The sequence below is a fragment of the Prionailurus bengalensis genome, chromosome D1, assembly GCF_016509475.1.
Source record: "Prionailurus bengalensis isolate Pbe53 chromosome D1, Fcat_Pben_1.1_paternal_pri, whole genome shotgun sequence".
In the NCBI taxonomy this organism is placed as follows: Eukaryota; Metazoa; Chordata; class Mammalia; order Carnivora; family Felidae; genus Prionailurus; species Prionailurus bengalensis.
In genome coordinates this window covers 84943548-85015636 of record NC_057346.1, presented here as the reverse complement: position 1 = coordinate 85015636, position 72089 = coordinate 84943548, and the positions used below count along the sequence as shown (strand labels likewise).

The following is a 72089-nucleotide window of genomic DNA, read 5'->3' as shown; positions in this document are numbered from 1 at the left end:
TTTCTAGGAATTTATTCATTTCTTCAGGTTTTCCAAGTTGTTGGCATATAATTTCTCAATATTCTCTTACAATCCTTTGTATTTCTGTGGTGTCAGTTGTTGTTTCTCATTATTTTCTGATTTTGTTTATTTGAGTCATCTCTCTCTCTCTCTGTCTCTCTGAATCTGGCTAAGGGTTTATCAATTTTGTTGATCATTTCAAAGAATCAGTTACTGGTTTCATTGATCTGTTCTATGGTTTAGTTTCTATTTCATTTACTTCTGCTGTAATCTTTATTATTTCTATTATTTCCTTCCTTTTACTTGTTTGGAGTTTTGCTTGTTCTTTTTCTAGTTTCTTGGTGTGAATTTAGGTTGTGTATTTGAAATTTTTCTTACTTTTTTTTTTAATTTTTTTAACGTTTATTTATTTTTGAGACAGGGAGAGACAGCATGAACAGGGGAGGGTCAGAGAGAGAGGGAGACACAGAATCTGAAACAGGCTCCAGGCTCTGAGCTGTCAGCACAGAGCCTGACGCGGGGCTCAAACTCACGGACCGCGAGATCATGACCTGAGCCGAAGTTGGATGCCCAACCGACTGAGCCACCCAGGTGCCCCTTTTTCTTACTTTTTGATTTAGGCCTATATTACCATAAACTTCCCTCTTAGAACAGCTTTTGCTATAACCCAAGGATTTTGGACTGCTGTTTTTTTTTTTTTTTTTTAATTTCCTCTTTGATTTCTTAGTTGACCCATTCATTCTTCAGTTGCCTTTTATTTAGCCTCCATGTATTTGTGTTCTTTCCAGACTTTGTCTTGTAGTCGATTTCTAGTTTCATAGTGTTATGGTTATGCATAGTATGACTTCATTCTGCTTGAATTTGCTAAGACTTGTTTTGTGGCCTGACATGTGATCTATTCTATAGAATCTTTCATATGCACTTGAAAAGAATGTGTATTCTGCTGTTTCAGGATGGAATGTTCTGAATATATGTTAGATACATCTGGTCCAATGTGTCATTCAAAGCCACTGTTTCCTTATTGTTTTTCTGTTTTGATGATCTATCCACTGATGTAAGTAGGGTGTTAAAGTCTCCTACTATTATTGTCTTACTATCAGTTACTTCATGTTTGTTATTAGCTGCTCTCTGTATATGAGTGCTTCTGTATTAAGTACATATTTACAATTGTTATATATTGTTGTTAGATTGTTCCCTTTATGATTATGTAGTGACCTTTGTCTTTCGTTACCTTTGTCTTTGTCTAAAAGTCTATTTTGTGTGATACAATTTTTGCTTCCTCCACTTTCTACTTACTTTTATTTGCATAATAAGTGCTTTTTCATCCCTTCAATTTCAATCTGCATGTGCCTTAGGTCTGAAATGAGTCTCCTGTAGGCAATACATAGATGGGTCTTGCTTTTTTATCCATTCTATATCACGCTATATCTTTTGATTGAGCATTTAGTCCATTTGCATTCAAAGTAACTTGATCGATATGTACTTACTGCCATTTTGTTACTTGTTTTACGATTGTTTTTATAGTTTTTCTATGTTCCTTTCTTCTCTTGCTCTCTTCCCTCATGATTTGCTAGCTTTCTTTAGTGATATACTTGGATTTCTTTCCCTTTATTTTTTGCGTATCTATTACTAGTTTTCGATGTTCGGTTACCATTAGGTTTGTATATAACATATTATGCATATGGCAGTCTATGTTAAGTTGATAACTACTTAAGTTTGAACCCATTCTAAAAGCACTAAATTTTAAGTCACCATCCCGCCCTACATTTTAGATAGTATCATATTTTACATGCTTTTTTGTGTGTGAATTCCTTCACTGGTTTTTGTAGACATACTTAATTTTTACTGTTTTTATCCTTGCTACTTTTCCTACTGTTACTTTGGTCTCTCCATTCCATTCAGAGTCCCCTTTAGCATTTGTAAGGCTGGTTTAGTGGTGATGAATTCCTTTAACTTTTGTTTGTCTGGAAAACTTTTATCTCTCCTTCTATTCTGGATGATAGCTTTGCTAGATAGAGTATTCTTTGTTGCAGGTTTTTTTCTTTTAGCATTTTGAATATATCATGCCACTCCCTTCTGGCCTTCAAAGTTTCTGCTAAAATATCAACTGATAGCCTTATGGACTTTAACTTGTCTGTAACTGTTTTTTTTTTTTTTTGCTATTTAAAAAATTCTGTATAATTACTTTTTTAAAAAATTGCTTTAATTTTATTTTTGAGCCAGAGAGAGAGACAAAGCACGAGCACGGGAGGGGCAGAGAAGCAGAGAGAGAGGAAGACACAGGATCTGAAGCAGGCTCCAGGCTCTGAGCTGTCAGCACAGAGACTGACATGGGGCTTGAACTTACAAACTGTGATATCATGACCTGAGCTCAAGTCAGATGCTCAACTGACTGAGCCACCCAGGTACCCCTCTATGACTACTTTTTTTAAGTTGATTTATTTATTTTAAGAGAGAGAGAGAGAGCACATGAGCAGGGATGGGGTAGAGAGAGAGAGGGAAAGAGAGAATTCCAAGCAACCTCTGCACTGTCAGCACAGAGCCCAATGCAGGGCTCAAACTCAAAAACTGTGAGATCATATCCTACACCCAAATCACAAGCTGGAAGCTCAACCAACTAAGCCACCTAGATGCCCTATGACTACTTTTTGCCACATTAATTATTATGTGTCTTGATGTAGACCTCCTGGGGTTGATTTTATGGGGGCTTTCTGTGCCTCCTGGATCTGGATTTCTGTTTCCTTCCCCAGATTTGGGAAGTTTTTAGCTATTATTTCTTCAAATAAATGTTCTACTCCCTTTTCTTTCTCTTCTTCTTCTGGGATCCCTATAATGTGAATGTATTACACTTGATGGTGTTGCTGAGTTCCCTTAATCTATTTTTATTTTTTATTATTCTTTTTTCTCTCTTCTGTTCAGCTTGGTAAGTTTCCATTACTCTATCCTTCAGGTCACTGATATATTCTTCTGCTTCCTGTAGTCTACTATTTATTCCATTTAATTTATTTTTATTTCAATTATTGAGTTCTTCATCTCTGATAGGTTTTTAATTAATGTTGTCCACCTCTTTGTTGAGGGTCTCACTGAAGTCTGTCCCTCTTTTTTCAAGTCCAGTGAGTATCTTTATGACCATTACTTTAAATTCTCTATCAGTCATACTATTTATCTCCTTTTAATTTAGCTCTCTTGCTGTGATATTGTACTGTTCTTTCATTTGGGATATATTCCTTTGTCTCCTCATCTTATCTGACTCTCTGTATCTGTTTCCATGTGTTAGAAAAGTCAGCTGTATCTCTTGCTCTTGAAAGTAGTGGCTGTATGAAGAAGAGGTCCTATAGTACCCTGCAGCACCCTGTCTCCTGTTCACTAGAACCTGGTGCTTCAGGGGTGTCTCCTCTTATGCCCTACTGTTGTGGCTGAGCTGCTTTTGCTCTCTGTCCAGTTGTCTTCAATGGTTCTCTTTGCCTGCTGTGAGCAGGGTTGGGTCCCTGAGTTGTTGGCAGGCCAGGCTGGAGCTGCATTTGCCAGAGATGCACTAGCACCAAACTGCAGGGCACTATCCCTGTGTTGTCCTCTGAGAATCTTTCTTTGTTGGGCAGGGTGTGCAGTCAGACCAGATGTCTGCCCCCAGCCCACTGCTGGGGCTGCAATTGAATTGGTGTGTGTGGTTACCTTCCCTCTCCCCAGGGAGTGAGTCACTTTGGAGCAGCAATGGCCCCTGTCAGAGCTGCTTACACATCGCCAGGCTTGTGGCACCAGTTTTGATGGACACCTGCTAAGGGTATGTTGGAGGTCAGGGGGCTACAGAAGAAATCAGGGGTGGGATGCATGATGGCAGCAATGTCTATGCAGGTTCACTGCAAGAAAGGACCTGCAGCTACCTGGGAAAACTCCTGTTGAGGCCTGCTGGGTTGGAGGTGGTGGAAACAGAGAAGCTTGCAGGGGCAGGGTACACTGTTGGCAAACTAGGTGGAGAGTGTTGGTGCTATGCTGGTTCCCACAGGTGTCTGTGTATTTAGGCTGAGGAACAGGGTAGGGAAATGGTGCCTGCTAGCACTTTTGCTTTCAGAGAATTCTCCCAAAGATCCCTCCCCTCAAGCACACACTATGAGATTAACAAATAAATCTCCTTTCCATATACCCCAAGTGTTTTTCAAACTGCTGCTTTTGTGCTATATCTCAATAGGGTTGTTTGTTGTGTTGTCTCTTTAAGGGTCAGGACTCAATTTCCTATTGCCTTCCAGCTCTTCCAGAGCTGAGCCTGCTGATTTTTAAGGTTCCAGGTGCTAAGCCCCACTGACTGTAAGAGCTCACAAAGCCAGGCTCCTCTGGGTTTTGAAGCCAAATGTTAGGGGATTCATCTTCCTGGTGTGGGTCTCCCAGGCCTGGAGTGTGGGATCTGCTCCTCTCCTCTGTCTGCACCTGAGACATCCCTTCCTCCTTTAGATAGTATTGCAGATCTGTTTGGCTCCCCAGCTTGCCTCTGTCCTTCCTAACCCCCTCAATGTGGCCTCTTCTCTACATTTAGCTCTGGAGAGTGTTCTGCTAGGCTCTGGGTTGTTTTCTGGGTTATTTATACTGATGTGGGTGTTATCTAGTTGTATCTGTGGGATGAGATGAGCCCAGGATCCTCCTACTCTGCCATCTACCTAGGAAGTCTGTCTTCTGTCTTCATTCCTTCTTAAAAATCTGAGATTCCAACTGGTATCATTTCCTTTTCACCTGAAGAACTTTTTTTAACATTCCTTATACCGCTAATTCTATTAGTTATTAATTGTTTGAAGATGGTAGGTCTGGTTTTTTTTTTTTTTTTTTACGCTTTAAAGGTGTTACTCCACTCTCTTCAGGCCTTAATGTTTGTTTGTTTGTTTTTAAATTAGAACTTGAATCGTAAATTGAACTTTAATAGTTCCCCTGAATATGATGTGATCTTTTTTGTCTTACTGCTGTAAATATTTTTTCTTTACCTTTTGTTTCCAGCATTTGTGCTTCTCCAAACTTCTTCTTCTTGTTCTTCAAGTCAGATGCAGTGAGGGTTTTGACTCCTCTATATAATCTCCTCTACAGAATACATTCTACCGACCCTTTATTCTCTTTTGTTGTTGTTACTTTGTTGAAAGTTTATAGTCATTGCCTACAGGAAGACCAGTCTGATAGGAGCTTTATTAACTGAATGAGGAGTGGAAGTTTCCCCTGTATATTTTCATTCCCAGGAAGTCGTAATGGTGACTGAATCAGTAATATACCTTGCTTCTGGTATAGGGCAGATGGACTTTAAAATATAAGAACTATTGAGCTACAAATTAGGCTTTGTTTAGTTCATAGCAAGTCAATGGTCTTGAAAGACTGGTGTTATTAAGAGAATAATGAATTTACAAAATTCCAAAAGCTTTCCTTTACATATCAAGAACTAAGCTGGAGATCAGAGCACAGAATTTTCCAAAAAGCCATAATGTAGAGGTACATTATGATGACAACAGCTTTCCTGACTGTGAAAAGAAAATAAAATAAAAGAAGACAGGAATAGAAAAAAAAAAATCAGAGGAGAGATTAGATTAAGTTCCTATACAACCTGAGACTCTGAGAATGGTAATAGAATTTCTATGGTTACTTTCTCTGCCTATCTTTGCCCTAAGGAAACCAAAGACAGGTGGAGGGAGGATCTATGTTTATGCAGGTTGGTGCTCTGCATCCCAGCCATATGCAGAATAGTACCAGAACTGTAAGGCAGCCTTAGAGGAGGATGGTGTTGAAATATGAGCCTGAGATATGTTCCCAGTTGTCCCTCGCCTGGGCATGGCACTTGGGAAATGCAGAAAATACTTTGTGCCTAATCAAGAGGCATGGGATTGCTTTAGAGGATAGATGGTATGAATACATTTGGGGTTAAGAAAAGAAGGCTGTAAGAGTATAGGGAATTCATGACCGGAGGCAATGGTAAAATTCATGTTTATCAGCTGTGGATCTGCACAATGCTGAAGACTTGGTATAGGCTAGTCACACCTTATCAGGTGTCAGTGAAGAATGTCCAGAGCTCAAAACAAAACAAAACAAAACAAAACAAAACCCAAAGAGGTTTTTTTTTAAGTGGAAAAGAATTTAAAAATGGCAGCATCATGTGATTATATGCTACCCTGTACTGACTTTTATTTTCATCAGTCTCCTACAAAGATTAGGCTAGATATATTAAGGACTCAGTATCTACTTGTCAGTTTGACTTGCAAACATATGAACTGGAAAGCTCTGTACCCTCTTTCCTGCTTCTCTCACACCTTTGACCTAACAATTGCATTGCTCAAATATATCATGCAGTTTCACTCATCCAAAAATACAAAGATATATCTTTTTTCTATTTTTTTAAATTTTATTTAAATCCAAGTTAGTTAACATATAGTGTAATGGTTTCAGGAGTAGAATTTAGTGATCCATCACTTATATATAACACCCAATGCTCACCCCAGCAAATGCCCTCCTTAATGCCCATCACCCATTTAGCCCATCCCCCCACCCAGTACCCCTCCAGCAGCCCTCAGTTTGTTTTCTGTCTTTAAGAGTCTCTTAAGGTTTGCCTCCCTGTCTATTTTATTTTTCCTTTACTTCCTCCATGTTCATCTGTTTTGTGTCTTAAATTCCACATATGAGTGAAATCATATGATATTTATCGTAAAGGATGTTTTTTGAAGCATGGTTTGTAATTGCTGTTTGCTGCCATTTCTGGAAAAAAAAAGTCAATCAAGGTCTGGGTACATAAATTTTGATCTGTCCATAATATTCATGATATGTGGCCACTTAAAAGTGAGGCATATTTGTAAGTTCTGGTATAAAAAGATCTCCAAAGTATATGGAAGAAACAAGGGTTTTATTTATGTTTATATTTTAAAATAGTTATACACCTAAAACTACATAGAGTGTGTCTGAGAATAAAGGTAGGGGAAGACTTACTTTCATCCTAAATTTTTCTATACTTTTATGTTTCTTTTTTAACTGTATATACATTGATTTTACAATGAAAAGGTAAAATTCATGCCTCTTTCTCAGTATTCTAATGGGAAGAAACATAAATGTGAAAAAATTGAGTCTTCAGTATAGCTTTTTTTTATAGTGTACTCCTCTCATTTTTACTAAATTTTACCTATAAAATTGTTATTGTAGAGCTACTGGAGAAAACTAGACAGTTAAAAAAATGATAAAGTACTTAATTCCTACTTTTACATGGATGCCATCGTATATTCCGTATCTACAGTTTTGTGTTTCAACGGCATGGGTGAGGGATGCTTTCAGCAAAGACAGCAGATAGAATTTATTTTTCATTTATTTTTAAGTATGAAGGCCTACAATATTCTCTTTTAAAGAAGTCCATAGCAAAGAGATGACAAAATGATTTGGTGAAGGTGATCATCCTGAGAAGATAAATAGACTCTAAAATTGTTTTGTTTTGTCCTGAAAAATCAATTCCATTTCCTACAGGCTTCATGGGAGGAAAATCACCTTTACTGAGGAAAATGTTGTTTTTGCTTCTGAGAGGAACAAACCAGCATCAGAGGAGGGAAGACTTTTTAAAGTGGTGATATATCCCTCCAAGTAAGAATGAGCCTTTATAGAGAAATAGGGGACACATACTTATCTTTTTCAGCATTGGATTAAAACCATGTCATGCTTAGGGCACCTGGGTGGCTCAGTCAGTTAAGCGTCCAACTTTGGCTCAGGTCATGATCTCTTGGTTTGTGAGTTTGAGCCCCATGTCAGGCTCTGTGCTGACGTCTTGGAGCCTGGAGCCTGCTTTGGATTCTGTGTCTCTCTTTCTCTTTACCCTTCCCCTGCTCATGCTCTGTCTCTTTTTGTCTCTCAAAAATAAATAAATATTTTTAAAAATTAAAAAAAAAAAAAACCAAACTGTGTCATCTTTTATTGTTCTCCCAGATCCAGGGCAGTACTCGCTTAGATATACAGGATAGAGCAGCAGAAAACTATTTCAGACTGTGAGGATAACAGACTAATATCCTGATGAATAAAAACAAAAAACCTTGAAGGTGAGACCATAGGAGAGAAATGTGCAGAAAAAGTATGAGTTGAGCAGATTATCTCGAGTAGAGAGTCACTATAGCATGCTGTAGCTTTCTTCTCCATGTTGAGTGACCTGTGGGAGGAACAATAACTATAGATTTTCTGTAAGGACCAGACAGAAGCATGAACAATCTTCCGGCAACTTGTGGGAAAAGACTAGCCAGAGATATCTGACTTGTGATGAATAAAGGAACCAGTTCTTGCTTCCTTGGGGAGAAATATCAGAAAAGGAAGTTAGGGGGAAGGGATTAAGAGGACTTTGAAGATCTAAAACCCTCCTTCAAGTGATCCAGGAAAAAAGAATGAACTGTTTGAGCCCTAAAACCACCCAAGGGTTTGATGGAAAAGATGGGAAGAGAACTGACATGCAAACACATTTTCTATTTGCAAGTATTGCCTTTGTTTTCCCATTTAATCTTAATAATATCAATGTGAGGTTGGCATGGCTATCACCTTTTTATAGATGAGGGAACAGATTCAGAGAGGGTAAGCCTCTTTCCTGTTGCCACACCACTATGAACTAGTGGAGCCAGCTTCTGACCCACCTTTATTCTGGAGCCTGGGGTTTCTCTTCTATACCAGTCCATCTCTCAGTTACACTGGGGCAAACTTAGGAAGCTCATTGCCAGCACATATTTCCCATTTAACATCTTTATTTTTTACCATCTCAAGAATCTCTCTCCTTTTCTGCCTTTATTCTCCATTAACCATCTACTCCAACTCCAGCATTTAAAAATACTGTTTTCTACATAACATCCCTGAGAGGTAGCTGTTGTTTCTCTTCATGTTATAGATAGAGGAGACTTACTGGTCACTGTAATGGCAAAAAAAAATAATGTTTGGTGTCACTGAACACAAGTGTTCTGGAACTTTAGAGATAGAATCAGCTTGTTGGCTTGAGCTAGTGTTAGAGCGAGGACTAGAACCCAGTAGTTGGAACTGTTGTGCAGTAATTCTAATCTCCACTAGATGGCACTGTAAAAAATGCTTTGAGAAGTGCCTTGGCTTCCTCTGGGAGAGCTGTATTTCCTATTGAGAAAATGTGTTACCCACCAGGGAATCCTGGGGCCCAATTCTCCTGAGTGGCTGGCATCCCACCTTTTACTCAGAGCTCTCTGTTCTGATGCATCCTTTTAACCATCATTATTGGGAAGGGGATCATGAATGAGTTATTACTAATGACTCATCATTAATGAAAATTACCAATGATTAATCTTTAAAATCTCTTCTTCTTGGGAGGTTTGCTTCCTTCGTGGAGTTTATCCCCCATGAAAAGTAGCCATCTGCCCTGCATAACCCTTCTTAATCAATGGGGAATCCCCCTGACCTAGATTCATTTTGGAAATTTGGGAAATTGTCCCCAAGACAGTAACTGGATATCCACTCTGCTTTTAGTAAGAAAGGGTGATTCATGGGCTTGACTCTCCAAAGATATGCCCTTTGTCAAGGAGTCAGGTTAACTCTGGAACCAAATTGCCAAGTCTGACAGACCCAGGCATCAGTTAAAACCGTTGCCACAAATGCATATAATCAATGATAACTGTTTTGCTAGTTCCCAATCATGTATAAAGATGGTTTATATTGTTTGTTTATTTTCTATATTCTGTGATTTGATCTTACCAATAAAATCAGCTGTCTCACTTTGGAGACCTGGAATGCTCTTGTTTTTCTATTGCCTAAATGAGGGAACAGAATATGCAAATTTCTGTGCCCTGTTCAGATCTCAGCCTAATTATCACTTGTTTCTATACTGTTGTGTTAGGTTAGAAACCAATGTTATATTCTTCGATAACACTGTATTCTACCTTCAAAGCATTTTGCACACTAATTAGCTCTCTGAAACGGGAACCCTCTTACACTGTTGGTGGGAATGCAAATTGGTGCAGCCACTCTGGAAAACAGTGTGGAGGTTCCTCAAAAAATTAAAAATAGACCTACCCTATGACCCAGCAATAGCACTGCTAGGAACTAATTAGCTCTCTGTATGTTTAAAACATGTCTGTTTTACTTAGTAGATTTGAAGGACTATTAGTGCAATAATCTTTTTGTCTTACATATAGTTGGTGATAAATAAATGTTTACTGAAACTGAAATGAATGTGTATTTTAGCTCTTCCTAGTCAGCTGCCTGGAGAATAAGTATCCCTTGATGAAGTCTATAATATAGATTTATAAGGTACATTTAGTTTTGAAGGATATGAGAGCGTCACAGGGTTAAGAGGAGACATACATTCTCTTGCTGATAGCATAGGGGAATTGCCTCCTGGACTGTATGGATGAGATCCAAAAGGAAATGCTAATCTTTGTGTTATTTGAAGAAAGCATCAAATAAATGCTTGTTGGAACTATTATATTATATTTTATCTCTTGGGTTCTTGATTATAGACATGACTTCCAAATTCTATTTGAATTATAGTTGTGGTCTGATAAACTCATAAGTCCTTATTCTACCACTACTTTTTGTTCTTTTGCTTTTAATTGATGTATTGTTTGTGATGTCTGCAATAGGGGTAATGGAGAGAATTTCATAGTGTATAAAAGAAAAAGCACTAGGGTTCTACTTGGGGATGTAGACTGGCTACATGATCTTTTTTTATTATTATTATAATTTATTGTCTAATTGGTTTCCATACAACACCCTATGCTCATCCCAACAGGTGCCCTCCTCAATGCCCGTCACCTACTTTCCCCTCTCCCCCACCCCCCATCAAACCTCAGTTTGTTCTCAGTATTTAAGAGTCTCTTATGGTTTAGCTCCTTCCCTCTCTGTAACTTTTTTCCTCCTTCCCCTCCCCCATGGTCTTCTGTTAAGTTTCTCAAGATCCACCTATGAGTGAAAACATATGGTATCTGTCTTTCTCTGCCTAACTTATTTCACTTAGCATAATACTCTCCAGTTCATCCACGTTGCTACAAATGGCCATATTTCATTCTTTCTCATTGCCAACTAGTATTCCATTGTATATATAAACCACATCTTCTTTATCCATTCGTCAGTTGATGGACATGTAGGCTCTTTCCATAATTTGGCTATTGTTGAGAGTGCTGCTGTAAACATTGGGGTACAAGTGCCCCTATGCATCAGCACTCCTGTATCCCTTGGGTAAATTCCTAGCAGAGCTATTGCTGGGTCATAGGGTAGATCTATTTTTAATTTTTTGAGGAAACTCCACACTGTTTTCCAGAGAGGCTGCACCAGTTTGCATTCCCATGAACAGTGCAAGAGGCTTCCCATTTCTCCACATCCTCTCCAGCATCTATAGTCTCCTGATTTGTTCATTTTAGCCGCTCTCACTGGCATGAGGTGGTATCTGAGTGTGATTTTGATTTGTATTTCCCTGATGAGGAGTGACATTGAGCATCTTTTCATGTGTCTGTTGGCCATCTGGATGTCTTCTTTAGAGAAGTGTCTATTCATGTTTTCTACCCATTTCTTCACTGGATAATTTGTTTTTTGGATGTGGAGTTTGGTGAGTTCTTTATAGATTTTGTATACTAGCCCTTTATCCGATATGTCATTTGCAAATATCTTTTCCTATTCTGTCACTTGCCTTTTAGTTTTGTTGATTGTTTCCTTTGCAGTGCAGAAGATTTTTATCTTGATGAGGTCCCAAAAGTTCACTTTTGATTTTAATTCCCTTGCCTTTGGGGATGTGTCGAGTAATAAATTGCTGCGGCTGAGGTCAGAGAGGTTTTTTCCTGCTTTCTCCTCTAGGGTTTTGATGGTTTCCTGTCTCACATTCAGGTCCTTTATCCATTTTGAGTTTGTTTTTGTGAATGGTGTAAGAAAGTGGTCTAGTTTCATCCTTCTGCATGTTGCTGTCCAGTTCTCCCAGTACCATTTGTTAAAGAGACTGTCTTTTTTCCATTGGATATTCTTTCCTGCTTTGTCAAAGATTAGTTGGCCATACTTTTGTGGGTCTAGTTCTGGGCTTTCTATTCTATTCCATTGGTCTATGTGTCTGTTTTTGTGCCAATACTGTACTGTCTTGATAATTACAGCTTTGTAGTAGAGGCTAAAGTCTGGGATTGTGATGCCTCTTGCTTTGGTCTTCGTGTTCAATATTACTTTGGCTATTTGGGGTCTTTTGTGGGTCCATACTAATTTTAGGATTGCTTGTTCTAGCTTCAAGACGAATGCTGTTGCAATTTTAATTGGGATTGCATGGAATGTGTAGATTGCTTTGGGTAGTACTGACATTTTAACAACATTCTTCCAATCCATGAGCACGGAATGTTTTTCCATTTCTTTGTATCTTCTTCAGTTTCCTTCATAAGCTTTCTATAGTTTTCAGCATAAAGATCTTTTACATCTTTGGTTAGGTTTATTCCTAGGTATTTTATAATTCTTGTTGCAATTGTGAATGGGATCAGTTTCTTTATTTGTCTTTCTGTCGCTTCATTTTTTGGTGTATAAAAATGCAACTGATTTTTGTTCATTAATTTTGTATCCTGCAATTTTGCTGAATTCATTTATCAGTTCTAGCAGACTTTTGGTGGAGTCTATTGGGTGTTCCATGTACAGTGTCATGTCATCTACAAAAAGTGAAAGCTTGACTTCATGTTTGCCAATTTTGATGCCTTTGATTTCCTTTTGTTGTCTGATTGCTGATGGTAGCACTTCCAACACTATGCTAAACAACAGCGGTGAGAGTGGACATCCCTGTGGTGTTCCTGATCTCAGGGGGAAAGCTCTCAGTTTTTCCCCATTGAGGATGATATTAGCTGTGGGCTTTTCATAAATGGCTTTTATGATGTTTAAGTATGTTCCTTCTATCCCAACTTTCTCGAGCGTTTTTATTAAGAAAAGATGCTGAATTTTGTCAAATGCTTTTTCTGCGATTGACAGGATCATATGGTTGTTATCTTTTCTTTTATTAATGCGATGTATCACATTGATTGATTTGTGAATATTGAACCAGCCCTGCAACCCAGGAATGAATCCTACTTGATCATGGTGAATAATTCTTTTTATATGCTGTTGAATTTGATTTGCTAGTATCTTGTTGAGAATTTTTGTATCCATATTCATCAGGGATATTGGCCTGTAGTTCTCTTTTTTTGCTGGGTATCTATCTGGTTTGGGAATCAAAGTAATTCTGGCTTCATAGAATGTGTCTGGAAGTTTTCCTTCCCTTTCTGTTTTTTGGAACAGCTTAAGGATAGGTATTATCTCTGCTTTAAATGTAGAATTCCCCAGGGAAGCCATCTGGTCCTGGACTCTAATTTGTTGAGAGATTTTTGATAACTGATTCAATTTCTTTGCTGGTTATGGATCTGTTCAAATTTTCTATTTCTTCCTGTTTGAGTTTTGGAAGTGTGTGGGTGTTTAGGAATTTGTCCATTTCTTCCAGGTTGTCCAGTTTGTTGTCATATAATTTTTCATAGTATTCCTTGATAATTGCTTGTATTTCTGAGGGATTGGTTATAATAATTCCATTTTAATTCATGATTTTATCTATTTGGGTCAACTCCCTTTTCTTTTTGAGAAGCCTGGCTAGAGGTTTATCAATTTTGTTTATTTTTTCAAAAAACCAACTGTTGGTTTCATTGATCTGCTCTACTGTTTTGTTTTGTTCTGTTTAGATTCTATATTGTTTATTTCTGCTTTGATCTTTATTATTTATTTTCTTCTGCTGGGTTTGGGGTGTCTTTGCTCTTCTGCTTCTATTTCCTTTAGGTGCGCTATTAGATTTTGTATTTGGGATTTTTCTTGTTTCTTGAGATAGGCCTGATTGCAATGTATTTTCCTCTCAGGACTGCCTTCGCTGCATCCCAAAGCTTTTGGATTGTTGTATTTTCATTTTCATTTGTTTCCATATATTTTTTAATTTCTTCTCTAATTGCCTGGTTGACCCATTCATTCTTTAAAAGGATGTTCTTTAACCTCCATGCTTTTGGAGGTTTTCTAGAATTTTTCCTGTGGTTGATTTCAAGTTTCATAGCATTGTAATCTGAAAGTGTACATGGTATGATTTCAATTCTTTTATACTTATTAAGGGCTGTTTTGTGACCCAGTATGTGATCTATCTTGGAGAATGTTCCATGTGCCCTCGAGAAGAAAGTATATTCCGTTGCTTTGGGATGCAGAGTTCTAAATATATCTGTCAAGTCCATCTGATCCAATGTATCATTCAGGGCCCTTGTTTCACATGATCTTTTTTAAGCCACCTGTAGTGTCTGAGCATCATCTGTGAAATGAGGAATTTGGTTTACCTGAGTGGTGTGGCAGGTAGCTTTGGACATGGCCCTTAATTATCTCCACTGCTGGTATTCATACCCTTGTGTAATTCTCTTGCCTTGAAAGTGGGCTGAATACACAGAGTTGCTTATAACCAATAGAATAGGGCAAAAGTGATGGGATGTCACCTTCATAATCACGTCTGCAACGATTATGACTTCTGTCTGATCAACACACTCTGTCTACCTCTATCTCCCTGGCTTTGATGAAGCAAGCTAAACTATTTGAGGGGCCCACATGGCAAAGAACTGAAGAAGGTCTCTGGCCAAGAGGTAGTGAGGAACTGAAGCCCTTATTCCCAAACCCCGGGTAAATAAATCTTACTGAAAACCATGTAATCAGATCCTTGAAATCAGATCCTTGCCTAGGCAAGTCTTCAGATGAGACCTCAGCCTTTTGCACCACCTCAGATGGGACCACTATAGCATTATGAGAGACGTTGAAGAAAACTATCTAGGTAAGCCATGCCCGAATTCCTGATGCACAGAAACTGAGATAATAAATGTTTAGTGTTTGAGTTCATAGGTTCAAGAATTCTACATCCCACAGCCCAGGGCCTTCTTCCTTTTGGGGGAGTATGACTTAAAAATTAAAAAAAAAATGTGTGCAGAGAGTAGAACTTGTTACCCAGCAACAGGTAACTAATACAAGTGGTATTCAAACTTAACCTGTATAGCTCCCTGTCCACAGTTATCTCCCCTCCTCTCACCCATTCATGCACAAACATGTATGACACCTGTAGAACCTATAATACTGCTTTCTTTAAGGCTAATAAAATGAAAACCTCTGATAAGGTATGTATGCAGTTATCAGAGAGGGGCAACAGAGTAATGACAGGTGGGGTCAGAAGAGCTAATTATTGATGAGTGTTTGGTCTAATCAGTTAACTCTTTTAATGCTTCATTCCTCGTTTGTAAAATGAAGAGGCTAGAATACAGCTGGGTTCTCAAAGTGTGACCCAAGATCAGCAGTATTAACATCATCTGAGAATTTGTTAGAAATGCAAATTCTCAAGACTCACCACAGATCTACTGAATCAGAAACTCTGGAGGTGGGGCCCAGCATTTGAGGTTTTTTCCAGCCCTCCAGTAATTCTGATGCATGCAAAAGTTTGAGAACCACTTGGGCTCAAAGTTCTCTAAACCCTTACAGCTCTATTTATACTGATGACAGTAATTACAAGAAATATTTATTATGTGCCAGGAATTGTGAAATGACTTTATATTCATTATCTCATTTAATCATCACAATATCCTATAAGACAGAAACACTTATTATCTTTCCAGTAATATTTCTAATATCTTTGCTTCTTAAGGGCAGGGGCATCTTTTTTTTTCATCTCTAAACTTCTTTAAGCCTTGTACAGGAGTCACAGTTATTTTGTACATGTGTGTGTGTTTGTGTTTGTGTGTGTGCGTGTACGTGTGTGTTTTAGTTGGTATTCAGTGTTTAAAATGAATAAGTGAATGAATGAAAAATTGAATTTATGAATAAAATTAGTAGGAAGGCACAACTGAGATTTTAAGTAGAAACTAGGAAGGTAGTGAGATGGAAGCCTGGGACAAGTTGGATATTCTCAGATAGTTTTAAATAAGTATTAGGGAGCACCAATCTGATTACCTATGAGGCTGGTCTTGATCAGAAGGTAACCAACCTCTTGGGGCACCTGGGTGGCTCAGTTGGTTGGGTGACCGACTTCAGCTCAGGTCATGATTGCACAGTTTGTGAGTTCGAGCCCTGCGTCGGGCTCTGTGCTGACAGCTCAGAGCCTGGAGCCTGCTTCAGATTCTGTGTCTCCCCCTCTCTCTACCCCTCCCCTGATCACACTTTGTGTCTCTCTGTCTCTCTATAATAAATAAACATTAAAAAAAAAGAAGGTAACCAACCTCTTGATTCCTATTGACTTCAATTTGCAGGCCGTAGCTATTGAAGAATCTAATATGATATTTATTTATTTTCTCCCAGTGACTCTGGGAGAGAAATTATTTTACAGAAATAAGTTGATATTTCAAGGGGATAAACAATGATTTAAAATGGTATTTCAGACATATTAATCAGAGTAAGTCCTGTGCCCTCCAGAAACTAGAGAGGGGACCCTGAAACAGTTAACAGGTACTGCCCCTCATTTCTTGAATCTTTTAGTTGAGTTATCAAGTTATTTGGGTTTTTCTCCACATCCTTTCCAGATCTGGTCTCCTTGTCAATTAAAGGAACAGCAGGATATCTGGTACTGTCAAACATCTCAATAACCAAGCATACATTCAGAGCTGACTCTGAATTTGGCAACATGTTGCACATTGCTTAGCACTATTGCAATGTGACCCTTGGTGTGTGTGTGTGGGGGGGGGGCATGTGTACATTTCTTTCCTTCTTCTCCTCTTCTATCCTCCATAACAGTGGTAAACACTGTTCAAATCTCACTGCAGATCTTTTCTCAAAATTATCCTGTAAGGAAGGTACAGTTGCTGTTGTGATTTTGCAGATGAGAAAACTGTAGCACAATGAAGTTAAAATATCTTGCTTTAGGTCAGAGTGGTTAGCTGGGGTTCAAACCCATACAGTCTGACTCTAAATCTAAGGCTTTTAACTATTATTTTAAATACTAATCTGATTCGATCAGAATTTAGGATTCTGATTGGGCTTTATTTAATAATGGGTGCTGTCACTGCCTCAGCATAGGTTAAAAATCCATGAACTTGTAAGTGTGACTCTCTCATTCTCTTGATTTACATGTAGCAGAAGTTAAAGTTAAGTCTGTGTGATAGAATGCTTGGTATTCTCTCTCTCTTTCTCTCTCTCTCCCTTCTCTTATATGCATGTGAAACTCTCATTGACTCAGTCTTGGAAAGCTATTAGTAAATTTGGCTTTAGAAGAGCTTCCTCTTCAGAAGCCTTCCTCTTAGGTTTAAGTTTCAAGCCAAGGCCCAATTACTAGATGGGTTTACATTTGGTATAAGGAACAAGCCCAGCTATAAATAAGATGTGTATCTATTTGTTATCATCCTTGTTAGCAATATATTTTTTAGAGTCCTGAGGAAGAGAAACAAATGTCTGGACCAAGAGTAAAATGGGAACATCTCCTATGTCCCCTAATCATGATACCTTTTAAAACCCCAGCATTAACACTAAGTAATATATTTAATGCAAATATACTTAAAGCAGTTAGAAAATGACATGAGATAATGTGTGTTTACTGGTTATGTTGTATAGAAAAGGCTAAACTTCTCATGTGAGTTCATAGGAAGAATTAACTATTGATTAAATTTAGAAGGAAAGGATTAATTGGGAAAGTAGGATATGACCTAACAGGGCTTGGTTATAGGAAGAAGGAAGATGATATGGCATATCAGGCAAGGGAACAGCTTGGAGGTAGAAACAAGCATGGTAAGTAGAAGAATCACTGAGAAGATTGCTCTCTCTCACCCTTATCTTCAGGACAGTTGAAATTGGCTGTGAATATTATGGGCAACATTAAAGCCTGTGCCATGGAATTTATATTTTAAGTAATATGTAATAAAGAGTCATGGTGGAAATATTCTACAGGAAAGGTCAATCTGGCAGAGGGGGGCAAAATGGACATGAAAGGGCAGAGGTTCTTATAATTGGATTGGCATGATGGGTCAGGGATGAAGACAAATGGGATGGAGGCAAGAATGCAGAATGGAATGCAGATACAAATGGCATTTCGAAACAAAGGGCATGTGATAGAGTGAACACTGGTGATGAAGAATCGGCATGAGTAAAAATCGATGTCAAGTATTTTGTATTGATTATAGGTTGGGTTGGAATTTTATGCTAGTATAATAAGAAGTCCATAAATTCTGCCTTAATCCATCCAAGTCTCCTGCTTCTGAGGCCACTAAATAAGGTACGAGAAAAGCAAGTAAGAACAAGCAGAGTAATACTGCTATTAGCAGAGACTTCAGCTTGGAATTCCAGTGCAAAATAAGCTAGGAGGAACCACATGAAAACTTTGTAAGGCACAGAAGCAGCCTATGTATAGCTTAGATCCAAAGCAGACCAAACAGCTTCTATGTGTATTAAGTTCAGCATGAATAGGAGGTCTTACACCGATAGTATGGAAAGACCAATTCAGAGCATACCCAGTGCCAGGGAAAAAGTGCTGGTGGCTCTAGGCATGAATGAAAAAATATTCACAAAGGAGAGAAAAAAGGGTTACACAGAACAGCTCTGAGCCTTCACCCTTTTGGCCTGGTTAAATAAAGAAAAGAAACTGCAGCCTCAAAAGCAGTTAATGTTATTTCATTAGAAACTCCAGTCCTAGAAAATGTGGCCAACTCATCCTTGAATGTAACCAATTCCACTAGTTTTTGTTGAGTGTCATTTCTTGCCTTTTTTCCTGGCTCATCCATAGGGATAAATAAGGTATAGGGGTGCCATGAGAGGAGCATCATCTTAAGGCTGGTTAATTGGCAAGATAGTGGCAATGTTGATTGAGAAAGGGGACAAAGGAGGGAATTCTGTTTGGAGTGGGAGGTTGGCATATTAGACAACATCTATGAACAAGATGACATAGTGCACTCAAATTGAATGACTTTGAGTAGACAGAGTTTAAAGAACATGAGATCTATTAACCACTTCTTGTCTTGAAAGGTCAGCAGGAGAAAATAGTAGATTGCAAGAATGGTGGTGGGCAGTATGGAGAGAGCAGGCTGAAGAGAACTATGGCTTCAGGCCATAGTCATCCCTGATGATTCAACAGGTAGGGTGCTGGGGGGTTGTGCACTCCAACCTCACTCTCCTCCAACCCTTGAATCTTTTGTTGATGTCTCCATTGGCCACTGACCATAAAATGCCTGTTCATGAAGTTCACATAGGTCAGCCTATGTGGGCACAGTAAAACATGGAGGAAGGTTCCAGAGGGGGAACCAGAAGTTTCTAATGTAGGATAGATTGTGAACTAAATGATGAAGGCGCTAATAGTTGGAAATACCTCTCAGCTAATAAGAAGAGCAGGCTTAGTGGGGTGCCTGGATGGCTCAGTTTGTTAAGCATCCGATGCTTGGTTTCAACTTAGGTCATGATCTCATGGTTTCATGAGTTTGAGTCCCACATCAGGCTCCACACTGAGAGTACAGAGCCTTCTTAGGATTCTCTGTCTTCCTCTCTCTGCCCTCCCCAACTTGCACTGTCTTTGTGTCTCTCAAAATAAATAAATAAACTTAAAAAAAAAAAGAACATGCTTAGTGATAGAAATTTGGGGTACAACTTATGGAATGTTTAATCAGGAAGAAAATAAAGAATTTTTACTAAATACTTATTATGTACTGGGCATAGTACTAGGCATTTTCATATGTTACCTCATTTATTCTTCACAATAACTCTATAAAAGAAGAATTAACATTCTGAGAGATTTGTTGGTTCATGGGTCTCAAACTGGCAGCTCATGGGCTGAGCATCTGTGTTTTATTTGGCCTGCATGGTGCTTTAAAAGTCAGAAGATTTCACATAAAAATACAGGTTTCTGGCTTCTCTGGAAAAATCAGAAGATTTGGCAACAGCAAACTTACATTCCTGCAACCTAGAATTGTGTGGTAACTTTCCTCTTTAGATTGGACATGAACTTTGGCACATTGCCCACCACTCCTTATTTGTGTTGAAACTTCCAGATTAATTAATTGAAATTATCTGCCAAGTATTTTAATTTGCAGCTCTGATCTACGACCTCTTATTTTATAGGTGAATAAATTAAGTCATGGAGAAATCAGATGACTTGTACAAAATTTCACAGCTAGATAATGCCAAAGTCAGCCTTAGGACTTAAGTCCTAGGCTTCTGTATCATGATATCTATGAAATGTGAAAGTTGATTACTATAAATTTTATGATAATCAAAGCAGGGTGGTGCTGGCTTAAAAACTGAAAAATACATTAGAACAAAATAGAATCCAGAAATTAAACCGCACATATACGGTCAACTGATTTTCAACAAATGTGCCAAGGCAATACAATGGGGAGAGGAAAATCTTTTCAACAACTGGTGCTTGAACAACTGGGCTAAACACATGGAAAAAAGTAACATCAACCCCTACCTCTCACTCTACACATAAATTAATTCAAGATGGATCATGAAATGTAAAAGCTAAAATTATAAAGCTTCTCGAAGCAAACATAGGAGCCTGCCTTTGTGACTTGGAAAAAGCAAAAATTTATTGGAGAGGAAACAATATGCAACAACCATAACATAAAATGAGTATTTAGAAGAATGGATGCACTTCTTGTCTGAGAGAAGAGGGTCAGGAGTGCTTAGTATGGGGATATGAGAAACCTGAGGCATTGAAGAAGCAGCAAGAGGTAAATAAAAAGTGTTGGCAGAACTACGGTGAGAGGTTAGGATATTCTGAATCTTTCCCAAGGCTCCAATAACAGCCTATTTAATTTGGGTCTATAAAGTTTATTTGGAAACTTACTAAAAGCCTCTTCTCTTAAGCTTCAGGAAACTAATGATTCAGATTACTGAAGCTATTTCTTTTTAAAATTTTGAACCTCTCAAAGTCTGTCTTTAATTCTCTGTCTATGTTCTGAATCTTTTTTTCCTCCCCAGTCTTTGTCACACCAGGGTTTCTGGCCTTGGCCACCAAACTCTGTTAAGGCAATAGCTCCACACAGCGTTGGTTTAAAACAACCCTGTGTGCATAATGCAGTGGAAACTGCACTCAGAAACACCCATAGTCTTTTTTTCCTGATTGGATCAGTTTGTGACATACAAAAAAAGGTGAGTACAAAGTTGAATGAGGTTGTTTTTCATTTCCCCCTTGCCATTTGGATAGCCCTTTTCAGCCGTGTAAGCAGACATTGGGTTTCCTCATGGTGCAAGTTTCCTCTTTTCCCTCCTGAAATGTTCACTTTAGTGAATTATTGTATTCTTGATTCCTTTGTGGCAACTGTTCGTTTTTCTGTGTCATATAAGAGATTAAAAGTCGAGTTCTTCCAAACTAATATGAAAAAAGCAGACAAATACAGAGAACAAACTGGTGGTTGCCTGAAGGGAGGTAGGTGAGGGGATGGGTGAAATAAAGGGAATAGGTACAAAATTCCCATAATAAAATGACTAAATCACATAGATGATAAGTATGGCATAGGGAGTATAGTCAAAAATATTGTAATAAGGCTGTGTGGTGACAGATGGTAACTACACTTATCATGGTAAGCATTGAGTAATATATAGAATTGTCAAATCAAATGTTGTACACCTGAAACTAACATCACATTGTATGTTAATTATACTTCAATTAAAAAAAATAAATTAAAAAAGGGTAGAGTTCTTTTTGGATTTGGTGCTCTGCTTCTGAAAAAGTATATTAACAAAAACTTATTTTTAAAATTTTTTTGTTCTTCTATTGCTTCGAAAATATACTAGGTTTTTTTTTTTTTTAGTAGAACAAATCTACCATTTCCACTTATAAGCCACCTTCTGTTTTCTTAATATAATTTCTTGTTCTGATCCTAAATTTGCTCCCTTTATTGTCTGTTCCTTAGATGTTATCATTTCTGTGTTTATTATGCCTTGAAGATTTTTTCCCTGTCTTTTATGCCCTGAAGGTTAGTGAATATTTGAATTTGGGCAGCAAGATGATGACCACCATATAATCTTCTTTTCAACTTCATTTCCTTTTTTAATTACTTTTTTGAAGATGGAAACTTACCTTAGTTCCTTGGAGGAACTAGAACAGCCAAATGGGAGTTCAGCTCCTAGGGGAAAAAGAATGTAAGAACACAGAATAGCACACTTGGCATGTGTATGTTCCCGAAACAGCCTTGTGCACAGCTCACCTGCTATCTTCACAAAAAGGCTCTTAGCTGTGGTCATGTAAAATATGTTTTCTGATGAACAACTTAGAAGGTACAAAACCAGCTGTGTACTGTCAGCCTTTTCTCATTGTAGAACAGGTTGAAGAAAACATGAACTGTATAAGCAAGGACTATGGATCTAACACAGTGACATTTAAATGCTGGAACTTTCTGTAGGGAGGGTTTCTGTGTCTGTTGATGCTTGTGTCTTCTATTTGAGCTCTTCTATAGAGCTACTATTACTGTTGTCATTTGAAGTCACAGAACAGCTTAGGATGTCAAGGAAAATGCAGATGACACTTAGGAGGAACTTGTGAATTTGCAAACAGAAGCAGACCAAGCAGCAAATATAGCTGCTACCCTCCCTCAAAATTTCTCCAGGTTCTGTTCTCCCTCATCATCTAAGACATTGTTCCCTAGTTTTGATAAGGTGATATACTATACTTCTTTCTTTATTATATATTTTTAAATATTAAGATAATATCACAGAAAATTTGGAAAACAGGAAATGATTAATAAGCAAAAAGTATTACCTATGAATTTGCAGTGGGTTGCAGGCTCTGTAATACTGAGTACTTTAGACACAGTTTGCCATTTTGTCATGACAACTGCTATGAGGTTTGGTATTATCCTTGTGTTACAGATGGGGCTGAGAAAATCAAATAACATGAATGAGTTCTGCCACTGGTCAAGCACAGGAACTGACATCAAAAGCGAGTCTGTTGGGCACTGAAGCACATGTCCTTTCTTCTCTTGCTGGGCTTCCTCATGGCTTGTTGGTCCAAGAGTAAGTGAATATGCCGACTTCTATGGTTACGAGTGAGGACAGTTAGATACATGAAGCTGACTTTCTGGGAGTTGCAGCAAAGATGCCTTGACCTTTTTCTGAGCAGGGGATGATAACATGATGGAAGGAAAGTTATGGGAAGATGAATGTCTCATGCCATTATGCAAGATGGACTGGGAAAGAGTGACTAGATGCAAGAACGCTAGGTGGGGAGGCTGTGGCTGTGATCCAGGTATGACTCCAAAAGGGTCTCAGCTAAGCGTTTTATTACTTTACACGGTTTTCACTTTCTCTTTAGAGGTCACTGCAGTTTTCACAAGGATAATATTTCTCTGAGACATACCATTTTGGATCTACTTTGGTTCCAATTTTTTTTTTCTAATATGTTCTCTGGCCTTAGGGTGACCACAAGTGAAATACAGTCTCTTAGCCACTCTTTTTTTTTTTTAATTCCTTGATCCCACTCATCCTTTAAGCCTGTTCAGGTCACTAATTAGAACACAAGAGACTCCTTTTTAGCATAGGCTGAGCCCCTCATCCTCAGCCTGATAAGCCCTTTGTAGTTGGAGGTGGAAGTGTTTGGGGACTACCAAAGGAAGTTATTTTCTATTATGACTGAGACCCAGTGTCTATGTTGCCTTGGAAATTGTATAACAGAGCTCGGTTCCTTTCACTGGGGGTCTAGGTCCTGGGCATCCTCTCTGCCATCCCCAACCACTCTTCCTGGCATTGCTGTATAGTATCAACTGGATGCCTCTGGGAGCTCAGGGCTGCAGCAGGCTAGCAGAATCCCCTCCTATTTCTCTCCTTTCCAGACTCTAATTCAGAAGCCCCATTTACCTGCAGAGAATCGCAGGTTGTCTGTCCGCTGGCAGCCTGAAGCTATACGTTTTCTGTCTGGTTGTATCAGTGCTCATTATTTGCTGTTCTGTTTAGCTGAGTATTATGCAGAAACTTTGAGATGTTGTGGGGAATCAGCCAAGTCTTAACATATCTAGGAGTTGCCGATTCCACACAGCTGTTTCCCAGCTTTACATTGGTTAGAGCCCACAAGCCCAAGTGCCTGCATCTCATCGGAAACATGAACGTTAGGTTGAAAATATCTTATACATTTGGCAAAGTATGAAGTTCCAGTCAGACTACATCTCTTCGTTGCTCTTCATACAGTCTCCCTTTTCTGCCACCATTGACTGCTAATGTTTTATCGAGGTGGAATCAGATATATTAAAGTAAGAATCACAGAAATTTGGGGAGGAAAACAGTATCCCTTTGAAATGCCTTTTAGGAACTTACAAATCTCTATTCTTTGCAAGTAGCCTTCTCTTCCTCCTCCTCCTTTTCCTCCTCCTTCTCTTTCTCCTTCTCCTTCATGGATTCTATGCCTTACCACATGACTGCCCTCTGGCATAATTATAGGGTCCCCTGAAAGTCTTCAAATTCTGGAGACACTGAAAAAATCCCATATTTTACAATTCCTTGCCCATTATATTATAAATGAAGCCAGTAAAGTTAGCTCCCTCTAGAGGTGTCCACTTGCAAATGTTGATCTACCAGGTGAGCTGGGGATTGGAAGCTACCAGAATTGATGCTACTGAAGGCAGAATCCTCATCTCCAACAACTTTGGGGAATCCCATAGTGGTATCTGATGGGCATGGATTCAAATGAGTTAGCAGGAGATATAGCAGATGTAGGGCTGAAAGTAAGCAAGACTGATATGCCCATTTCAACATGTAAGGAAAAAATACTGCTCATTCCCTGTCCAATTCTAAGGTCTGGTTCCCCCTCCAGTGTCAATGCCTCCATATACAAAATTTACCCCAGACATAGGAATTAAGTGAAGGTTTTGGAAAAGAGTTTCATTAAGTCTTCAGGAAGATGGACTTTTGCCTTTGGGTCTAGGGCTTAGTTACAGTATGTGTTTTTTCTGTCATGATGGTCTAGATGTAGGAGACATACACACACAAACACTTTAATACATAAAACTGTCCAACTTGGAAAAAGGAATCTTGATTCCTTAATTCCTGAAAAAAGAGGTTCAGTTACCAGTGCTCCCAGCTTAGTCTGCTCAAGTAATTACAATGAACATCAGTATCATTCTCTGACTAATGCCGGTCTCAGTCACCATTCTGGGTCCGTTTCTTTCCAAATACACACTTCTGAGAGGACCAAATATGAGTTTAGTGAGGAGAAGTAAAATTGTTGAAAGGAAAACACTGAGGGTATGGCCCAAGCATATCAAAATGAACAAAGTAAGCAAGTGACTTAGCCTATGAGACACTTTCTCTGTTTCTTCTTTTCACATACATGTGAATAGGCACTTGGGTCTTGGTCTCACTGTCATGTTGTCATTATGGAAGTTTCTTTTGTTATTTGCTCTGAAATATGATTTGACTTCTCATCAGTAGAAGGAACTTCAGTGGGGTTAGGTTGAAGGCCCCTCCACCAGGTGGCTCATTTTGTCTGTACCGGTCCTCCAAGAGACCCAGCCCAAACTTATATCATGGCCACCTTCCTGGTGACTAACTTTATACTGGGCCTCTAATAGGGCTAGCAAAAAGGCTTCACCTTATTTTCTGGCTGTAATTGACTAGGAGTAACTGTGTGGTATGATATTCGGAGAAAAATTCTGAAACTACGTCCAGGCTCAGAGCAAATGAATTCATGGTTGATATGAAATTCCTGTCATAAGCACAGGTCAAGGGTAGTGTTAGCTTAGATGTCAAGTATTCACCATCCTAGAACATCTTGTCCCTCTTTGAAATGACCTCTAGTACATGCTACATCTAGTTTCATATCCAGATTTTTCATTCAGTTGTTCTGTAAACTTACTAGGAACCTCCCAGAGTAATCGTGACAGCTACCACCTATATAGTGCTTATTATGTATTATTATGATCTAAACATTTTACATACATTTACTCTTCACTACAACCCTGTGAAGTATTTTATCACCTCTGTTTTAAAGGTTAGGAAACTGAGGCACAGAAAGTTTAAGAAAATTGTCGAGGTCGTAATCGGTATGTGGCAGACTCAGAATTTAAACCCAGGCAGTATGGTCCCACATGTAAACACTACTCTGTGCTATTTCTCTTATTAGTGCAATAGTATTCTGATCTCTCCAAGGGACCTATCCCCTCACACACATCAAGGAGCCAACTTTAATAACTCTCTCTCTCTCCCTCCATTCCTCTCCTCTTTCTCCCTCTCCTCCTCTGTCTCCTTTTCTTTTCTTCGTCCCTCTTCCCTCTCCTCCTTTCCTCCCTCCCTCCCTTTTCTTTTTAGAGAGAAGCAAAGAGATACATACAAACTACAAGACATCTCAACAATTGATTTCATTTTTTCCTGTTGGACTTCCATTAACACTACTTTCTAAGGCTCATGTTGTTCTAATGTTAAAGTGCATATAATAAGTTTATAAATTATATGAGAGTGAAAGGGGAAATGGTCTAATAAGGATAGATTCAGAATCCTGGGTAGAGAGAGGAGAGGAAAAGGGGAGTAAAAAAGAAGAGCAGAGTCAAGGCAAAGTAATTGGGTAAGTAGTAGAATATTGCCATTTCTAGAATTAGACAATTTAGGTTATAAAATTAATTAATTGATCAATCAAGTATTTTGTGTCTACTACATATCAGGCATAGAGCAGAGCACTGGAGATAAAACAGTGGTTAAGACATAGTTCCTTTATCTAAGAGCTGTATGTTTATCACAAGGAAATAAATAATGTGGAAACAAACTAAACTTTATGAGTTAGTCTCCTGGTCCTGGCTTCTCTCTGCTCCCTGCCCATTCTTACCCTGGGAGGATGGGTGACTTTTTGGTCTGGAATTGCTTGTGTGTGGCTGAGTCCCTACTGGGATCTTCTTGGTGTCTGTCTGCCTGGAAAGAGCATGCATTCTGGTATGCTGTCTGGGCCAGGTTTAGTGGGATAGATCCTGCCCCTGAGAACTAGGCATGTCATTTCCCATCTCTGTCTGTGACTAGCTGCATAAGGTGACTTTTTAGGTACACCATTTTTGCCACACATAAGCCATGTGTTCCTATCCAAAATTAAATAGCAATGAAGCTAACATTTTAGTTACCATCTGTACCCCTATTCCTAACTTTCAATTACATCTGAACTCACAGGGGCCTATTTTTTGGACATCCTCAAGCCTCAACAGCTTACATTATGCTCCTGGGATTTTAGTGAACCCCAGAAGTCCCTCATCTCCACCATTATAAAAATGGGCTGAGGAGATTGATTCAACCCCGGCCCAGCAATATCCTCACTGCCAAGGAGAAGCAAGTAATAGTTTATGATTCATGGACTGATTGGCAATCACTATCAGGATTACCAGAAATTCATCTGGAATGTTTTGTAAAGCTTAAAAAAACCATTTAGCATGTGTTTCACTGTTTTTAGTAGCTTGTCAACACCCTAGAAACTGAGTTTCTAGTTGACAAAACCCTGAGTATGAGTGTGCACTGAATTAGGGTAACACCCAGAGAGTGCATACTTGGTACATTGTAGAGGAGGGAAGGGCTGTCATAGCTTTTCTCACTGACATGTCTTCTGTTTGTAAGCTCATTTGTCACTCAAGAAACATTTGGGGCATCATAATCATGGAGAAGTCCTCCCTGCTCCCCTATTGTTATTCCACAACACTCTGCGATATAATGCTATGGCATAGGGTCCTGATTGTGTGTTATCTTGTCTACATTACCAGAGGGTAAACTCTCATAGGGCAGAAATTGTGGCATGTCCACCTTTGTGTTGGCCCTCAAGATGTAATTATAGAAAGGAAGAAACATGCTAATTTAGTTTGAAGTATCTTCAACCGGGATGGAAGTAGGTATCCAAAGGAGATAGGAGCAGAAGAGATAACCAGAACTTTGGAAAATGGACATCAAATGACAGAGGATAAAATGTATGGGTATGTGTGGGGGACAGAATCAGAATTTAATTCATTTTCTTCACCAGTTCAGGTCTGGCATTTGCTGAGTACAATATGTAGAATGAGAACACTGTGGCCAGTATGAACAAGTTAATTCCAGTAACAGTAGTGTTAGTTGTGATGAATCCACATGACTAAATGTACCAAACAAGAACCTCCAAGAACAGTAGGTATAGGTTTGGGCATGGGTATATGGCTATGGGATGTAAGAACTTGAAAAAGCTTTGGAGTGGAGGATGGTGTTAAAAAAGAAAGAATGAATGAAAGAAAGAAAGAAAGAAAGAAAGAAAGAAAGAAAGAAAGAAAGAAAACAAAAAAAAAAAAAAACCAGCTCAAGATGGAGTCATTTGCCTCTCAAGACAGCAAACCAAGATTTAATTACAATTTCAACCTACCCCAGTAATGTGGCCTTTTAAAAGTCACTCTGAAATTTCCTGATCTGTGATAGTGAGGTCATCTGTGTGATAAATAAACAAACAAATCAACCAACAAACAAAAACCTCTGTCATGTCCTTCCCCTCCAAAAGGAGATGTCCTGGCCTGAACAACCCTTTTCTTTTCTCTTGCTAATTAATAGCTTCCTTGCCCCGCTGTCCTGCCTATAAAAACTTTCCATTTTGCACAACTCCTCAAAACACCTGTGTAAGCTCATTCATTATTTTTGCTGAATGGGATGCTACCTGATCATGATTGCTTAATAAAGCCAATTAGATCTTCAAATTTATTGGATTGAAATTTTGTTTTTTTTTAAACAATGGATACCAGACCTATAAAGAGGGATGAAAAACTTAGGCTTTCTTAGCATGAAGAAAAACAGGAGTGGGTGGTAACAATGACTCTAAAATACATGAAGATTTATTCTGTGGGGCTGTAGAATCCACAAGGTATATGTGGCTTGATATGTTACTCTACAAACACTCTCAAAATTTACCCTTGAGAGGGTTTAAGTGGAGTATTTTCACATCTATTTTGTAATACACATTATTGACTGAGTTAAAGAAGGGAATGGAAACTTGTGGTATATGGAACTTGATTTCGTGTGGAACAGTTGAAATGACTGGCTGACTTAGTTGATTACAAAAGGGCATAATTTAGCTTGGGTGCTGAGCTACTGTGACCCAGGTAGATAGTAAATGGTTGATGCAGGTGATATGAAGGATTGAGTGATTATGAGAACTTTAAGGAAAAAAACAATCACCCAGTGTAGAAAGAGAAAAATAAATGGAAAATGAAAAATAAAAAACAGTGAAAACAAAAAATTAAATACCACCCACAAGGTAGTATTGTTAACATGCAAAGGACAACATAGCCTAGAAACTAAATTTTTAATGATTATCAATGACTGCTTATGAGGTCATAGAAACTATAGGCTTATAAAACCTTCGCATCTTAAGAATTACTTCCCTCAAACAAATCGATAATCTCAGCAACTCCAAAATCCAATTATCAGAAAGTTGAGCCAATTTTATTCCCTCTGGCCTTGAGCAGTCACTGTTTCTTTGAGTGTATATTGTTGAGGCCTTTCTTCATCCCTCTGACAATGCTCCCTCATCATTGTCTCAGCCTGTTCCTTAACAATGGTCATTTATTGAGTGTACAACATATAGGCCTATGCTAAGTACTTGTGCTCATCAGTTTGTTAGTCTCCATATTGTGCTATTGTTCGTGCATTTTACAGATTAGGAAAGTGAAGCTCAGAGAAGCTAAGAATTCATCCAACGAGAAGAAATTATCAAGGAGCTAAGCTGGATTCAAGCCTAAGTCTATTTGACTCAGGATCTGTATTTCTAAAACATAAAATTATGCCACTCCCATACTTGGTCTCATGCCAGCACTTACAGGACTGCTCTCACTCTACCACAGCTAGATTCTGGAGGAAGCCAAAGGAGATGGACAGCCACTGATAGTGTCTGTTGCACTAAGCATCCGGGCAAGCACTTGGCATTATCTGAGTTTTAATGTCTTGCCAATCCGTTGGCTATAAAACAATATCTTATGGTGGTTTTATTCTCATTTCTCTGATTACTAATGAAACTGACCCCTCTGGATACATCTGTTGCCCATTATTTGTGTTTCATGTGAAATGCCCATTTTTATCTTTGGCCCAGTTTTATTAGATGTTTTAAAATTTTTTCTTACTTATTTTTAGGACTTCTTTGTTCATTCTTAATATGTGGCAGAAAAAAACGAGCTGTTGATCAAATCTATTTTTCTTCCACAATGGGCATACAGCTACAGCTATATGGGCATACAGCTATTCCCATCCTCCTTCTCAGTTAGATGAGGTTGTGCCTGACTTGTGATGAATAGAATGTAGGAAGAAGCAAGGCATATCAGTTGTCAAGCCTGTCCCAGAAAAGCCTTCCTTGTGATCTGCTATTCTTTGTCTTCCTCTGTCTTCCAGTTAGGCACTGATTACCAGGTAGATCTTAGAAGCCAAGTATTGAAGATAGCAGAGCCTTCCACAGCCTGGGGTTCCTGAATGACTGAGTTAAAGGAAACCTTCCCAAGCACAGACAAGAGTTTACATGAGCAAGAAATTAACTGCTTTTCTGTGATTCTACCTTGATTTCAAGATTTACCAGTTAAAGTAGTAGCTGATCTTCATAGAGGATGCTGACCTTTTTCAAATTACATAAGGTGCAGATATCCTGGATTGGAACATATGGTTTATGCATATGGCAAAAATGGTCTCATTAATATTGCAACTAAAAAGTCACTTTATCTACTTAGTCATGGACAGAGCGGAAGACTATAGGCCTGGTTCATAGGAGCAAGACATACCCCAATACATCTATTCATGGCCCAGAGTGCAGATCAAAATACAGTTGACTTTTGATCAGTTTGGGGGTTAGGGGACCCAACCCTCCATGCAGTAGAAAATCCACATGTAACTTTTGACTCTTCAAAAACTTATATAGCCTAATGTTGACTGGAAGCTTTACCAATAACATAAACAGCTAACACATATTTTGTATGTTATATGTACAATAAACATAAGATATTGTAAGATATTGTAATATCTTACAATAAAATAAGCTAGGTAAAAGAAAATGTTAAGAAAATCATAAGGAAGATAAAATACATTTACAGTGGTGTACTGTATTTATTTAAAATAATTTGTGTGTAAGTGCACTTTGCTGTTCAAACTCATGTTGTTCAAGGGTCAACTATATGTGTTTTTTCTAGGCAGACAATACCAAGAAGATCCTAGAAGAGGCTAAGCCATATAGGATGCAATTCCAAACTGAAAAGTCACTCTTTCCAGGAGAAGAGTGAGCAGTGGGCAGAGAGAAGCCAGGACCAGGAGACTAATTCTGATAGAGGTACGTCTAAAAACATTTAAAGATCAATACAGATAGAAAAGTAAAAACATTTTTTTTTAGAACAGGGCATTATTAAGCTAAGATCATTAATGACAATAGTAGTTAGGAGTGTGGTCTTTGAAGTCACACATAACTGGATTCAAATCTGAATTTTGTCAGTTACTATTTGTGTGACCTTGGAAAGATTACTTGCTTTATTTCAGCCTCTGTTTCCACATCTGTAAAGTGAGAGTGACATGGTATGTACATTGTTACAATTGTTTCAAGACTCAAATGAGGTTTAAAAAATACAGGACACTTAGCACAGTATCTATACATGGTAGGAACTTCATGAATGGTGGCTATTATTATTTTCAGTTGTAGGTCAGTTCAAATGAGATAATATATGTGAAAAATATTTTGTAAATGAAAATACTCTGGCTATATGCTCTTGGAACACTTTTTCCTGCCTCCATAAAAAGCACTTTGACTCTTTCACAATCTAGTTGTTAGATTAGTCTTGCCTTACCAGCTGGTGGGCCTAGGACTCTGAGGTAGACTGTGGTTCAAGAGGAGGGAGCAGGTATAAGTTGGACTCTGCTACATGTCAGGGCCCACAAGGACCATTGAGGACATCCAGGAGATAGTAGAAGAGAGGGGGAAAAATAGGTACTAGAACTAATAAGACTATATAATTGGTTACATTCCAGAATGTGTTGGTGTTGCCTTTGGAATGGGCCAATGAAAGCATGTGAAGATTTTTGAGGCATCAGTGAAAAGAGCTTGGATCCCTAATTTTGGGCATGTACAGAAAGGGAACCCTACCACACACCTTTGTCTACTTGTTTTCCTCTAACACCACACATTCAAATATAGATGTCTAGTGTCCAGCCAGGACCTAAATGGGGACCATCATTATAAATATTCTTTATTCTAACCCTAGCATCTAGCCCAGTACCAAGAAATGGTGAATCAATAGTATATGCTAAATCAGTACATTAATTTAAACATCAAAGATATTATGTGTTCACTTTGGTTGGACCCCTTGTTTCTTAGATATTCCTAGGGCAATCCTGAATGGCAAGAGCAGAGGCAATAGAGGAAAGCAAAGGACCACAGGGTTTTGTCACTTCAACCATCAAAACGAGAGAGATGCATGCCATAGTGAGAAAAAGAGCTATTCTAAAATACAACTGGCTCTCATACAAGAGAGTGAGCCGTGGGCAGGGTAGAAGGGAGGTGGAGGTGGAGGCAGGGTGGCATCAAGCAGAAGCTGCATGACCATGAGTTGCATTGAGGACAGTGCAATAGAGGGATGCCTGCACAGAGTCAGAGCTGGACTGTATCACCATCCCCACCCCTGGCTGAAGCAGAATTAACTGTGGATGAGATTTTCTAAAAAAAAAACCTCATTCCTAGGCCATCTACTTAGAAATTTTGATTATTTTTGAAGAAAAAAAATATTTTTTTCTTATTATTTTGAGAGAGAGAGAAAGTGTGAGTCAGGGAGGGACAAAGAGAGAGGGAGGGAGGGAGAATCCCAAGCAGGCTCTGTGCTGTCAGCGTTCTATCTCACCAACCCTGAGATCATGACCTGAGCTGAAGTCCAGTGCTTAACCAACTGAGCCACCCAGATGCCCCAGAAACTTTGATTTAATACATTTGAATTGTATCTAAACATCTTTGAGTTTTAATTAACATACAAAAAATGCACCCATTAAAGTGCAAAGGTTGATAAGTTTTAACATACATGCATGCACATACCTATCATAATCAAGACAGAACATTTACATAACTCCCAAAATTTCCCTTAGATTCTTTGTGGTCAGTTGTCCCTTTCCCAGTTCCAGGCCTCCAGTGATCTGCTTTTTGTCACTACAAATGAGTTTGCCTGATCTAGATTTGATATGTGGCATCTATAGGATGAACTGTGTTTTTTTTTTTTTAATGTTTATTTTTTTGAAAGAAAGAGGGAGAGACAGAGTGCAAGTGGGGCAGGGGCAGAGAGAGAGAGAGAGGGAGTCACAGAATCTGAAGCAGGCTCCATGCTCTGAGCTGTCAGCACAGAGCCTGACACAGGGCTTGAACCCACAAGAGATCATGCCCTGAGCCGAAGTCAGATGCTCAACCGACTGAGCTACCCAAGTGCCTCTATAGTATGAACTCTTATGTCTGGCGTCTTTCCTTCAGCACAATGTTTTTGAGGTTCATTCATATTTCCAGGTGTATCAGTAGTTGGTTCTTTTTTTTGCTGTGTAATATTCTATTACATAGATATTCCACAATTTATTTACGCATTAATTCATTGATAGGTATATGTGTTGTTTTGAATTTTTGCCTGTGATGAATAATATTGCCATTAACATTTCTATGCATGTCTTTGTGTGGACCTTTTCATTTCACTTGGTGAAAAACCTGGGAGTAGAATTATTACGCTGTATAGTAAAATCTATATAGCTTTAAAAAACTATAAGATTGTTTCCCAAAGTAGTTGTATCAGTTACAATTCCTGCCAATAATATGTGGCAATTCCAGTTGCTCTACATTCTTGCCAATACATGGCCTTGTCATTCTTTCTAATTTTATCTATTTAATTAAGTATGTAGTAGAATCTTATTGTGGTTTTAATTTTTGTTTTTCTTATGACTAATTATGTTGAACATCTTTTTGTGTGCCTGTTAGCCATTTGCATATCCATTTTTCTGATGTGTCTTTCAATCTTTTGCCCATTTTTTATTGAATTGTCTTCTTGTTAAGTTTTAAAAGTCCTTCGTATATTCTGGGTACAAATCCTTTGTCAGATATAGGTATTAGAAAATTTTATCCCTGTCACTGTCTTCCCTTTAAAATTTTCTTAATAGTGTTTATTATAGGCTGAATCAAATACACCCAAAATTTATATGTTGAAGTGTACTCCAAGTGCCTCAGAATGTGACAATATTTAGAGATAGGGTCTTTAAAGAAGTGATTAAATTAAAATGCAACAATTAGGGTAGATCCTATTCCAATTTGACTGGTGTCTGTACAAAAAGAGGAAATTTGGACATACGTGGAGACACCTAGAAGGCACGGATACAGAGGGAAGACCATGTGAGGACACAGCAAGAAGGCAGCCATCTGCAAGCCAAGGAGAGAGGTCTCGGAAGAAATCAAAACTACTGACACCTTGATCTTGGCCTTCTAGCCTCGAGAACTGTGGGAAATAAACTTCTGTTTTTTAAGCCACCGGTCTGTGGTATTTTGTTATGGCAGTCATAGCAAACTAACATAATATCTTTCAAAGAATAAATGTTTTCAATTTTGATGAAGTCCAGTTTATTACTTTCTTTTTATATGGTTTGTGTTTGTTGTGCTCTACCTGTGAAATCTTTTTAAACCTCAAATTTGTAAAGATTTTCTCTTGTGTTATTTTCTAAAACTTTTAGTTTTAGCTTCCACCTTTTAGTTTCATAATCTATTGAGAATTAATTTTCGCATATGGTGTGAGGTAAAGGTGGAGTTTATTTTCTGTTTCAAGTAGATATTCAGTTGTTCTAGCACCATTTGTTGCAAAGACTACCTTTTCCCTATCCAATTACTTTGGAAATCAAGAGACCATACATGTGTGGGACTTCTTGGCTCTCTATTCTGTTCCATTGGTCTTTAACCAAGGGAGTGTTTTTTAATAAGCTTCATAAGTGATCCTAATGCACAGCCGAATTTTGAAACCTCTAGGATGGATGATCTCTAAGAAACCTAACTCTTTAATTCTATGAGAGCTCACTCAACAAGTAACTGCCTCTGAGTCAACACTAAAAAGGCAGGAAATGATAAAATAGATGATCTCCAAGAATCTTAAAGTATTTGTCCTCTCCCTTGGCACTTGAAGTGACTCTGGACTCAAAGCAGGTATTGATTAAAAGAGATTCTCATGTAGGCATTGAGGAGGACACTTGTTGGGATAAGCACTTGCTGTTGTATGGAAACCAATTTATCAAGAAATTATATTAAAAACAGAGAGATTCTCATGTTAAGAACTGTTGTCCAATGGTGAAAAACAAATTTGGAGCACTCTTTTTTTTTTTAATGTCTATTTAGTTTTGAGGGAGAGAGAAAGACAGAGTGTGGGTGGGGGAGGGGCAGAGAGAGAGAGGGAGACACAGAATCCAAAGCAGGCTTCAGGCTCTGAGCTGTCAGCACAGAGCCTGACACAGGGCTCAAACCCACGAACTCGCGAGATCATGACCTGAGCCGAAGTGGGTTGCTTAACTGACTGAGCCACCCAGGCGCCCCAAGGGAGCACTCTTTTTTAGAAGCATCTGCTAAATGGCATTAGCGTTCATTCACAAGCATCTGTTAATTGTGGTATGTTGATACAAGCTAAAATGGATATTATTTAGACACAGAAAGATTTTATTCCACTTAATGTAAGAGGAGGAGCAAAACAAGTCCTGGAGATAAAGGCAGATCAACAGAGGAAGTAGGAGAAATCCTAGCTCAATGTCTACCATACACTATAGTTTTAATGGATCTAGTATCCCCAGCATGTAGAATAGTATCCAACACATATTTGATGTTGGCTGGTTAAATGAATGTGCTAAGAAAACAAAGGAAAGGGGGTTAGAAAATTTATAACAGGATCAGAGTAATAAGGTATCCAGTCAATAATACAAATATGTAAAGAAAGGGTAACAATTTAATGATGTAGTTAAGAGCAGAATCATTAGAGTCTGAAGATTCTAGGTTCAAATCCTGACCATTTAACAACACTGACCTTGAAAAAGGTATTTAATTTCTCTAAGCATTACTTTCTTCAGTGAACATTAGGATAATGGCATTTTTTGTTGTGAACACCAAACGAGCTAAGAATTATTTCTTTGTTTTTATTTGTAGCTATAAATTCTACCCGTTAAGGATAAGGATTGTGTTCATGACCTTATTTTAGAGCATCGAAAAATTCTGGGCACTTATTTTATAAATATTTGATAAATGAGTTACAAGATATGAAATACTTAATACTGTGTTTTACGTGTAATAAGCCCATAGTTAATAATAGCCCATGATTATTTTTCTTTTCATTGCATTGCAGGAAGGCCAATATTACAGTCAGCTAATTCCCCATTGGTGACAGAAGCTATCTGTTATAAAAACAAACAATCCAATTAGGACTGTGGCAGTTAATGTAGGTACAATTCATTAATGGTCCACCTCTTGATGGATATTTATAGGGTCACCAGCTTGAACTGTGTCATATGCAGTTTTCATGCTGATATTTGAAATGGTCAATTATTGGTTCAAATGACATTTCTTTCAACAGGACATATTTCCATGGATGGCTGAACACTGATGAACACATTCCAAATAGAATTAGCACCACATCTTGTTTGTCTCCATTGTGGAATGTACATGAAGAGAGATATCAAAGTCTCTTCCCTAATGTATGTGTGGGCTCTAGTTTCCACAGTCATTAACAAAATTTAGAGCAAGCAGCCCATTCTAAAAGGCTAAATGGGAAGAAGCCTGCCTGTGAATAATAGCTGGTGGATTCTGAAGCCTCAACTGCTTTGCAATCTCGGCTCTCACTTTGTAATTATTTATTAGCCCTTAAATAATCAGATCGGAGGTAGAGAGCTCAGAGGCTTTGTAAATTCACATTACTCTTACCTAAAGGCACAAAACAGAATGTTTTCAGTGTGAATGTTTTCTTTGACAAGGTTGCACAAACATATTTTCAGTGAAATCAAAATATTTACATTCCATTCATTTTTTGTAAGTTAAACATTTGAGGATCTGCAATCCAAGGAGGGCCAAATGTTAAGCTCCATTATTCTAACAATTTATGGTGCATAACATTTGCTAACACATACAATGGTTTTAAAGGAGTGGGCCTGCCTCACTGGTTAAGTGGGGTTGGGTAAAACAGACCCTGAATGCTGGTTGAATAGACCCAAATGCTATGATTTGAGGGCTAGCAGAAGAACTTGGTAAAAATCTCAACCTGTTCTCTTCCCTTTCCCTTCTATACTCTTCTCAGTTTGGCTCAAGCACAAGAAATTCCTACCTTTATGTACACCTTGGCTTCAAACCTTTAAAATCTCCTACTGAAATACAGATATATTTTCTTAAAGAAGCTGGTATTTTTAAAATCACCAATTAATTATCCAATCGCAGATAACACAATTTAGTTTTTTTTTAAAAGGCATAGGCTTTGGGGTGCCTGGGTGGCTCAGTTGGTTGGGTGTCTGAGTTTGGCTCAGGTCATGATTTTGCAGTTTGTGAGTTCGAGCCCTGCGTGGGGCTCTGTGCTGACAGCTCAGAGCCTGGAGCCTGCTTAGATTCTGTGTCTCATTCTCTCTCTGCCCCTCCCCAACTTGTGCTCTGTCTTTGTCTCTCAATAATAAGTAAATGTAAAAAAAATTTTTTGTTTTGAAATTTATTGTCAAATTGGTTTCCATACAACACCCAGTGCTCATCCCAACAGGTGCCCTCCTCAATACCCATCACCCACCCTCCCCTCCCTCCCACCCCCCATCAACCCTCAGTTTGTTCTCAGTTTTTAAGAGTCTCTTATGCTTGGGCTCTCACCCACTCTAACCTCTTTTTTTTTTTTCTTCCCCTCCCCCATGGGGTTCTGTTAAGTTTCTCAGGATCCACATAAGAATGAAAACATATGGTATCTGTCTTTCTCTGTATGGCTTATTTCACTTAGCATAACACTCTCCAGTTCCATCCACATTGCTACAAAGGGCCATATTTCATTCTTTCTCATTGCCACGTAGTACTCCATTGTGTATATAAAGCACAATTTTTTTGTCCATTCATCAGTTGATGGACATTTAGGCTCTTTCCATAATTTGGCTATTGTTGAAAGTGCTGCTATAAATTGGGGTACAAGTGCCCCTATGCATCAGTACTCCTGTATCCCTTGGGTAAATTCCTAACAGTGCTACTGCTGGGTCATAGGGTAGGTCTATTTTTAATTTTCTGAGGAACCTCCACACTGTTTTCCAGAGTGGCTGCACCAATTTGCATTCCCACCAACAGTGCAAGAGGGTTCCCATTTCTCCACATCCTCTCCAGCATCTATAGTCTACTGATTTGTTCATTTTGGCCACTCTGACTGGTGTGAGGTGCTATCTGAGTGTGGTTTTGATTTGTGTTTCCCTGATGAGGAGCGACATTGAGCATCTTTTCATGTGCCTGTTTGCCTTCTGGATGTCTTCTTTAGAGAAGTGTCTTTTCATGTTTCTTGCCCATTTCTTCACTGGATTATTTGTTTTTCAGGTGTGGAGTTTGGTGAGCTCTTTATAGATTTTGGATACTAGCGCTTTGTCCGATATGTCATTTGCAAGTATCTTTTCCCATTCCGTTGGTTGCCTTTTAGTTTTTTTGGTTGTTTCCTTTGCTATGCAGAAGCTTTTTATCTTCATGAGGTCCCAGTAGTTCATTTTTGCTTTTAATTCCCTTGCCTTTGGGGATGTGTCAAGTGAGAAATTGCTAAAAAAATTTGTTTTTAAAAAGCCATAGGCTTTGGAATCAGAAATACGATCTGAGTTCAGATCCTAATTTTGCTATTTTCAAACTGGGCACATTATCAAAATACTCACAGTTTGTACTGATAAAAATACTGAAATTGAACTATTCCTGACAAGAGAAAACTTAAGTCTTTACTGAATAATCCAAGATCCTTTTGATTACTAATTCCAAAATCTGTTCATGCCTTATACCAGGGAAAGTGTGTGAGTCTTGAAAAATCTGAAATGTTAACTTCAGTAACCCCTTAAAGGATTGTGTTCGTGAACTTGTGTTTTTATGTTATACTCTTGGTTTTTGTAGGATGCTACATACTAAAGCTAGCTCTTAGACTGGCTTGGGAAAATGCTATCTGCCATGTTACTTCCTGTCTCCTATAAGAGGGATCCACATAAAAAAAGTCTTTCAAAATCCAACACAAGACATACTTTGTTTCTTCTAAGGAAGAGGTATGCTTACATTTTCCTAATGTTGAAAAAATACACACTTACTTTTGCTTTCCATTTGGCTGTGACAGAGACAAAGTTAAAGTGCAATTCTATCTATTGCATAAGTCCTTTATGGCCAATATATTTGTGTTCCTACTTTGTCTTAACATTTCTCCTCTTATTTTTACTGTTTACCTGCATCCAACTATCTCTATCATATAGTTATTGTATTTTTGAATTTTTGTTATTAGCTTCATTAAATTCTTTATGAGATGAGGCTGGCAATAAATAAATAAATAAATAAATAAATAAATAAATAACAAATATAGTAAATGATTAGATCTCATACTGTTTATTACAATAAAAAAGAAAGAAATCTTGTAAAAGTTAAAGGAAATGGTAGACCAGGCTGTCAATCAAGGTGTATTAGTTATCTATTGCTGTGTAACAAACCATTGCAACACGTAGTGGCTTAAATTTAAAACCATGTAAAAAAGAAATAGCCATTTCTTGCATTAGCCAAGACTTCTTGCAGTGACATGGTGGATCAGTTAAGACCTTATGGTCCATGACCTCCCTCATGTGACTGGTAATCGTCAGGCTGGTTGGTCTAGTAGGCCTCAGCTTGGTGACTTGCCTATACTTGATCTCTTATCCTCCAGCAAACTAGCTTGGGCTTCTTTAGAGGATGTCTCAGGGAAGTAAGAGAGGATAAGTGACTTTGAACAAGCAGTTTTCTTGTCTCTGTCTATGTCACATTTGCTAATGTCTCTTCAGCCACAGCAAATTTCATAGCCATTCTTAGTTTTTAAGGAGTAGAGAAATAAATTCCAACTTCTTTATGGGAGGAATGGCAAAATCAACTGCAAAGGGACATGAATACAGAGAAGAAAATAATTTGTAGCCAGTTGCAATCTACAAGACAAAGTAAAGATAAAATAAAGACAATAGATCTTTAATGAAGAACATAAGGGACTGCTTCCATATCTTGGCTACTGTAAAAAATGGTTCAATACACATCAGGGTGCATATGTCTCTTCAAATTAATGTTTTTGTTTTCTTTGGGTAAGTATCTAGTAGTGAAGTTACTAGATCATATGGTAATTCTATTTTTAATTAAAAAATTTTTTTAATGTTTGTTTATTTCTGAGACAGAGAGAGAGCATGAGTGGGGGAGGGGCAGAGAGAGGGAGACACAGAATCAGAAGCAGGCTCCAGGCTCTGAGCTGTCAGCACAGAGCCTGACATGGGGCTTGAACTCACAAACCGTGAGATAATGACCTGAGCTGAAGTCGGTCGCTCAACCGACTGAGTCCCCCAGGCACCCCTATTTTTAAATTTTTAAGAGATCTTCATACTGTTTCTCATGATGGCTGCACCAATTTGTGTCCCCACCAATAACATACCTTTTTCCTTTTTCTCTGTATTTATTATTATTATTTCTTGTTTTTTTATTTTAGCCATTATCACAGGTGTAAAGTGATATTGCACTGTGGCTTTAATTTGCATTTCCCTGACGACAAGTGATGTTGAGCATCTTTTCATGTGTCCCTTGGCCATCTGATAAAGAAAATGTGGTATATACACAATGGAATATTACTCGGCCATAAAAAAAGAATGAAATCTTGCCATTTGCAAAAACATGGATGAACCTAAAAGCTATATTGCTAAATTAAATAAGTCAGGGAGAGACAAATAAAAATATGATTTTATTCATATATGTAACTTAAGAGTCAAAACAAATGAACAAAGAAAAAAGAAACGAAGAAGCATATGCTTAAATACAGAGATCAAACTGGTAGTTGCCAGAGGGGAGGTGGGTGGGTGGATGGGTGAAATAGACCAAGGGGATTTAGAGCACACTTACCTTGAGGAGCACTGAGAAATGTATAGAATTGGTGAATCATTGCACACCTGAAAGTAATATAACACTGTATGTTATTGTACTTGAATTAAAAAATATATATATACATAAAAAAGAAAAAGAAAAAAGGAAGAAATGGGAATCAGTTATTAATGTTTATTGAGCACCTACTATGTACAAGCTATTTGTATTTATAGAGCACTTGGTTTAGGAGAAGGAGGTTGTTTCAACTACAGAATGTGAGTCAGTGACAGAGGATTTTCTATGACATTGTCTGGGCAGGATTCCATGTATCTGCTTTATAAATTCATGAACTCCAGTTTTCCCTTCTCTGTCTCAAGATAGGTTTTGGCATCTCAGCAATTAAGAGATGCTAGAAAGTTAAATAGTTGGAGTAACAGACTGTGAAGTTCTCAGGATACTACAGATAAGAGGAACCTGTTGATTTGGGGACATTGCAGCTGTGGTTTTGCTTTGTGTATGATTGAAGGATCTGCCAATGTAGGGATGTGGGAAATTAAAATTCACCAGACAGTTTAAGGTCTTATCCCCCTTTGTGCAATAAGGATCAAGGGATTAATAGGATCTCAGAATTGGAAAGAATGTCAGAAGGTCATAGAATCATGTCCTGTTTGTTACCCTGTTTGGTTTTTTGACTGCCACTCAAGTACCTGTTTCTTCCAGGTAGACAGCATGCCCATGGTTGGGCTCTCAGTTCTGGTTCCAGACTCAGCTGTCTCTCCCTTTGAATCTGCATGTACCACTGTTTCAGTCCTTCTCTTCTCTTCCCTTCCCTTCCCTTCCCTTCCCTTCCCTTCCCTTCCCTTCCCTTCCCTTCCCTTCCCTTTCCTCTCCTTTTCTTATTTTAAAATGTTTATTTTTGAGAGAGAGTGAAAGAGAGAGCAAATGGGGGAGGAGCAGAGAGAGAGGAGGGGACAGAGGATCCAAAGCGGGCTCTGCACTGATAGCAAAGAGCCTGATTCAGGGCTCGAACTCATGAACCATGATATCCTGACCTGAACCGAAGTCAGATGCTAATTGACTGAGCCACCCAGGCACTCCCTTCCAGACCATTTCTGGGGCTCTCACCCACCCCAATGGGATATCCAATGGGATAGTCCTGAGGGCTCTGCTCATTAGGTCTTCCTGAATTAGTGAGGAGGATACTATGGAAAGAAGGATAACCTTATCTTCTACTACTTAGAAGGAGAATTTCAGGTTCTGATCCAACAGTTACTGAATGCTTTCTCAGTGCCAGAGACTATGCCAGATGATTCTACATTTCTTCTAATTTATTTTAGTTTTTTTTAATGTTTATGTATTTTTGAGAGAGAGAAAGACAGAGACAGAGACAGAGACAGAGTGTGAGTAGGGGAGGGGCAGAGAGGGAGAGACACACAGAATCCGAAGCAGGCTCCAGGCTCTGAGGTGTCAGCCCAGAGTCTGAGGTGGGGCTCACACTCACAGACGGCGAGATAATGTCCTCAGCCGAAGTCAGTTGCTTAACCAACTGAGCCACCCTGGCACCTCTCTTCTAATTTAGTCCTAAACACTCTCTGGCCAAGATCAAGTGGAAATTCCAGAGACTAAGCTTGTCACTCTCAGACTGCTTTACCAGGAAAAAAAAAATACATTAAAAAATCAGTTGTACCCAACACTTCATATTTTAAAACAATTAAAAGTACAACCTTTTTCTCTTCAAATACTTTGGATTCCTTCTTTTGGGGGTGGTGTGGCAAGGTCTTTGCATTCTATCATAGGGTGAAAGGGGAAGATATAAACTGGGTATAAACTGTGATAACTGTGAATCGGACTTTTTCTAAGGCTGTATTCAGTGTGCATGAACAAAATCTCAACTAGGCTCTTCATTCAGACACAGAAACCTTGATGGATGAATATTCAAAATTCATTGACGAGTTCCATACCCTCTTTCAAAGATAAGTGCCAAGTCCTTCCCTTAATTATACTCTGAACAAAATAAGATATGTAGAAGAAGAGAATGCATTTTGAATTTCTATTCACTCTCATCCCTTCTTCTAATTACACAAAGCATCTTTTATATGGGAAATCCAGAGACAATTTTCTGCTTGAGAATGAGGGCAGACTTTTTTGCAAGTCAATAGCATAGTCGTTATGTTGTTAGGTAGAGACAAGATGACACAGTATAGCACCACATTTTGTTACTCCATGCCTGAGAAGTTTTAAGTCTCATATCAGCTTCAAAAATTTAAATAGGGAGTTATGTTCATTTAGGTGGATTTCATGGTTACAGGATGTGAGAGGTGTGAGATGCCAACAATGGGGATTCACGTGGGCCAGAAAATAGAAGAGACCTAAGTGTTCACAAGTAGAGGCAAGTTTTGTACAGAGAAATCATCCAATAGAAATACTTCATCTGGTGGATGGAGTAAAAGATCAGTGTCTCCTGTAACCATCCATTACTGGTCTGGTAGTGGATGCTGTTAAACACCAGACCAGATTTCTGGGAGTAATAAGCAAAGAGAGGAGTACTCGAGAACAAAATGTTAGAGAATATTGATTAGATCACCTACTGCAAGTAAGAAAGAGATATAAAACAATGAAAATGGCCTGACACAGAAAACCACAGGGCAAAAAATAAAGAGCTTCTTTAGAAGTGTAAGGAATATGAAAGAATTGGGGGGAAATCACTATTACTGTCTGGACAAGGCCCCAGGTATGGCTGTGCACAGTTAAGACCATCGATATTTAGAGAGGGTAAGGAGAAGGAATCCCAAGGTGATGCAAATCACCTTTAACGTGTTAACAAGCAGAAAATGTCAAGCAAAGAGAGAAAACGTAGGCAATAAATTGGGAAATGAAGTGGAGAACTGAGACAGGTACTCTAGAGGCTCATAAATGGGCAGTGGAGCAGGCAAAAACCGGGAGAAATCATGTGAGTTTCAAAACAGAATATGGGGAGAGAAGACTATTATAGTAGCTGACAGTTATTGAATGCTTATTGTAGGCTAATTTCTGTCATAAGCAATATTCCTCATAATTCCTTCAGGTAGGTACAATTATGATCCTCTGTTTATGGTCCAGGAAACTAAGGTGTAGTGAGGGAGGATAAGTAACCTGCCCAAGGTTACATGGCTAGCAGGTGACAGAAGCAAGAGGAGACTGCTTCCATAAACTACCTCTGGGTTTAAGAGTTAGTGATCTGCAATAGGTTCACTTAAATGACACCTAAAGGATTCTATTTTTAGAAGGATCTGATTAATTGCTTTTGAATATGGAATAATGGCCCCGGATCTGTTCTGTTTATTGGGTTTTAGTAACGCTTGTAAGAGTGTTTGTGAGGCAGAGAACATAGGGTAGAAGCAAAAGAGCAATGAGAGAGTTGGGACCTATTAGGCCAGGGCTCATGGAACCAACATGGCAGTTAGGTTGTTTACTTTTCTCTTCCAGAAGAGGTCAGTTGTGCCCAAATCTCCTTATTCAAAGGGAGCTTGACTGTGCTGTCCTTAGACTTTGGTCAGCATCTACAGATTCTAATCAAGGAGGTTGGAGCTGTTGGGAAGTTGCATTACAAGGAGGTAAGGCAGCCGATTTGGGTTTGTGCAAAGACCAAGCCAACTGGCTGTGTAAAGGGACAAAATCTACCCTTATAGGTAGGAAGTAGGTAGGGATTCAGGAACACAGCCTGCTAAGAGGTGACCAGCTAAAAGACAAAACTCACATATTTTAAAATTAGAGCTGGATTTGGATTCTGGCTCCACTCTTGATTAGTAAGCTATTTAATTACTTTGAGCCTCAATTTCCATATCTTGAAAACAGGCATAAGAATGTCTATGTTGAAGATATGTCATGAATATTTTGAAAAGAGATGATATATATGAAGCAATCAGTTCCTGATACACACAAGATGCTCAGTAAGCTAGCTGTTATTATTACCAGGTGATGACGATAATGATAATGATGTTGATCATTATGATTCAGAGCTGTGTACCATTCTTAGTGAAAAGCATGGTGCAAACCGGGAATAGAAGTGAGATAGCACTGGAGTAGGGTATGAATAAACCCAGCTGTTCTATTTGGGCATCCATGGAGGGGTTTAGGATGGAGGTCAGCCTGAAAGACAGCCCAGTATTCAAATTGTAACCTCTGCACACCCAGCTCAGGGCAACAGATTGACTCTCCCCTTACATTTCTCTATATCATGCATAGTAAAGCCTCTCCTATGATAATACTAGGTCTAAGTCTCATCAGTTCAGAAACAGACAGGCATGGGTTGCTTGTAGTAGGGCTTCAGCACCCACAGTCAGGCCTTGAGCAGACAGGAACTGAACGATTAGCCTACCCCCTCTCCTGCTGTAAGGCAGCCCCTCTAACATGCTGTCATTTAATAAGTCATGAGGAACAGTATCTCAAGTAGCATCTCCTGTGTGGCATTGTGTTTTAAATAACTCGAAGGACTTGATGAAGCTTGTATGCTGGTCTGAGATATTGCCAGCAGTAGGCTTGTGTATCTTATCACTTCCTTGGTTCACAAACAAGAAGTTCCTCTTAAGGATTAGATGACATTGGCTAACATTGATATACAAAGACAGATTAGTACCAGAGGGACATAGTAGAAGAAAGAGAAGAGAGATGATTTGTATGATGATCTTAGTAAAAATTTGGATAATTAATAATGATAGCAATAGCAATAATAGTATATTTTTTCCAATGCTCAGAAACTGTTGATGGTGAGATTTACTATCATTTGAAGAACAGCTTATTCTAGTGATGGCTGGCGGCAAAGGAGATGTATATACCAACTTCAGGAGCAGTAAAAGGAAAAATATCTTAGTGGATATAATAGCTAATATATTTTGAGCACATTTTTCTAGGCACTCGGCTAAGTGCTTTACAGGCCTTATTTATCACAAAAACTCCAAGTAGCTATTATTATTATTATTCCCTCTTTATAGAAGAATTAGAGGCTTAAAGTCTGAATTAGATAAGGTAATGCTGTAACAGCTAAACCCTGAAATCTCAATGTTTTCTTCCAATAGGATTATACTTGTCATTCATACAAAGTTCAAAATCAGAGAAAGAAGGTGGTGGTGGTGGTGGTGGTGGTGGTCAGGGGTGGGGGCACATCACAGTCATTCAGAGATCTAAGCTAATAGAGGTTTCACTCTCCGCAACACCTGGATACTGTGGTCACCTGCACATTGATATGCCAACAGGGATGGGGAAGGAGACAGCTTGGGGAGGCGGTTTACAGGCCAGTACAGAAAGTACGCTCTCTTGACCAGAACTCATTCACATGGCCCTTTCCACATTTAATAAAGGATGAAAATGAAGTTGCTGGCTGTGCAACTGCTTCTCAACACACTTCTGTCATATGGAAGAGAAGGATAGAGCAGCATCAGCCAGTCCCACCACAAAGTGGTTCAGTAGATTAACTGATTAATTAGCAAGGGCCAGGGCCAGGATCTAAACACACGTCTGTGTGATAGCAGAGCCTACATTCCTGGTATTCCAGCTGTGCTGGGGTGAGAAGAATTGATATGGAGAGAAGCATGTGTTTTTGTTTTTTGTTTTTAAGTTGCCTTTATTCTCAGCCCAACTTGAGGAGCTCAGAAAGAAACACTTTGCCCTGCTGTCTCTTTCTTAAAAAGATAAAATTGCCTGGATGATGCACTGTTTTGTTTTGTTTTGTTTTGTTTTGTTTTTTTTTCAGTGACTCACCCAAGATTGCTTTAGTTCAGCAAAATGTATCACATCATGAAATAGAATGACATCTTTGAAGCCAGAGCACAGTACTTCTTGACGTGACACACAAAAAATGTAAAGTGAGCCTCATTTTCTGAAGAAGCTGAGAAAACAAATTTAAAAAAAGGCAATAACACAAAATTTTTATTAAGACATACCCTGTTCAGTCATTGCTACCCTAAGTTTTTGAGGGTCAGTGAATTCTGTGCAAATGTTTTGACTGATTCATGTGACTGCTCTGAGTGAATTTTTTATATATTCCTTTGGTAACTGTGGTATTAGGAGTAGTGACATTAGTAGGAAATAATGAGTGTTTACTCTCAACCAGAATCTTGCCTAATTGCTTCTCATGTATTATCCCATTTAATATTTTATAAACTGTGATAAACTCTATCTCAATTAAAGATACTTTATAACATAGTTATTGTTATTATTTAATTTTTTATTTATTAGAGAGAGAGAGAGAGAGAGCAGGGGTGGGTTGAAGAGAGAAAATCTTAAGCAGGCTCCACAATCAGTGTGGAGCTGGATGCAGGGCTAGATACCAGCACCCTAGGATCATGATCTGAGCTGAAATCAAGAGTCTGATGCTCAACCAACTGAGCCACCTAGACGGCCCAAGCATTGTTATTATTATATCCAGCCTTAAAGGTTGGGAAACTGAGGCCCAATACTGTTAAATCATGTGTTCAAAGTCACAAATTGAGCAATAGAGCCAGGATATGAACCCAGATGTTGTGACTGTAGAGTCTATAGTGTTAGTCACTACTTGTGAGGGCCCCCCCTACTGAAGGTGGACGGTACACAATAAGCAAGTTGAAGAGGTGGGGAATTGGACCTAACATTAATGGCAAGCCTACATGGTTCTGGGCATTTTATGCATGTAAATAGGTGCCAGGTGTTCTCCATATTCTCATATGATCTTACTGTTTCAACCCTATATCCAATGATTTTCAAAATTTAGACACTCACAAGCTTTTCATCTCAAAGTATAAGCTGAAATCCTTACAGTGGCAACATGGGCCAATACAGCTGGATTCTCTGATCTCTCTGACCCCATCTAGTTCTCTCCCTCACTTCCTTTTCTCTAACCATGCTGACTTCCTTATCATTCCCCAGTCACATCAGGCAAACTTTCCATCAGGGCTTTTCCCCATGCAGTCCCCTCTTTCTGGAATGTTCTTCACACAGGTATCTACATGGCTAGCTCCCACTCATCTTTTAGTTATTTGTTCAGAATTGCTTTTTCAGAAGTTCAGCTTCTATCCATGATGAAGTAGTTCCTTATGGCAAATCCTACTGGAGGCAACAAATAAGACTTAGTACATTTTAGGAACAGGAAAGTGATCAAAAGCAAGTAGATGCTGAAAAGAGACAATGCTTGAAAGAAGAAAACATTGACTTTCTAATTTTTAGTAGTTTTCATCTCAAAGAAGGCCTCAGTCTGCCTTGTGTAGGGTAATTAAAACTCTGAAATAAAGCCCATAGTCTTACTGGTTTGAGGCAACCACAATCATTCTGGAACATCCCAGGAAAAACAACATCAACAATGGTGCCAGACTGGGCTGCCCAGGTGGCTCGGTAGGTTAAGCATCCGACTCTTGATTTTGGCTTGGGTCATGATCTCATGGTTCATGGGTTTGAGCCCCACATCAGGTAGGCTCTGTGCTGACAGTGTGGAGCCTCCTTGGGAATCTCTCTCTCTCTCCCTCTCTGTCAAAATAAATAAATAAATAAATAAATAAACTTAAAAACAAAAACAAAACAGAACAAAAACTATTGTACTGGAGAAGAAGAGCTCAAAATTCTGTGAAAAAACTTTGTCAAAATCTCTGGCCTCTGAGATGTACACATAGGCAGAGTCCAAGAAGCCCTGTTAACTCTCAAAGAACTGAAATGACATTTGAGCTGTAGCAGAGACAGAACTTTGCCATTTGCACACAACCCTGTGCAAGTGAACCCCTTGCTTAAATCAATACTGTATGCAGGAATATTTCAGAATCTCTACAGCATGTCATTCCTAATGTCCGGGTTATATCCCAGAATTATTGAACATATGAAGATTCAGGAAAATGTGGCTTATTTTGAAATGAAAAGGAAATCAAAGAACACTGACACCAAGATGACCCACATGTTGCAATTGGTAGACAAGGGTTTGAAATTGACTATTATAAATATGTTCAAGGTTGGAAGGGAAACCACATGTATGCTGGAAAGACAGAAAACAAATGATAAATTTCTGTTTAGAAATAAAATTGTTTTCTGCAGAGGAATAGAAATTGTGAAGAAGAAACAAAATTCTGGAGTGCAGAAGTACAGTATCTGAAATTTTTAAAAAAGTGGCTGTACTTCACGGCAGAATGGCAAAAACAGAAGGAGAAAGATTAATGGAGATTGTCTCATCCAAAGACAGAGAAAACAATTTTTAAAATATCTCACATATGTAACATATGTATAATTGGAGTCCCAGAAAGGGAGGAGACAGATAATGGGACAGAAAAAAATACTGAAGAAATAGTGACTGAAATTTTCCCCAATATGATAAAAGATAGTCATTTCCTTCTCAGGGAGCCCTTCTCAGACCACCTTTGAAAAATTAAAACCTCCATTTCTCCCAATATTTCATATCCTCTTTTATGCTTTGTTTTTCTTGATATATATCACTTCTCTCCATCTAAAATACTAGCTACTGTACAGGATTTGAGTTCCATGAGGATGAGGACAAGCATTGCTGTGTTCTTCACACTGCCGTATCTTCAGTACACAGAACAATACCCATCATATGGCTGGTACTCAATAAAAATCTGCTGTATGTTGAATAAATGAACCTTGCTAATATTTCCAACTTAGAATACAAAGTTTCTAGGCACCATCACTGAGTATATAATGCTTTTGTTCAAATGACATTCACTCTGTGAGTGTGACATGGCAGGAAAGTACAGATAGCATTTTTTCCCCCTCCAGTTTCCCAAGGTACTTTTCAGAGCTCATCACATGGAAGTCAGTGAGCTGGATATCCTTTTCTGGATTCTTCCATTGTAGTTTGAAGGTAGACTGAGGGATTCACCTGAGCACCTGCATTCTTGCCTGTTCTTGTTTATGCATCTCCCTGAGTCATCCTCTTGTGGGGGAAACTGAAATCTCCAAATGACATATCTAAAGTCTGTGTTCAGAAGCATATTCCTAATGTTGTGTTACATGTGTCACAATTCATCATGTGTCAGATAAATCCTGGGAAATAGGTGAACACACACCCCACCTGACAGATACCTTCCACCTCATCTTTTTCCTCAAATATATCAGTTGGGGCAGTAACATTTAGGGGACACCTAGTTCACTGTGTGCCATCCCTCTAGGTGAAGGCAGACATATGACAGGGTTTTTCTAATTTGATATTGTGAAGATTTTGCTCACTGTGACCTGGATACATATCTTCTCTGTATCAGTCTTGACCTGCAGCTGCCCCAGCCCTGTTCTTCATAGTGAGAAGCAAGTGATTTATAAGGAACCCAGGCCCTTCCAGGATTTTAATCAACACAGCCAGACAAGTCTATCCCCTTTCCTCTTTGTTTTTTGTTTTGTTTTGTTTTGTTTGTTTTTACACACAAAAAAAAATACTCCTGGCACTATGCTAGACAGAGGTGGTCTAGCCCTCATGGAGCTTTGACTTTAATGGAGATCTATGAAAATAAGTGGCTGATTCATACATCATGTAGTTAAGTATCATAAGAGATCTAAGAATAAAATGCCGTGACAGGGTACAAAGGGCCACTGGACCTAACTCTGTGGGAGCAGAGAAGGCTCTCTGGAGGGATTTAAAGACTGAAGGATAAACAGAAGTTAGTTAACTGAAGGTAGGAGAATAAGAGGGAAGGGGCAAGGAAGAAAAGTCTAGCATATGTAATGGTACAGATGCAAGACTATTGGGTGTGTCCAGAACACTGGCAGTGGGTTGCAATAGCTGGAGCTCTCAGTGTTGGGGTGAGGAAGAGCAGAGAAAGAAGATGCTAAAGAAATAGACAGCCCGGATCCCTGTCTGAAGGGATGGGTAAGCATTGTTAAAGTATCTGGACTTTATCCTGAGAGCAAGGGAGGTCACTGATGAATCTTTGACAGAGCAATGATGTGGTCAGGTTGTATTTCAGGAAAACTATCTCACCATATTATGTAAAACACATTTGTGCAGGTGCTGTAAAAAGCTGTAGAAAGGAAGAGTTGGGGTGGTTGTTTGGACTAATATTATAGGTCTTAAACTACAGAATGAGGCGGGGGAATGGAGAACAGATTTATGAGATGTCTGGAGGGTACTGGAAAATTAATTGGAAATTAATCTTGGCTGTTTCATTCAAAGGTTTAAAATGCAAACACTTTAAAGATGTCATAGAGAGACTGCCTACTGGCCAATCCTACTTATAGTTGGGACTTGTAGAGGGTCATGTATGAACAAGGAGGACTGAGTCAATCCTGAGGTCCTCAGACTGGGGGATGCTAGACAGGGCTGGACAGGTAAAACCACACTTGACAGGCAGTGCTAGGTGGGGACAGAGTTGTCAGAAAGCAGAGAGCTCCAGGGATAGGAATCAGGAGCCAAAGGGGTAAAGCAGAAATTTTAAGGTACTGTGCAAGAGAAAGAGTAGCTTTTGTTTTTCTTTTTTGAGAGTAGCTTTTCTACAGAAAAGGAGGAAAGTTAAGGTATTCAGTGGAATGAATTTCAGAGATACCTACGCAAGACTACAGCTGACTTTTCATAAAGAGAGAGGCTCTTGTGTTCCCTTCATTTGGTATCCCTTGAGCTTCTTTGATTTGCCTCAGGACACTGGAACCTGGGGCGAAACCCTATCCCTTCCTCAGCCAGCCCAGAAGAGCTCTGCCTTCTGCTGCAGGTGACCAAGAGGTGCCTTGTCTTCTACTGCAGGTAATGGAAGGTGCCCTGCTCTAAACATTAGTTAACATAGGGTGCCCTGCCCTGTACCTCCAACTGATGAATGGCAATTGTTTTCTTGTTTTCATTCTGCCCATGTGAATTCCAGGCCCCCACACCTGCCCAGCCTGGCCTTGTTTTCATATAGATATCTCTGAGTGACTCAATGGGGTCTGGTATTCCTACTGTTTATTAAGCCCACGCATTGTCACTGTTGAGCCCTCACTCACCTTCTATGAAAACGTGCTCATTTTCTGTTTCTTTGGAGATAAACTGGCTTTGCCACAGCACTCTCTAGATGAAATCATCAGTGTTGTTTCCTCAGTATTCTCACCCGTGTTCCTTCTCACTCTGCTCTTTAACCCCTTAGTCCTCCTTCTCATACAGCTTGCTTTGTGTGATGGGTAATTGTGCCTGGGAGCCAATACTGTCACTCTCTTTTCTACTCCCTTGAACTTGTTTTTGGTTTTCTCCAAGTCAGAAAACATAAAAATGGAAAACAGTATAGAGCTTCCTCAAAAAATTAAAAATAGAACTACTCTATGACCCAGCAATTGCACTACTAGGTATTTATCTAAAGGATAAAATAAATGCTGATTCAAAGGGGCACATGTTGGGGCGCCTGGGTGGCGCAGTCGGTTAAGCGTCCGACTTCAGCCAGGTCACGATCTCGCGGTCTGTGAGTTCGAGCCCCGCGTCAGGCTCTGGGCTGATGGCTCAGAGCCTGGAGCCTGTTTCCGATTCTGTGTCTCCCTCTCTCTCTGCCCCTCCCCCGTTCATGCTCTGTCTCTCTCTGTCCCAAAAATAAATAAACGTTGAAAAAAAAATTAAAAAAAACAAAAAACAAAGGGGCACATGCACCAATGTTTATAGCACTATGGACAATTGCCAAAGTGTGGAAAGAACCCAAATGTCCATTGACTGATGAATGGATAAAGAAGATGTGATATATATACATAGAGTGGAATATTACTCGGCAATCCAAAAGAATGAAATCTTTCCATTTGCAACAATGTGGATGGAACTAGAATGTATTATGCTAAGTGAAATAAGTCAGAGAAAGACAAATATCATGTGATTTCACTCATGTGGAATTCTAGAAACACAGCAGATGAACATAGGGGAGGGGAAGGAAAAATAAGATAAAAACAGAAAAGGAGGCAAACCATAGGAGACTCTTAAATACAGAGAACAAACTGAAGGTTGTTCGAGGGGAGGTGGGGTGGGGTGTGATGTGCTAAGTGGGTGATGGGCATTAAAGAGGACACTTGTTAGGATGAGCACTGGGTGTTATATGTAAGTGATGAATCACTGGGTTCTATTCCTGAAACCAATACTACACTGTATATTAACTGACTTGAATTTAAAAAAATAAGTTAAACCAAAAAGAAGCATAAAGATGCTAGGCTGCTGGAGAAGTTGGAGAGCTTTAACTCTTATACAGCTCTACTTCCGTCACCTTGTGATTTGACAGAAGTCTAACTAATTGAATTTACTTCTTTTTTTAAAAAAAAATTTTAAACGTTTTATTTATTTATTTTTGAGACAGGGAGAGACAGAACATGAACAGGGGAGGGTCAGAGAGAGGGAGACACAGAATCTGAAATAGACTCCAGGCTCTGAACTGTCAGCACAGAGCCCGACTCGGGGCTCGAACTCATGGACTGTTGAGATCATGACCTGAGCCGAAGCCGGCCGCCCAACTGACTGAGCCACCCAGGTGACCTAATTGAATTTACTTCTTAAGATGCTTTGAAACTTCTAATTGAGAATGGAGGTAGAATTAATGAATTAGGGGCTTGGTCATTCCAAAATAATCCTCACAAGAAAAATGAGGAAATATGAAATTGACTTTTAAAATGAGTACTTCTCTAGGGGCACCTGGATGGCTCAGTCAGTTAAACGTCCAGCTTCCGCTCAGGTCACGATCTCCCAGTTCCAGCCCCACATCAGGCTCTATGCTCACAGCTCAGAGCCTGGAGCTGCTTTGGGTTCTGTGTCTCCCTCTCTGCGCCTTCCCTGCTTGCAGTCTGTCTCTCAAAAAAAGAAATAAAAACATTAAAAAAATGTTTTTTAAATGTGTGCTTCTCCTAAATGCTAAGAAAGAGATATGTAGGCTGTACCCCAAGGGACCATGACCCAATACATACCCAATTCTCTTTGTCTCGACCTAATAATACATTTCCCCTGGGAAGTGTCTCTGCAGGGACCCTGGGACATGAAGGACTTACAAGACTGGTACCGGGCCCCAGTCACTGTATATTGCTATTTCATAGCCCGGATTTAGTCTACTCTGGACTTCATAGAGAGATGATGAGTCATGTTGCTCTTTCATTAGCGGTCTTATGTTTCTGGAAGGAAATAGGGTGGATGAGCTGAAGATTGTCATAATCACCGTTTTGCTTTTATCATTGTTGATACCTCTCACCCCTAACTCCCAGCTCTTCATACATTGCCTCTCTAACCAGGGGGTGAAATTTCCCATGGGTACAGTTCTAGGCCAAGAAGAAGAGCTGTTTTGTTGCTCTGAGGAAGGCACCAAAGCTCCTTCTAAAGGTGAGGGGGTGAAACAAAAAAATCCAGAGGAAAGTCAGATTGTCCATCTTAAGAGGAAAATATTCTTTAAGACTTCCTGAGATAGCAAATTTAGGATATATCTATAGCTTTATTCATATCAGTATGTCTTCTGATGTTCACCCAATTGCTTATTTTTCTCTGGATATATTGTCCATTTACATAAGAAGTTATGATAAGAACAAATTAATTTCTCTGGGAAAATTTGAACTTGTTTTAAATTTAATTTTTTAATGTTTATTTATTTTGTTTTTAGAAAGAAAAAGAGAGTGCAAGCAGGGGAGGGGCAGAGAGAGGGAGACACAGAATCAGAAGCAAGCTCCAGACTCTGAGCTGTCAGCACAGAGCCCGAACTCAGGAGCTATGAGATCATGACCTGAGTCAAAGTCAGATGCTTAACCAACTGAGCCACCCAGGCACTCCTGAACTTTTATTGAAAAATGGCTTTTGGGGTGCCTAGATGGCTTGGGTTAGCATCCTAATTCGGCTCAGCTCATGATCTCAAAGTTCATGGGTTTGAGCCCCACACCTGACTCTGTGCTGACAGCTCAGAGCCTGGAGGCTGCGTCAGACTCTGTGTCTCCCTCTCTCTGCCCCTCCCTGCTCACACTCTCTCTCTCTCTCTCTCTCTCTCTCTCTCTCTCTCTCTCTCTCTCCACGGAAATCTTTAGTAAAAGGCGAAAGATTTATGTGATCTGAAGAGAAACCAGAGTATCTCTCTCTCTCTCAAAAATAAAAATAAACATTAAATTTTTTTAATGGATTTTCTTTTCTCTTCTCTTCCCTTCCCTTCCCTTCCCTCTCCTCTCTTTCTCCCTCCCTCCCTCCTTCTCTCTCCCTTTATCCCCTTATCTTTTTTAAAAAATGGATTCTTTTTCTTTCCCTTCCCTTCCCTTCCCTTCCCTTCCCTTCCCTTCCCTTCCCTTCCCTTCCCTTCCCTTTCCTTCCCTCTCCTCTCTCTCTCCCTCCCTCCCTCCCTATCTTCTCCTTTCCTCCTTCTCTCTCTCTCTCTCCCTTTTCCCCCTTCTTTCTTTCTTGCTTCCTTCCTCCCTCCCTTCCTCCCTCCCTCCCTCTCCTTCCCTCCCTCCCCTTTCTTCCCTTCTTCCTCTTTCTTTCTTTCTTTCTTTCTTTCTTTCTTTCTTTCTTTCTTTCTTTTTCTTCTTTTTTTTCTTTCTCTTGCTTTCTTGCTCTTTCTTTCTTTCTTTCTTTCTTAAATATTTTACATAGTTTGATGGTATGAACATGACAGGAAAGAGATTTAATTTTTATACTGAAGAAATTCATTTTGGTAGGATTTGATGCATTATAGTATATTGAGAATCATTTAACTGCATACTTTAACAGCAATATGAATTCTAAAAATGAATTTTCTGACACAAAAAAGTACATTACAGTAAATTGCTCTTCTAAAAGATAACATTTTCCCCTCCCTAAATGAAGAATATATGAATAATCTGCTTCAATTTATACAAAGGTAAAAAAAACCACAAGTATTTGTTTTAAATTGGGACCACTCAGAAATAAATTTGGATAATAGCAATATTTGTGGGTATGATGACATTTCAGCCTTCCACTGGTATTTTAACTTAAAAAATTTTTTTTTGATGTTTATTTATGTTTGAGAGAGAGAGAGAGAGAGGGACAGAATGCTAGCGGGGGAAGGGCAGAAAGAGAAGGAGACTCAGAATCTGAAGCAGGCTCCAGGCTCTGAGCTGTCAGCATAGATCCCGACACGGGGCTTGAACTCATGGACTGCGAGATCATGACCTGATCCAAAGTCAGATTCTCAACTGACTGAGCCATCCAGGCACCCCTAAAAATTTTAAATCCCTCTTTTTATTTCCCTCATATTTCAAATTAGTAAAAAGGTCCAAGGAGGAGGAAAGTAGGATGCATTCAAATGTATAATCTCTACTTCCCTTTAATTTCTATTTCTTTATAGACTTTGAGGTCATAAAAGAAAGAATGGAACTAAAGCTTTTGCTGATTGAGTGTCTTGGCACCAAGCCTTGTGCTGGGCCATTCCTAGACTTTGTCTCATTTCAACTTCACAAATTGTTTGTCAGATTTTATTATTCCCATTTTTTCATGTGAGAAAACTAAGGTGCAAGTTTACACAGCTGGGTGGTGAGGAACCAGGATTTGAAACCTAGTTTCAAAGACTGATTTCAAAATGTGTTCTCAGTACTATACCAGTTTGCTCCCTTCCTCTATTCCAGGTTATAATTCACTAAAAGTTAATTTACTATTCAGAAAGAATCTCAATTTAATGAGCTCCAAGGGACATCAAAATTGTTAAGCTGTAAGCATCCTTCATAAAAATGGAGGTTTAATGTAAAATGATACAGAGGGGAATTTCTCTCTTATTAATTTTTTCAACATGGAGAAAATGTTTAATATCCCCAGTATTTTAAAGTACATTAACAGAAAAAAAGGATATGATATAAGAAATAATGAGTTGTCACTTCCCTTGTAGTGGTGCTTGAGTGAATAAATGGATTTAGCTTACTCCTATAACCTTATTTAAAGTTATTTAAATATGTATATTTAATATATTTAAAAATATATCTTGGGGCACTCGGGTGGCTCAGTCACTTAAGCATCCAACTTTTGGTTTCGGCTCAGTTCATGAACTCACAGTTCATGGGATTGGGCCCTGCATCGAGCTCTGTGCTTGCAGTGTGGAGCCTGCTTAGGGTTCTCTCTCTCCCACTCTCTCTCTGCCCCTCCCCTGCTTGCATTCTCTGTCTCTCTCAAAATAAATAAATAAACTTTAAAAACGTACATAGCTTTATAGTAGAAAAATTATACAGATAACTAATGCATCCAAAGACAACTAATGCTAACATTTTCTTATGTTTCCTTCTAGTTGCGTGTGAATATATATAATTTGTTTATAGAAATAGGATACTTTACTGATTTAAAATATGAACTTTCCCCACTTAAGAACCTCTTCAACATTATTTCTATGCCATAAGTAAACATCTATATGCATTTTAGAGAGTCATTAGTATTCCACCATAGAAATGTTACGTAATTTATTTAGCCTATATTGGTTGGCTATTTATGTTGTTTCCAGTGCCTTTTATTTATAAACTGTGCTGTTATGAAATTCCATGTCCATGTATCTTTATATACATCCCTGATTATTTCATTTGGATAAATTGCCAAGTGTAATTTAGACATAATAAAGATTTCTCATTTTTATTTTATTTTTTTAAGTTTATTTATTTATTTTGAGAGAGGGTGTGTGACACACACAAGCGGGGGAGGGGCAGAAGGAGAACCCGAAGGAAGCTCCACTCTGTCAGCACGGAGCTTGACTTGGGGCTCAACCCCATGAACAGTAAGATCGTGACCTGAGCCGATATCCAGAGTTGCATGCTTAACTGACTGAGCCACCAAGGCACCCCTACAATTCTCATTCTTAAATACTATAGGAGAATATATTTAAATACTATAGGAGAAACAATTCAATATTAAATTGATATTCAGGATTCAAGGTGATCTATATAATGACAAGGCACTGTATGGCTTAGGATGGAAATAGCAGATATTTGAGGGTAACAATTTATTTGTGATAGTTATAGAATGTCCTAAGTCTGAATTTTGAATCACTGACTTGAGCTATAAAGGACATTCTTATCTCACAGATGAGGATATTATTATTTCTTAATATGTAAAGTCCTTGAGAGCCAAGACCATGTTCTTTTCAAATTTTTATCCTAGCACTTAGTACCATGCTTTGCTCAGAGTACCTATTCAATAAGTGTTCATGAAAAAGTAAATAAAATTTGGGCCTTGAGTGGCTAAAAGATTTACTAAAAGTTATGCAGCTAGCTCAATGTGGAACTCACACTTGAACCCATAACTCTTGACTTCTAGTTCTGTGCTACTTCTCAATTTTACCAGGGCCTCAGCTGGGTTCCACAGGAAGCAACAGTTGAGGCAAAATTTTAGGTGCTAATATGTCATGAGGGAGTGCTTTTATCCTCAGGAAGCAGAAGAGAAACAGAGAAGGAGGCATGAAAGGAGGGAGCACGATTTGAGGGTATATTTCCAAGGACACTTCCTTTTGGTAGCTAGGGCAACTGACTGCTTGGCAACATGGGAGCATTTTCTCAGAAGGTTTTATAAACAACAACACTTTGGGATAGTTCATTGGTGGGAAGAATAAGAGAGACAAATGTGTCTGCCAGTTATAGTCTCCAATGGAGTATTAACCTCTAGGTTGTGCATATGTGGGTACTAAGCAGGCTCCTCTGGATTGGGAGGTGGAAGTCAAGACACATTGTTGGGTTATGCCCACCAAGGTCAGTTGCTGTGGGAGCTGGAGTAAAACAGGCAGCAAAGAACTCCAGACACAAATGGCTCTGAGGATCAGAATAGAGCCTATGAGATGTCTGACACATATGGGTTCATTTTGTTAATACGTACTGAACATGTTGTACACTGTGCTGAATTGATGTCATATATATACTGGGGAATCAGATGCGGTTCCTGTCCTCCAGGTGCTTACAATTTTAACCAAAACATGGTTCTTGGGCTGATCAACTAAATCTCTTTTTGTTCTCAGATCCATCCATAGCCTTTTCTCTCCCCTCCTCTGTTTCTCATAGAGCTGCATTTCCTCAAGATGGTTGGTTTGGCCAAGAAGACCCCAGGGGGAGGCTGGAGAGAGAGAGAAAGAGGGGAGACTCTCGCTTTTGCCATCCCTGCTTATGGTGGCATCTTTAGCAGCAACTGAATCTCCTCTGGGGCTTCAGCTTACAGCAATCCTTGCTGTGGTTCTGGTTCCAAGGTTGGGCCAGCTTCCTGCAGTCCACTTACTCCCAGTGTCCCTCCAGCCCTAGCAGTGGTAGTGGCTTCCTCTTGTTGTGAACCTGAGGATTGCCTCACTGTCCTTTAATTGATTTTTAAATTCTTTCATTACCTAGTAATCAGTTCCTGAAATTAATTCCTTCTGTTTACGAGACCTGGAGTCATTTCCTTTTTTAATGAAAACAGTTCATCCCAAGGCAATTAATCGATAACCTTTAATAATTTCATTGTCCATGAAGCAAATAACAATCTGTTAAATATTTAAAACAGTGAATATTTTGTTCATAACCAGTTAATGAAAATCATCAAGGAAATAGATTTTTTAATGTAGACCTGGTCATTATAATCTTATTTTATTTAAAGCTATAAAGATTTAATATAAAACTGTGATCTGGAGGGATGAGCATAATCTTTATAAACATTTTTGTTCATGAACAAAGACCACTATTTCTGCCATGAGATCATTAGAAATCAAACGCATATATTGAAATGCTGACTCTTTAATTGTGAAAGAATGCTGCATATGTAAAGTCACAAAGAGAAAAATATGTTATTTTCTCTTTGACACTCCAACACTTTCATTTCCTTTTTCTGAATGTAAGGATGGACATGAAGGGAAAGATATGGAAAAGCTTTTTAGGGAGGTCAGCTTTCTCTCTCCATCCATTGTGTAGCCTAAAATGATCTTGCTAATAATGCAATGCAAGCATTTGCCCAACTGTATGCTATGTGGTCTTAGAAAAAAAAGTATTATGGTATTCAGAGTTTTCATAAACTCTAAGTAATATTCATATTAATTTTAACATTAGAATCTGTGTTAATATCAATCATGTCCTCTACTAGATGCTTTATACATATTATCTTGTGAATCTTCATAAGATCCTATAAGCTTGGTATCATTTGTCCTATTTGACAGACATGTAAAGTAAGGGAGGTGAAGTAATATGGCCAGTGTTGCAGGGAGAGTAAGTATCACATCTGGATATCAAACCAAGTCTTTAAGATCAAAACTCCCTCCTCATTTCTCCACACGGTGCCACTACTCTCTGAAATAAAACTAACTTTCTATTTTAAGGTAAAGCCTGAAAAGTAAAAGTGTGTGTGTATGTAATTTTATATTTAAAAATCATGATTTATATTTTTTCTATGTTCCTTGAAAGTAGAGAATGTCAATTACTTTTCTCGATTGTTCTCTTTCATAGGAATAAATTCTTAGAATTATGAAACAGAGGGAGTCTATAGATAATAGAAGGTCAAGCCTCCTAATTTTACAGATGGGAAATCTAAGGTCCAGAGGCAGGAAATGATTCAGGCAAGGAAGCTTCTACCTCTCAGAATTGTCCATGTGAAGACAAGCGTTAGGTAATCATGAGACTTAACTGGGGGAAGAGAGGAATGGAGTTTAAGTGAAACATTTGGATAGTAAACAATTGCCAAATGAAACAGATGAAAATTTCCTTTCACCTGTAGCTGGGGTCTCCCATGTGGGCTGCTTCTGCATGTTCCTTTGAGAACTCTAAGAAATAAGTATTTGGGGGAGGAAGCAGGTCAATGAGGGTGCCAGTTATGTGAAAGCCCCAGTAGGCTTCCTCTTAGGAAAATCAATACTCATGAAGAAGAGTGATAGCCTATAACTTTCTGAAGGCTATCCTGGATTGGGAGGATACCTGCCACAAATTGAGAGAAAATGAAAGCACAGTTCCCAGTTTTGTCTTGGGCACCTACCTGGTCAAGAAAAAAGAGGTGATTTTTAAGGTAATTGTGTGAGGTGGTTTTTTTGTTTGTTTTTGAGAGAGACAGAGAGACAGAACTTGCATGCACAAGTGGGGAAGGGGCAGAGGAAGAGGGAGAGAGAGAATCTTAAACAGACTCCACGACAGCCTGGCAAGGGATCATGACCTGATCATGACTTGAGCCGAAATCAAGAGTCAGACACTCAACCGACTGAACACCCCGAGGTATCCTTTTATAACTCACCCCATAGGGAAGTCTTCTGAAAAGCTAGAAGTACTAGTTAAATATTACAATCCCAAGAAAGTAAAGACCCAGGACAAGTGAAGCATTTGTATGCAGCCCCAGAAATGTGAGTTGAGACTAGCTAGAAATATCTTATTTGGACTTACATATGCTGTAACCCAATCTGTGAGATTCTGGTTGTACTGCTTAATACATGGATTTTAGGGTTAAACAGACCTGAATTCTGAATTTGCTCATTTTTTTTCTATGACCTTAGGATTGTTACCTACTTAACTGATATTAGTCTCAGTTTTTTAAACCTCTAAAATGGGAGATAATAATACCCTTTGCTTGGCTAAAGTCATTAGAGGTGTCTAGTCCAACTAGAAAAAGCTATACTGTTTCCTCTGTAATTACATGATGTCGTTGCTCCCAGAAAAAGGTTACTGCGTCTCCCCCATCAATTAAGGCAATCAGTCACACTTGATTAATTCAGCCCATTTCAGTGCACTCAGCAGCTGGATATACTTACAAAGGAAGCACCTATATGCTAAGGGATGTGCTGCGTTGGCTAATAATAGAAGAAAGCAGCCAGTAGGCTGTCAATATATGAACCTTTGTTATCCAGTCAAATATCTGTGGCTAATGGGGTTCTCAATAAGCAAAACACATAGATGGAGAATGAATTTTCCCTTTATTGATAACAATCAGATAATTTTGTCATATACTCATTACAAAATGACCACAGTAAAAAAATGCACAAAAAGGACAGAATATTTGAATTAGCTTTTGAGAGACAAAATCAAGTGATTGTGGATGTGGTATTTTGCTTCCTGGATAACTTTGCATGGTCTGAGCACTTGTTTGCATCTCTGTTTTCTCAAGACTATTCTGTGGCAATTTGCTTCAGCCCAGCTCTCTTCCACTTTCCTTTCCCAGGAGAAAGGGGAACTGTCATTGTATGTATAATAAGTGTCTACTTTGAATAGAGTAGCCATCTAGATACAAGATATCTGTGTCATAAAACTCAAAGTGGTGACGTTTTCCCTTTTTTCTTTGATGCTATTTCATTACATAAAATTCATATACATTTCATAGTATTTAAAATAAATAATTGTGTAACAAAATAAAATCATTCATAATCAGCCATGGTCATTTAAAAAAATTTTAATGTTTATTTTATTATTTTTGAGAGAGAGAGAGACAGAGACAGAGTGTGAGGAGGGGAGGGGAAGAGAGAGAGGGAGACACAGAATCCAAAGCAGGCTCCAGGCTCTGAGGGAGACACAGAATCCAAAGCAGGCTCCAGGCTCTAAGCAGTCGTCACAGAGCCCGATGCGGGGCTCAAACTCTCGAACCATGAGATCATGACCTGAGCCAAAGTTGGATGCTTAACCAACTGAGCCACCCAGGTGCCCCAGGCATGATAATATTTAAAACAAACAAACAAACAAACAAAAAATGGTTTGAATCTATTTCCAGGTTTGGAAGCATTAAGCCAAGAAAGAAACCATGTTCTCAGATTGACGATGCATTGTAGTATGGGCTCTAACTGATCACCACAGTGAAAGAAAAGAGGGAATGTCAGTCAATCTGAAGACAAACTATCTACTGACAAGATCAGCACCCAGTTTTGTTAAGAATCCAAGCTATTTGAATTCATGCTTTTTAATCAGAAATAGGAATAGTCTCATCATTTTAATTCCAATGCAATATAAACTGAGTATAGACATAATCAGAGCACCAAGATCACATCACTTATATTTTGTATAGCAACATAATCATTCCAATTACAAATAGAAAAACAACATTAAATACATTAAATTAAAAATATAAGCATTTTCTTGCATAGTGTCTTTTAGGTTAAACAGCTTAAATTTCTCCTGACATTAGCCCGTTAGTATACTTAAGATACAATTTTTTGACATTATTTATTATTTATAAAAATAAATCTTTCCCATTTGAGAGATGAGGAAAACAGGCTTTAGTCAATTCTCCAAGTCACACAATAATTCACTCTCACTATGCTGTGTTGCATATTATGTCACAACTTATGTCAGTATTTCCTGGGAATAGCTCAGATAAATAGGACATCTAATCGAATGTTATCCAAATTTGCAATCCAGGAATATTTCCTTAATCAAAGTTTTAGGAAGAACCCAAAGGCTTAGAAAGAGAATAATGATAAAATGGAAAAGAAAACCATGAGCTGGGACTAGTTGGTACTCCCATTACTGTTTCATTCTCCAAAGTCCCTCAATAAAATCCAAAGAACAGTTTAAGAATTGTTCACATAATTTGACTTAGTGTTGTTATTTATCTGTTTGTTTTAAGTGGGAGAAAAAACATACAAATGGACAATGGCCAGATATGTAAAAAAAAAAAAAAAAATATATATATATATATATATATATATATATATATATATATATAACTCTGATTCATAATATACAGCAACTGAACCATTATCTATAGTGATCAGCCCCAGAAGCCAGCCTACTATACACAAGGCAGACTTGTAGGAAGTCAGACCACCATCCCTAGCAATCTGCTCGGGATGCCAAACAATAACTCATGGAACAATCAGCTCCCAAATGGCTAAGTACTTGATTAATAATTGACAACTTTCCTAATTTTCGTCTCTGCTTCCAACTTAGGACTGACCAGAGAAAGCCAAATGTGTACCCCTAACCAATCACATAGAATACCCACCTCCAGCTTCCTCAAGCCAACAGCCCCCAGTCAGGGCACACCTGACTGAAAAGAAGCCGTACCTTCTTTTCACTACAAAGCTTTCCTGTCCTGCCTGCCTTTGAGTAACTGCCAAAATGCACGTGATTGGTGGCCAACACTCTTACTCAAGAGGTTTGAATAAGCAGACATTGCTTTTCTCATTTGGGTGGTCTTGTTTTTAAATTTCCATACAACAATGAGAAAGAATGAAATATGGCCTTTTGTAGCAACGTGGATGAACTGGAGAGTGTTATGCTAAGTGAAATAAGTCATACAGAGAGAGACAGATACCATATGTTTTCACTCTTATGTGGATCCTGAGAAACTTAACGGAAGTCCATGGGGAGGGGAAGAAAAAAAAAAGAGGTTAGAGAGGGAGACAGCTAAAGCATAAGAGACTCTTAAAAACTGAGAACAAACTGAGGGTTGATGGGGGATGGGAGGGAGGGGTGGGTGGGTGATGGGTATTGAGGAGGGCACCTTTTGGGATGAGCACTGGGTGTTATATGGTAACCAATTTGACAATAAATTTCATATTAAAAATAATAATAATAAAAAATTTTCCATACAAGAAAAGCTTTACTATTTTTATAAAAAATGATACATTATTATTTTTAAAAAGCTTAAGTGATACAGGAAAGAAAAATAATCTCATTAACAAGATAACCACCATCTCCATTCAGTGAACATACTAGCTGATATTTCTTTGGTCTGCAGATAAGTAGACAAATAAGTAGATGGATAGATAGAAGATTAGGTGGGTAAATAGATGAATGGAAACAATTTTCAAAAAACAGCATCCTGAAATGCATTCTATTTTAAATTAAATATATTAAATTATTATAACAAATGAAAGTAAATATAAATGAGCTGAGCATCCAATAACTCTTTCTTCCCCAAATGCATACTAGTTTCTAATAAATTGTCCTAAAGGTAGATAAAAACATATTGTGAAATAATATGTGCCAGTCACTGTTTTGAACTCTAGAGTTCAAGATGAAATGGTATTGAATGCCTTCCTGCTGTGAAAAATAGGAAAGATTTAGATTTGCATTTCTGCCTCCATTTTTCCACACATTCTTATGTATTATATTCTTATAGTTATTTATATTAGTATATTTGTTTTGTCAAAATTGATAAAATTTGCATTATTTTCTGTGAAAAGATCAATATCTGAAGTTTATTGAAATCTATAGATTCCAAGCAGTGTTCTAAACTTGCCTGCCTGCCTTTTGTGGGCTTATGATTCTTTCTCTTTTCCTCTCCTCACTTTTTGCCTCTCTCTCTTTCTCTCTTTTCTTTTGTTTATGTCTCTCTTTTTTTTTTTTTTTTTTTTTTGCCTTAAAGTAGGGGCAGAGGCAAGAGAAGGAGAAGAGTTCATCAGCTCCTGACATGGCAGTTTGCTTTGACAAAAAAATTAAAACCCTTAGGATTTGCCCTCTCTTCTGAGATGTTGTCAAATATCCATTACTATGGTTTATTTCACTTGGTTAGAGGAGTATCCTGTTTTTCTGGTAGAATACACTAAGCCTTCAGTTAATTCACTCAATTCAAAATGTAGCTTTGGAAAATCATGTCCCTGCTGGCATTTCTTGCTCCTGCTCACTCATCATCCAGTGTGGCACTTATTCTTAAGAATTTGCCTTGACTGTTTTTCCTGCATTCCTACTTATCCCTTTAGTCCACTTCTCTGAAAATTGAAGAGAATAATGAAAATCTCAAGATCTGGAGTGCTCACCTTCTTTCCCCAAGATGGCTTTCAGGAAACAATAATGATAGTAAATGTTAAATTGGCACCAAGTCTTACTAAAATTTTCTACTTTGTCCCTTCGGTTACTGCTTCTCAAAGTTGATAGCATTTGCCAGTTTTGAATGTCCCTCCCACTTTTTTTCCTGTGTTTTGCTATTGTAGAGGTTTTCAAATGCATATGTATTCCAAAAATTTTCTGCAGGCTGAATAAAAATAGTGCTTATATACTACTATATTTCAAATGAGTCCAGGTGCTGTTTTACAGTGAATAAAATAGAAAGTAATTTAAATGCATTACTGAATTCTTTACAGCTCTTTGTCATTATGTATTTAGGTGAGGGAATCTAGCAGCCTCTTAAGGTTGCAGAGAAAGCCATGTCACCATGTAACCTTGAGAAAGTTGTTTAACTACTGTAAGCCTTACAGTAAAATGAGTTGATAATAGTGTCTATCTTAGAGGCTTGTTATAAGGCCTAAATGAAATAACCCATGCAAAGCAGTCACCACAGTGCCTGCCACCTAATAAGCACTCAGTGTTAGCAGCCACAGTTGCAATCAATGAACACTATCATATGAGGATCTAATAATTGCTTAGAAGGGGTTCTTCTTTTAATGTTGGGCATCATGCTGGACCAGATATGCTTCTTGACCCTTTTGAGTCATGGCTGATCTGCTTCCATTAGGTTAGATTACATACATCCTTAGCTGGAAGAAAATGTATTGAACGTGCCTCCAAAGGAACAAGGCTGATGTCAGTTTAGCATGCAACATCTGTTTGGATGCATGAGGTGTCCCGGCTTGATTTCCATAAGAAGCGGGCACTGACACAAAGATTAGCATGAGGAAGTTTATTTGGAGGGCTCTCAGGATGTATACCCGCAGAAGGAAAGGAAAGAAAGCGGGACTGGGCAGAGGGTAGAAGTTGGCTGAGTTGATAGAGTTTCAAGGAAGGCCACAGCTGGCTCCTCCAGGGAGCTCTGGAATGGTAATGGCCTGCCAAAGTGGTCCCAAGCTGTTGCAAGGAGGGCCTTACCATTATATTCCCACATTGACCAGTGATAGGGTGCAGGGTCCCTCTGGGGAAATATAGAAAGGAACAACATTGCTTGAGGCAGCTCTCCCCAGTTGAGGGTAATGTCTGGTGAGAGCTTAGCTTTGAGGACTGGCAGCTGGCAGCCTGCAGCATCTGGGGCATAAGTTCTTGAAGTCTGAAGGGGGAATTGAGTGTGCAAACAGAATCCATCCTATTAACCACAGCACACTCTTTAGAAATCATATATTTCTTACTCAAAATAGTTCTGAAATGCCATTCGAAATAAATTTCAGGGGCATCTGGGTGGCTCAGTCGGTTAAGTGTCTGACTTCAGCTCAGGTCATGATCTCACGGTTTGTGTGTTTGAGCCCCGTGTTGGGCTCTGTGCTGACAGCTCGGAGCCTGGAGCCTGCTTCGGATTCTGTGTTTCCCTCTCTCTCTGACCCTCCCCTGCTCATGCTCTGTCTCTCTCTGTCTCTCAAAAGTGAATAAACATTAAAAAAATTTATTAAAAAAAATTTCAGAGATATAGTTTAGTAGCTGCTTTAAAAGATGCATCTAATTACCATTTTTATTGTATACTCTGATGTCATGAAGTAAAGCAGATAATGAAAAATATCAATGCATTCTCTAGTGGACATGTATTTTAATACATTTAATTCATGTGATTAACATGGCTTGAGACATTTTACATAGCTGTTTATTGTACTGCATCTGATCAATCCTGACCATCTATGTTTTGAAGACTATGTATATACATGTGTGTGTACCCATGTACATTCATATCTGTTTTTTGAGCAAGTTTGATTTCTACATATTCATGTAAGGGTGTCATGTTTTTTCCAGGGCCAGTGTAAGGCACTGTAAAAAACATAAAGCATAAGAAGCATGCCAGGCCTCAGGGAGCTGAGAGGAGATAAAACACGTGCTCGATAATTATTTATAGCAGACCACTTTTAAAAAGAGTTAAGTGGCCTGACACTCATATGACAGGATCAGCAGAAAAGCAGAGTATTCAGGGGCACAGAGTTCTTGGCCAGGCTTCTTGGGTTCAAATCCCAGCTCTGTTACCTCCTGGTTCTCTGGCTTGACTTTTCTACACATCACTTTTCTCATCTGTAAAATGGGTTTCAATACTGCAGGTTAGGAAGATTACATGAGGTAATCTATGGGTAACAGTTTTGACTGTAACCCAGTGCAAGAAACATTATCTTATTTTTCTATATATTAAAAAAAAAACACATCACTTTGCCCATGACTCTTGCCTACCTGGTTAAAAAACCGAAATTTGTGTTTTTGTGGGGAGACTAGGGTCATACAAGAATCATGATACTTGAAGAATGGCCTGGTCTACAGTACATACTGGTCATCACTGGTGCATGCACTTTCTCTGCCTCCAACAAAGAGGTGCTTGGTTCTTTGCCCAGATTGAGAACTGCCGTGTCTAGTTGCTGAATCCTCAGATACACCTTGCGGCCATTCTCTTCGGAGACCTGCATCTCTCCAATTATAGAATCTGGAGCAGCAATCACTCTCCAATGCTTCTGGACTCCTTAAATATCTACTCCCCATTCTCTGGAAAAACTCTCTCAAAACCTTTCTACTCCAAGCATAATCCATTACCTTTCCCATCCCTGAAATATCTCTCCTCAGATAACCTAATTCCATATTCTCTTACGAGCCTAGACTTTTGGAAAAAGAAGTCCTGTTTGGAAATGATTTTGGGGGGGTATGTTTTTGTTTTTCCCCCATTTCTTGGAAAAGCAAAGCCAAAAAAAATCGACCTTCTTTAAACAAAGAGGTGTGAATTATTTACAGCAGTGAGAATAAAATGCAAATTAATATCTCAGTACATTGTTCTACCACACAGGGATGGCTCTATGTTAAATAGAGCTTATTTCTTCCTATTTAACTAGCAGTTCAAACTATTATAAAACTCATTGCCTGTATTGGTGTGAAATGAGTTTCAGTATTTGCAGAATTCAAAATTAGTAATTCAGCAATCTGTTGTTAACACAACCTTTTGTTTTCACCCTTCCTCTGTTTATCAAATTATCTGCAGATGGTTCAGATCACAGGGTTTCAAAAAGAAATTTTTTTTTACTAGAAAAGCAAGTGCACTCTTTGAAGCTGTATTGCTCCCACACCTGTATCCCATTCACTAAGCATGTTCTGCCATGTATTAAGATGTTCAGATATGCTTCTGTTGAAATGATGCTGTTACATTCCCAGAGATAGAATATTGAGGAGGCTGAACGTGAACTCGAAGAAAGTAAGTGTGTTACTGAGTGATAGGAAGGGAGGGACCCTGTAAAATAATGTTTTTGAGGAGTTACAATATCAAATGAAACCTTGGACCGTTCAGGTACAACTCAAGTGGGACTAATCTGGAAAATGAAACTTAGAAATAGCAAGAGCATTATTAACAGACAAAAAAAGATAAAATCCTAAATATTTAGCTATATGTTACATTATAAATGTCACATTGAATACTGTGGTGAGCACCAAAAACATTATATAAAAATAAAATTCTATTATACATTTACTAGATTTATTTAGAGAGATAATTCCTAGAAAAAAGATATTTTTGTAAGCTCCTAGGGGAAATACATGGTTTTTAGGTTCCTACGATTCCCTGGTCACAACTTTTTCATCAACCAGTCAACCTATACCCTTGTTTTATGTTCATTTCTGTTTAAAGCCACCTTATTTAATACATATTTTTGATTTATCAACATCGAACTCATGGCCAACAGCACTATAACTCATGCCTGAGTCGCATGCTTTCTTGGACTTAGGAACATCAGCACTACTTTGGGGAGTATTTTATTTTATTTTATTTTATTTTATTTTATTTATTTTATTTTTCTTCCAAGTTTTCATTTAAATAGTAACTAACATACAGGTAATATTACTTTCAGGTATAGGGTTTAGTGATTCAATACTTACATACTAAACTTTGTGCTCATCACAAGTGACCTCTCTAATCCCCATCACCTATTTTACCCATCCACCCCATACCCCAAGTACCTCCCCTCCAGCAACCATCAGTTTGTTCTCTATTGTGAAGAGTCTGTTTCTTAGTTTTCCTACACTTTCCCCACCCTACGTGTTCATTTGTTTTGTTTCTTAAATTCCATATGTGAATGAAATCATATGGCATTTGACTTTCTCTGACTGACTTATTTCACTTAGCTACATATTCTGTAGCTCCATCCACACCATTGCAAATGACAAGATTTCATTCTTTTTTATGGCTGAATAATATTCCACTGTGCGCATGCATGTGTGTGTGTGTGTGTGTGTGTGTGTGTGTGTATACATCACTGAAGCCATTTTAAATAACAAAATCACCAGCAAAAAGTAGAAAAATGCAAATAACGTGGCACCAACTGGACTTCAAAAAGCACTTATTTATAGTGTGAGAACTGAAACAAGAATGAAGAAATTTGCCTGAACTTTATTTGGTCTCAACTGCAAACATATACATTGTATGACTCCAATTTTTTACCTCAATGTTCATATCCATGAATGCCCATAAAAGCAATGTGAATATTGGATTTGGGGGATTACAAATAAATTTTAGTGAGTAGGCAAATTCACAAATACAGAATCTGTAAACAGTGAGGATCCACTGTACTTAGAAGTAAATGTTTATAGGTTGCTATAAAGGAGTAACCTAACCATATTTTTTTAGAGGTTGGTTATCTAAACATTTTAAGGCACTTTTGATTGGGTCATAATTATTCAGTCTGGAACATTAATATTGGGAGGAATCTTAAAGATCGATTTTTATAGGTAAAGAAGATTGATCCTGCTTTTTACTAGAAAAGCAAGTGCACTCTTTGAAGCTGTATTGCTCCCACACCTTTGGGAAAGACACCTTTCCCAAAGTTGCATTATAAATCACATAGTGGCTCAACAGGGTCTAAATCTCTTATCCCTTGATCCTAAGCTTTTCATTACTGTTTTACCCCATACAGCATAGATTTAATGTTAAGGTTGAGATCGTATGAATGATTATGCCAATTCCTAGTTTGAATCCATTCAAAAAAAAAATTAAGGAGTTCAACACAGCAAAAGCAATGAGCATTGACAGTTAATCTTGATAATTTCACTAGCATCAATGGTAGATCTTCTATGAGTCTAATTTTTATGATGAACATATCTTTTATTTCACCATACCCAACAGAGATGTATGCTCTCTGCATACACACAAACTGGTTTTAGTCTTCAGCACAAACTATGAGTAAAGTCAACCAGGGTGGATCTTAAAGGTATTATTAAAATGATAAGGCTAAATAAACAAACTTTTATAATATATACAGTATCAAAAACTAGATTTTAATTCCTAACTTTTTTATATGATATATTCATCATATCGTTCAGATTCAACAATGTCACATTCAAATGACTCAACCTCTAAAAAAACTATGGTTATGTCATTAGTTTGGGCACTAGTGACCCAAAAAACATTTATTTCAAAGTATGTCTATTTTGAAATTAGGGATAGTTTAAATGTTGAGCGACTGATTCTAACACAGATGGTGGATAGATAGATGAACAGAAAGAAGGAAATTTGGTGTCTGAAACAAAAATATACTTAATCATTTTGATAACATATTCCACTGGAATGTCTCTGTATCCAAGACATCTTTGTCTCTGGGATTAATGATTTTCATTTTGTTCTCAATTTGCTACAGTAACCAGAGATCAAATTTTAATATTCTATTGAGTTAAAGTCACTAATTATTTCAAAAAGGCAGAGAGAAGAGATTTTGTCAAGAATTGGTTTATGAAGCCTGAGCTATATTCTGAAGTCATAAATACCTCTTCTTTAGAGTCCTTCTTCAAATTTGACTGCAATTTTAAAAGGGTTCTATTGCTTTTTGAAATGGATTGTCATGGGTCATTAACTGTCCCAGAACTTTAAGTATTTCCTGCACTAGGAAATCAAGGATGGAACTGACAGCCTGCTGGACTGAAAGTCAAATGACCTGGAGTCAAGAGACCACTGACTAATTGAGGGAAATTCTGTTTGAGAATGGGAGTCCATGGACAATGGATAATTATCCATCTTACTTAGGGTCATTGATTAAACATGAGTGAATTTTTTTAATGTTTATTTATTTTTGAGAGAGAAACAGAGCACAAGCAAGGGAGGTGGAGAGAGAGACACAGAATCCGAAGCAGGCTCCAGGCTTTGAGACAGTCTCCAGCACAGAGACAGATGGGGGCTTAAACTCACAAGCCATGAGATCATGACCTGAGCCACCCAGGCACCCTATGAGTTACTTTTTTAAAGGGCTATGTTTTGGGACACCTGGGTGGCTCAGTCCATTAAACATCGGTCTCTTAATTTTAGCTCAGGTCATGATCTCACAGTTTGTGAGTTCAAGCCCTACATCGAGCTCTGTGCTGAGCATGTGGAGTCTGCCTAGGATCCTCTCTCTCCCTCTATCTCTGCCCCTCCCCACTCATGCACACTCTTTCTCTCTCAAAATAAATAAACATTAAAAAAATAAAGGGCTATGTTCCACAAAAATAAATAACAATAATAATGTAGAGGCTATTGTGAAGAGTGCAGATTTAGAGTCTATAATTTCATGTTTATAAAAATCTTAGATTCTAT

At 38.5% G+C, this 72089-nt stretch overlaps 1 pseudogene; it reads right to left on the bottom strand.

Moving 5' to 3' along the window:
* Positions 1 to 54792: 54792 nt before the first annotated feature.
* Positions 54793 to 54878, bottom strand: LOC122484634 (annotated as a pseudogene).
* Between the last annotated feature and the right edge of the window lie 17211 nt (positions 54879 to 72089).